At 37.7% G+C, this 69,055-nt stretch overlaps 1 protein-coding gene across 4 annotated transcripts; it reads right to left on the bottom strand.

The window, feature by feature from the left end:
• Positions 1-9,370: 9,370 nt before the first annotated feature.
• sema3d (sema domain, immunoglobulin domain (Ig), short basic domain, secreted, (semaphorin) 3D) lies at positions 9,371-40,128 on the bottom strand. 4 transcript variants are annotated; one of them, XM_060878208.1, is made up of 18 exons: positions 39,871-40,128; positions 32,267-32,470; positions 27,547-27,704; positions 24,628-24,690; positions 24,332-24,451; positions 24,072-24,171; positions 22,468-22,596; positions 20,966-21,108; positions 19,634-19,748; positions 19,387-19,456; positions 18,869-19,013; positions 18,129-18,351; positions 17,858-17,946; positions 17,733-17,774; positions 17,007-17,164; positions 16,041-16,102; positions 15,477-15,607; positions 9,371-10,901 (listed from the first exon to the last, which is right to left on the bottom strand). In XM_060878208.1, the coding sequence occupies exons 2-18, from the start codon at positions 32,379-32,381 to the stop codon at positions 10,506-10,508; spliced, it is 2,259 nt and encodes a 752-aa protein (XP_060734191.1). In that variant the 5' UTR covers positions 32,382-32,470; positions 39,871-40,128; the 3' UTR covers positions 9,371-10,505. The 4 variants fall into 4 exon arrangements, with proteins under 4 accessions (XP_060734191.1, XP_060734192.1, XP_060734189.1 ...); XM_060878209.1 differs by having other exon boundaries at positions 16,041-16,105; positions 24,072-24,165; positions 39,871-40,127; XM_060878206.1 differs by having other exon boundaries at positions 16,041-16,105; positions 39,871-40,126.
• Positions 40,129-69,055: the final 28,927 nt, after the last annotated feature.

Raw genomic sequence — 69,055 nt, 5'->3', positions numbered from 1 at the left:
GCAACAATCCAAAATGCAGTGTGTGTAAGCAAATGATAAAAAAAATGATAAAATATAGCACTGGATATAAAGTGACGTGACATACGGCTAAGTACGGTGACCCATACTCAGAGTTCGTTCTCTGCATTTAACCCATCCAAAGTGCACACACAGCAGTGAACACACACACACCATGAACACACACCCGGAGCAGCGGGCAGCCATTTATGCTGCGGTGCCTGGGGAGCAGTTGGGGGGGTTCGGTGCCTTGCTCAAGGGCACCTCAGTCGTGGCCGGCCCGAGACTCGAACTAACAACCATAGGGTTAGGAGTCAGACTCTCTAACCATTAGGCCACGACTTATCAGGTTATTGGAAAATAATAGTCTAGTCAGGGAAAAAAATCATATAAAATATATGTTTGTTGACTGGATATTTTATTGAAAGTACCAATAACTGCTCTAACAAGTAGTTAATTTGAGCTACCAATCATGTTACAACAGCACAATACAGCAAGTACAGATCAAGAGCTTTTATTAGACACCAGAATAAGGGGAAAAAATCTAATCAGCCTTAGTCACGTTGACCGTGGCATGGAGGTTGGTGCCAGGAAGTCTGTATTATGTAGTTTAGAAACTGCTGATCTTCTGTGATTTCCACACACAACAGTCTCTAGTAAGCATTTTACAACTTTGTGGTAACAACAAGGTCAAAGGAGAATGTCCAGACTGATTTGAGGTGACAGGAAGTCTACAGTTTTTCACATAACCATCTTTTACAACAGTGGTGAGCAGAAAAGCATCTTAGAATACACAATGGGTTGAACCTTAAGACAGATGGCTACAACAGAAGAAGACCACTCAGGTCCCACTTTTATCAGCCAGAAACAGGAATCTAAGTATACAATGGGCAAAGGATCACCTAAGGTTTAGCTCAGAGGACTAGGTCTCTCTTGTCTGATTAATCATGATTTCTGCTAATCATGCAGACAGTAGTGTCAGAACTTGGCATCAACTGCATAATTCCATGGACCCAACTTGCCTTTTTTTCAACTTCTTTCATGCTGCTGATGAAGGTGGGGAAAGTTTTCTTGGCACACTTTGAGGTGAATCATATGACTCTCACATCTGAGCATCAACATAGACCTGAATCTCTAAGAAAGATTTAAGGCACCTTTATTTTGAGTGTATACTGGTTATGATGTTCACCTAGAGAAAGGTCTTTATCTCTAATAGTGTGAGAAACTGTTATAACTGTTTCTTCAATTCTTTCTGTATACAAAATAATCTACGAAAGCATTTGAGAGGAAAAAAGCAATTAAGAAGATTTCATATTAAACAATAAGTTGGAAATATTCAACCCCAAGATATAATATGCATATTTTTATTAATACTTGGACTTTGCACTATGATAATAAATTCACTCAAAACTAATGTTAAAAATGTAAGTTGTGTGTAACACAGTCAGAGATGGACAGGATTTCTAATGTGTGAGCAGTGTGTTTGTGTGTTTGCCTCAGCCAAGCCTATGCCATTACACAATATACCTAGTCCTCTGAGCTAAACCTACGTGTAGATAGACTTGAAGATGGACTGCTTGAAGATAATCACTTTTTAATGGCTACAGATTGTAAATCAGCATGATATCAAGACCTTTCCTCTGAGAGCGATGCATGTAATTCATTTCCAGGGCAATGATGCGTAACTTTGCGAGTAATCACACTGTTTTGTTAGATGAGAGATTATTGTCTAACTGAACTGCCCATACTGTTCACTATAATGCATGGAGGGATTAAATGAGTTAGCTTGTCAGGGGTAGACAAATCATACATTTATTAGCTAACCCACTGAGTAGGAGATGCTCCGCAGTCCTATGTTTTGTTGTCTGGGAACCTAACTGACAAAAAAAAGTGGTGGTTAGTGTCATTTAATGATGTATGTTGAGCTAGTTTGCTAGTTAGTTACATTAATATAGACTATTTAAAAAATGAATTAAGATCAATATCCTCTTCTGACAAAATGTTTACTATAGTCAGTTATGTTTTCATGCTCGTCATATAAGATACATCACATGTAAAAGATATTCAAGTCTTTTATTTCAATTTATTTCCACTTGCTAGCGGACAGTTTTATTACGTATTAGAACAAGTGCATTAACAGTAACCTATAGTTCATGTCAAGTACAATAGGTACTTGAATTTCCTCTGGAGTCAATAAAGTATCTATCTATCTATCTATCTATCTATCTATCTATCTATCTATCTATCTATCTATCTATCTATCTATCTATCAATCATCTTATGCTGGAACTACTTTTCAGAGCTGAGATATCATAAGAACCAATGATTCAATTACACTGTTCTATAAAATAATATAATTTAAATTTAAATATAAATGAAAACCGATAAAACCAAATAATTTTATCTAAATTATATGATACTGTATCTGGCAAGCTGAACATACAATATACAACAGACTGTAATGATAATGATGTGATTAGATTGGGAGAATGTGGATTGGATTAGTCCATCCACGTGACGTGTGGACTGAGCCGTGCTCTGATTGAGCTGATGAGGCTGATAAATCCTGACAAACTTTCTCACCATCAAACCAAGACAGACTGGACTGAGGTCAAATTGACTGATGGAGAATGTTGTTGCCTGAAAAGTCATTCTTTTGTCTGGAAAAGCCGAATATTTAGCAGACATGTGTTTTTTGGTTTGTGCAATCATTGAATTGGACCTACTATAATGTAATAATTGCAGACAGTAGCTAATGGTAATCATTGTGAACAGCTCAGTATTATGTGCTCTTCCTGTTATTTATTCAGTGTAGATCAGACATAGCAACTTGAAACCAAAAGATCTTCTGCTGAAGCTTTGATCTTGTTTGCATCTCCTGCAATCCTTACAGTCCAGATCTGCTATCCCTTTCATGCCTGATCAAAACCTTGGCAAAACCCAACAGAGATACAGATAGGCTGTAAAGACTTCATCCTGTACTTAAGAATGCACTTCGACCTAAAACGCCTCACTAAATTTGAAGCACACACCTGGTTTATTCCTAATTATTACAAAGAACTAAAAGCTAAATGCCTTCTGTCTAGTGCATTTTTGTTGATCTTTCTTCTATCATCTTAATCATACCTACGTTTAAACCGAACAAAGTATTGAATGAAAAACTGGCTGGAAGGAAGCCTGATATTTCAGTCCTTGCGTTCATTTATTAAACTAACAGTGGTTTGTAATGACAGGGTGTGCACTAATAAATTAGAACATATGTTCATGTGTTTCCTGTGAATGAAGCCATCAGTCAGTCTGGGGGTGTGTGTTGTGGGTGTGTAAGTAGAGACAAGGTAAAGGGACAGTGGCTATAAATCAGATGTGAGCTTCACAGGTAGTCATTATCCTCTCGCAGAGAACAACTGTTTCTCCCTCTGTCACACATTCCTTTAGCTCACTGGCCTCAGGACACTATTAATATCACCCTGTGTCACTGATATCTCTATCAGTCACTCTTCCTATTGTTCACTCTCTCATCACATCTGTCTTCTTCACATCTGGAGAAGTACATATGCCCTGTAATACTTTACTAACTACATGCGCAGTCCATTGTTACTTCAACCCTGTGTTCAGGTGTCAGCTTACATCATTCTTGTTGCTCTTTTGACCTGCATAAAACCAATACAAGCTCACTACTGCATTTGTTTTATGGGAAAGCACTCAGTAGATGAGCGGCAAGTTCAGATTTATACAGCACCAAAGCCCATGCCCTCTGCAGCCAGGTGTCAAGGGAGAAAAATTACCCATGATCTCTGGGTGGGAAGATTGGCATCCCCTATCTCACTTGTCAATCATTATAACACTAGCCAATCGTGAGAGTCCAAGTCTCTAAATGGGAGAACATGCCCTGGTAGGGTGGATCTAGTTGGTGGCTGAGAATTGCCAGGGGAAAAAATGACACATAAAGATCAGGCTGGTTACAACCACAGACTTGTTAGCATTACTGAATCTTAGCTGTATAAAAGACACATGGACAAACAGCTTTAATAAGATTCAAACACATGAACATGCATGTCTAATATGGTGAGGCAGCACTATAGCACCTGGACCACAATTATAAAGAGTTTATTCATGTTACACAAAGGCATATACAGTGACTGAATAAAGAAAAAAACTCTTTGTAGATCTATTACACTATGTTGTCCTGTTTATATAGGGAAAAAAAAACACAAAATGAATGAATTGATTAATGTGTATTAGATTTAAGATTAAGTGTATAATTTTCTTATTAGATGTGATGTAAGGTCAATCATGTCAGATCTCTGTCTGCCTTTAATGTGATATAGAAGCCAATAAAATCCAAGTGAAAAACAGAAGGAAACGTTTTAGAAAAAATGTTTCCATTTTTAGTTAAGAGTCTTCCAACTTAGCACATCTTTTTTTTATTCCACTCTCCCTTGCAAAAATGTTCCACATCTGTCAAATAGAGAGAGGATCTCTAGTGCACAACCCTCTTCGAGTCACTCCACAGGTTTCCACAGGATTTAGACCTGGGCTCTGCCTGGGCCCTTCCAAAATGTTGATATTTTTCTTCTGAAGCCATTCATTGTTGACTTGGATTTGGATTGTTATACTGCAGGAAGGTGAAATATTTCTTAATCCTCAGTGGTGTAGAAGAGGCCTGCAGGTTTTGTGCCAAAATAGACTGGCATTTGGAGCTGTGCATGAGTCATGATTCCATCTATATTGACTAGAGCCACAGTCCCAGCTGAAGACAAGCAGCTCCATTGCATGATGCTGCCACCACCGTGCTTCAACATGGGTGTGGTGTTCTTTGAGTGTTTTTTTTTTAAACATATATATTACATTTTGGCCAGGGATCTTTTTTTAGTATTATAGTATTAATTTTTACCTAAAAACAAATTGCAAAAGAGTTGATAATAAGTATAAGTCTCTCTTCTGGCACCCAGGTGGTGGAATGAACTGGCTGCCCAAATGAATCTTCAAACAAAGACTAAAGACCTAGTTCTTGATAATATTCTTAAATCATAGACACTGTCATGTTTGTACGAGATGAAGATACGTTTTTTCTTTCATTCCATTTAGCTGGATATGTTCAGTTTAGTTCCTATTATACTCAGTAGTTTACAAAAGAAGTAATACTGTATGTTTATCAGATATGGTGTTGTGATGGTGTCTTGAAGGATGTGAGTCCAAATCCCAGGATTGCCAGAGCACCTCTTTAGCTCAAATCTATAAATTTTTCATGAACATAATTGCAAAAATGTACATGCTATATGTGAAATCAGCCATAGCTGCCCAGTCAGACATTAGTGAACCAGAACCACAGCCACCCAGAAACAATCAAGTCATTTTTCATTGCACTAGTTTCAGATTTCAGGCTTAATGCTACAGTATATTTGTATCCACAGTGTCCATTTGTCCCTTCCAATGCAGACATCTAGAACCAAAACCATGATCATTTCAGACACTGAGTTCTATAATAAGCACAGAAAAACCACAGCAGTTATAAAGCATTTATTTGAAATGAAAAATAGCTTTTGTAGTATTATATTTCTAATTCAACAAACCCACTTGGTCTCCCTCTATTCTATTATTATTTGTATTTTCATTAGAATGTGTTTGTTGCTTGTTTGTACTTTCCATGGGGTCTGCCACAGTCTATCTGGGTTCTGTTTCTTTCTTTCCCCTCCTTAGTTATTAATGGAGTCATAAGAGCCAAAGTGTTCAAAACATTCTATTATGTGTTTTCTTGAGTTTTCCTTATGAATAAAAAATTAGATGAAGGCAACACGAGAATTGGGCATGGGATCCATTCTGTTACATTATATTTCATTTTATAGTCTATTTGTCTGCAGATTCTCGCCTCTGCCTCCAATCCTTGACTACACTGCTTACAAAATATGGCACTGTAGCACTTAATTCTCTTTCTCTTTCCATCTCCCTCCTGTTTTTATAGTCCAATGTGATTTGTCCTGAACAATAAATAAGCAATGGGCCTTCAAAAACCCAACAGCCTGAAATATTAATTAGCTTTTCTAGCGGAAAGAAAATGGGTGTGGGAATGATTCATATGTAAATATGAATAAATATTTCATAGGTCATTTCCAACCTTGTAAAAATATTTAATTGAGTCGTGTAAAATGTTCTGCTCAGCAATTCAAAAAGACATTAATTCCAGAACAAAGACATGAAAATAATTCATCTTCACTGTGATGGAGGAACACGTCACACTAACCTGCAACAGGGAATAACACCATATATTTTTCACTGACCATTCAGTCTGCAATCACTCACTCAGTTATAACACAGTCGCAACAGGACTGACCTGATAATAGGTTGTTAGGTAGAGACAAAAGCAGTCAATCTGAAAGGACAGATGAAGGAAAAACTAGCAGTATTTATATATCAGGTGGTATGATGTGGCTAAGATCCAGAAAGGCTCATCCTGGAGTCTTTCATTCATCTTATTCCACAGCAATTAGCTTATATATTGGTTTATAAATTGTATTTATTAACTCATGACATAGCAGCTACAAACAGTCAATCCCTTCCTTAGTATCTATTACTTCTTTCTTTTCAAGTTAATAAAACAAACAAAAAAAAGCTATTATTTTACTAAGAAATCAAAACGAGTAAAGTTGTCTGCTTGGAAAACGCTTCTCCATCTGAACACTTTTGGGATGACTTCTCTGAAGTGATGACACTGGAGACTCATTCCATAAATTATAAATAAACATCTCCTAGCGAAAATATTTCACCATATCAATTAAGTTATGTTTTTCGTTGTTAAATAACATTCTAAATCCATTTACTGCTTTTAGATGATGTAGAATTAGTTGTTACAATAATTCGAATTCAGTTCAGTTTTATTTGTAGAGCACTGTTAATAGTGGACATAGTTGCAAATTGGCTTTAAAAAAAATATTAAAAAAAGCAGAAAATAATTAGAAAATTTTAAATCAAAAAAGTATATACATACTGCGATGGGTTGGCACTCCGTTCATGGTGTATCCTGCCCTGATGCCCGATGACGCCTGATATAGGCACCCGTGACCCGAGGTAGTTCGGATAAGCGGTAGAAAATGAGTGAGTGAGTGAGTGTATATACATTTCTATTGAGCAAGCCAAAAGCAAAGGTGGTAATAATCAAGCACCGGAGAAGATATCAGAAAGAAACCTTGCGAGGAACCAGACAACCCATCCATTCTCATCTGGACGTTAGTGGAGAGTGTGATGCTAAATAATTTTCCTTTTATAACTGTAAAGTCTGTAAACGCAATTAAATAAAACAGCATACATATAGAAAGCATGTTATTGAAAGAAAGAAAGAAAGAAAGAAAGAAAGAAAGAAAGAAAAATAAGACCTCACATATACACAAACGTGAAGCAGGTCATCAGACTATAAACAACTCATGCCTTCATATTTGTGTGCTATGTAGTCATTAAAATAAGTAAGATTGCTAAACCTAAAATAATAACATATTATTCTAACTGCCTAATTTACATTCCTAACCAACCAAGTAGAACAAACAGAGCATCTGGACCAGAACAAATGACACAGCCTGGGCAGTCAGACATACTGCTAATGACCCTGCTGACCAGGTCAGTTGAACCACTGCCTAAACAGGCCCCATTAGCAAAAAGCCTCATTTCTCTCCACTACACCCAGCTGGACCAAATTCATCCTGCCATAATCTCCCTCAACCAACAGCATTCTGCTTCACTCTTTGTTCTCTCAGTGCAGTACAGTGCTGATTTATGACCTAGGCAGTGTCATGTGATTGGAATGATGTGAATATATTATGCTCTGCTTGTCTTGTTGCTCATACACAAAGAAGAAACCAGTTCCACAGATTAATGAGTTTTCCAATCAGAGAAAATTCTATTTCCCTTATTTTCCCTATTTCCCATCATGGCAATCCCCCTTGCTAAAGCAGGAAAAATAGATGTCCTGCTGTCAAGAAGAGAGCTGTAGGATTCAGGTGAAGTCACGAGAGTTAAGTCAGACACTGTTGGGAATTACTGGAACGTGAGGGAAAGGTCAGTGACCGTGATTCACTTGTAGTGAGCTTTTATCACTACATCTTGGTAAGGATTTTACTCTCACTCACTCACTCACTCACTCATTTTCTACCGCTTATCCGAACTACCTCGGGTCACGGGGAGCCTGTGCCTATCTCAGGCGTCATTGGGCATCAAGGCAGGATACACCCTGGACGGAGTGCCAACCCATCGCAGGGCACACACACTCTCATTCACTCACACACTCACACACTACGGACAATTTTCCAGAGATGCCAATCAACCTACCATGCATGTCTTTGGACCGGGGGAGGAAACCGGAGTACCCGGAGGAAACCCCCGAGGCACGGGGAGAACATGCAAACTCCACACACACAAGGCGGAGGCGGGAATCGAACCCCGACCCTGGAGGTGTGAGGCGAACGTGCTAACCACTAAGCCACCGTGCCCCCTGGTAAGGATTTTAGTCTCATGATAAAGTTTCTTCAACTTCTGAGTTTGCAATAACATGAAACCATGATCATTTGTAATGCAATTATTCATATATTATTATTTTGTGCCCAAATAATTTTGCCGAAATGCAGATGCAAACATCAAGTGTGGAATAGAACAAGAAATTCAAGTGTGGAACATTGAAATGTTGCCAAAAAAAAAACAAAAAACAGAAAGCACTAAGACCCCTGTCCTGAAGACTTGCCTCTGGCTTCAGAAGGATGCCATTATACTGTAAGTAAGTGTTGATACTGAATTGGTTGATACTGAATCTTGAATTGGTTGGAGCAACCGTCCAAGCACTACGTTCTAAGATATACGGCCACAATCTAACCAATTAGGTTTAAGAATTTAACAGTGACAAGGTATAATTACAGACATAACCTGTACTGTGTAGGTCCGTGAATGACTTGTTAAACTTGACCCCTTTTATAGTTCAACAGAAGCAAAAGCAACTGGCGGTGAGAAGTGAGTCATGATGTGGACAGAGTCTCGACCTTGGACACATACTACACACACGGGGTGCAGGAGTCACTGCTGCAGGCTGGAGGGTAATGTGAGGTCAGTCTGTGAAGAATGATGGATGGCAGTGAGGTACATCCGCTCCCTCTAATCTTATCTCTGTGTGTTTGACAGCTCTTCCAACTGACCAGACTGGTGGCATTTCTCAATCACAAGAGCTGGAGTGCATGACCCTAGTGTAGAGCGGCATCAGCGAATTGTATTTGTGTGAATTTCTCCAATTTAAAAAATGGAAAATTATAAAATAAAGCAGATTTAAAAGGAAGAAAACAATAGATTGATATTTCTTCAGTCTTCAACTATTTGACAAAAAAAAAGTCTGAGGTCAGAGAACTTTAAAAGAAAGAGTTTATTCCAACTGTGTTGTAATTATAAATAGCTTCATATACCATAGACAAACTAGCTATAAAAGTCAACAATGAAAATAAACAGAAATATGATACTTTTTTCTATTGAACCTTTATTATATTGCTTATCATCTTAGGTTGTGTTCAGACAGTCAGGGAGTCAGGAGTCAAGTCAATTTTTTTTGGTTTGTTCATGAATATGTTCTGCAGTCTGAAAGGCAAAACACATGAAATATGAATATTCGTCCAATAAAACTCAGGTTATGTTTGTATGGTAGTTTCAAATGGAATTAAAACTTCAGTTTAACCAGTCCAAAGTCCAAGTTTCATTTAGTCATCCATCTTCTGTAAGCAATTTATCCTGGCCCCAATCATGGTAGATTTGGAGCTTGTCCCAGGAACCCAAGGTGGGAATACATCCTGGGCAGGATGCCGGTCCCATAACAGTAAATGGATATACTGATGGGAAATTTAGCAATGCCGATCAACCTACCAGCATTTTTCTTAGAAAAAACCTGAAGAAACCTGAGAAAGACCATCTGAATGTGGGAGAAACATGTGAAACTCTAAACAGATTGTAACCTGAGATCTGGAGTGAACCAGTTAGTAGTGAGGTAAAAATACTACCTATATATGGATTTATTTCAAATTTAGTTTGATTTGCCCTTCTGTGTGAACACCATCATAATCTGAAAGCAATTAAAACGTCAACGATTCTACTGCATGCACAAACTGCTGTACAAAACATATATTTACAGTCATTCAACATGAATGCATTTTCATTACTGGTTACACATCGCATTGTGAAAAGGAATCCTCTTGTTTCTCTGGAGATGGTATGAATTTACGAGAGAGGTACATGAGCAGAACTTTTCAGCTGTAGTTTTGCAAGTAGAACCTGTTCTTCACTTACACAGCTGTTGTAGATTTTGCAATTTCATACTTGAGAGTGTCTGTGTATCCTGATGATAGGTAGAGATACTGCTTCTGCACCATGAAAGCCAAAGCTGTGATTCTAAGAGGATTTGTTTCACCCCTTTAAATAGTTGAAATAGGTTACATGCAGGCTATGGATATCAATCCCTCCCTCCCCTACCTGCACCTTTGAGTACTGTTCACTTAGATAGCGGCCCCCTGGTGGTGCCGTCGGTTCCTGCTCTTTCGGAGCTCCTGGACGTGTTTCCACTTAGCTTTCTGCCTCTGCTTCTTCTCCTTATGCCACAACACTTCACAGTACTCCTCCAGAGAGGGTGCACTCATAGTACGTACATAATCTTTGTAACTGTGCCGCAACTCAGATGTCATGTCCTGAAATGAGTGATCAGGGGGTCCGCTGGAGCCTGACTGGTGCCCAGGAAGGTGGCTGTGGTCCAGGACTCTCAGCGAGAGGTGGAGGAGTGTACGAGTGAAGCTGTGCTCCTGAGCTGTGCACACATACAAACCAGCATCGCTACGCTGCACCCAGCGAATTAGCAATCCTCGCTCTGTTACCAATACCCGTTCATCCTCTTTGATCTGAAACACACAAATATATTTTAAACAGTCAATACATTACATTCTTTGCATGGACTTCACTCAAGATGCTAAACATTATTAGCATTTACTCCTTAATAACACACAAATTATAAAAAGATGTAGCATTATGCTTTTCAGTCTAGTTTCAAATGAAGTGCACTTTCTCATTCTGTGCAATAATTAGGTGTCGCCTCCAACTGCAGATGGAGAATTCACATGTCACCTGTAGATTTCCTAGCCATAAATCATTCTGATGGTTTGTGCACAGCCACACTAAGGGGAGCAGTGCACAGCATGATTCCAACCCTCCAAACACGGGGCAAAGGTCACTCTTTCACCTTAGGGTTCAGCTTCCTGCTGACCTCTAATTACAGCATTTGATTGGTCATTACATTATTATTAGATACATCAGGAGAAACTCTCTAGGCTCTATATTATTAGCAAAGTGTGTGTGTGAGTGAGAGAGAGAGAGAGAGAGAGAGAGAGAGAGAGAGAGAGAGAGAGAGAGATGTATCCTTTATGATATACGTTCAAAGTGCACGTTCACTACTTTGGTGGCCTCGGACACAGGAAGTGCACTCCGTGTGCATGTAAGGGTCAGCCCTGGGAAGGCTGTGAGAGGATGCAGTTTGTTCCAGTAATAAAGACACAATGACATGGTCAAAGAGAAGGCAGTCTAAAGCATGATAGCATCTCCTTACTTTTGTGTCATCTATCAATCACTATCTCATTTTAGACCTTTTTAAAAGAAATCCTAAAATCCTTCATCTAAAGAAAAACCTCCCCCTTGTGTTTATAAGCCTGCCAGTTCTTTATTCACATCATGCGGTTGTCAAGAGCTAAAACAATGCAGCTGTGCTCAAGAGAAATGTGGGAGCTTCAAAGCATACCACCTTTTTAAAAAAGTGCACACTCACTCATACTGTACATGCGCATAATGTGCACACAACATTTCACACTCAGGTAGGTTTTACTACACATAAGAAACAAATTAGAGTTGATCAATGTTCGTAGGAGGAAGAAAAAATATCCAATTAAGAGTTTAAGCTCTGACTTTGTGACCTGTGATACCTGTGACTAAAACACAAACAGCCTGAAACATGTAAGGATGAAATGTGTGTGTATTTGTCATGGTGATGTCACGGTTCCTGTGTGTGATAAGGTTGTGTGTCAGATGTATGTCATAAGGCTAAGAGTGAGGCATCGGGTCTGTGTAAAAACAGAACCAGATCATAGTTGAAGCTGTGGAAGAGGCCACTGTTCTTTTATGTGCTTACTGAGGAGAGCAAGGCCTTCTGTTCAGAATCAGTCACAAAGTCAGACAAAAAAAAGCCTGCTGGGAAATCAAACCAACAGAACACCCCTCACTCACTGACTATATGCTATACAGTGAATATGATTTGAAAATGGCCAGTCCATAAAGAACACACACTGTACTTAGGCCCTTTTACTGCGCTATAAAGGAATACCTTAGACTTTTCAAATTAGTCAGTATTTACTCTCTTGTTGTTGTGACGTGTATTTTGACACTTTTACTTGCCCTTAATAACAAAGCTTGTTTACTTAAATCTTATTTCTAAAAGCATTTGACGCACAGATGTTGGCCAGTCAATAAATGTTCATGCAACACTTCACAAACATAATTATTTACATTCTAAGTCTGTTTATCATCCTTTCACAGAAGCAATTACATTTTACAAGGAAATAATCTGTGGTTTTGCTTACAGCCATACTTCTACATGTGTAATTTACAAAATCTTATGGAAAGCTTAACATACAAAAGGCCAATTATAATGTTTGTGCATGAATCCTTGTTAAATACTCGTATATTTTAACTGTTTACTGACGAAATTCAACCCATAATGCATCCAAATTAAGTGAGTAGTTTTTCTGTTCATCTACAGAAATGTGTTAAAAATATTGTTTGCCCTAACTGCCCACAAGATGCGGTTTATAGAGATTACATGGCATGGTTGGAATATTCTTTAAGAATCCATGAGACACTGCACAACTCCTGTCTCTCAAAACAGTGCCCAGAAGGCTGCAAAGATTCATCTCTGTGGGAGGAAAACATGCTGTTTTAGGGATGGGATGCTGAACTCTGTATCTGTTTAGTTTGGATAAACATTCACACAAACATACACACATGCTATATTCACATAAACATTACGGACGAGTTCCTTTCCCATCACACAGCATGGTTCTTTACGAGGTGTTGGGTCATATTTTAGGATTGCACTGCAGGTGTAAAATGTGTGTGTGCGCGCGTGTGTGTGTGTGTGTGTGTGTGTGTGTGTGTGTGTGTGTGCGTGTGTGTGTGCGTGTGTGTGTGCGTGTACGTGTGCGTGTGTGTATCACAGGTGCTCTGAGCAGCTGCGTCATCCTTCATCTGTTTGTCCAGGAAGGACAGATAAAGAAAAAAGTCATAAGAAGAAGAGGGTGACGAAAGAGAAAGTGTAAAATATAACCAAAGCTAAAAGTGGGAGCTGCTGTCTACTCACAGAGAGAATTTAAAGAGTTTTCTGTGAGCAAAATATAGTACATTTCTTTAGACCCCCACAAAGGTTAGGCAAAGCCTGACACACACACGCACACCCTCACACACAAAGCATGCATGAGTGTTCTGGCTATTCAGGAGTGATTAAGTACAGTAGTGATGGATCAATACAACAATGCTGCTGATATAACACTCAGAGGACTTCGTCCAGGGCCTATCCATTCATCATAACTCACAAGCACACACAAAAACACCCACACAGTGCACAAGGTCAAATCCTCCTTCATATCTGCAGTGTGAACCACTCTCAGAGAGAGAGGAGGTGAGGATATGTGGGTGATGAGGGTGTTGGATTAGTAGCGGCAGTGCATATACAGTATGAGGGAGAATAAGGGCAATGGAATATTTTCAAATGTCTAGGGTAGAAATGGCTTTAGGGGATAGATGGAGAAACGTGAGAGTCTCGAGAAGCTGAAGAAATACTAGAGTCTCGTGATCAGGTTCAGTCTCCGGGTCAGGTTTAAAAAGTGAGAGAAAATGGTGAGTAGATGACAGAAATGGAATTTGCTATCTCCCTTTCTCCATCCTTATCAGTTCATCTGTTCATCTCCAAATCAACTTGTTTACTTTTTAATTGTTCCACTGCCTTTGTCTGAATAAAAAAAACACTTCTTTATGGAGAACACTTAAAAAAAAGCACTTCTTTATGGAGAAAAAGCCCAAAAATCATGTTATCTGAGGAATAAAGGTTCTTTGGTTTTGCTTAATTATCTAGGTGTACAAAGAGTATTTTTATAAGACTTGTTGACCACATAAATGTTTTCCATTTTATGCCAATATCAGTAATTTCACTCAGGAGCACATGACTGTGTACTCTTCTAAGTAATGATGTAGGTACTTCAGTTATTTTCATAGCTGTTTCTGTTATGTATCTGCTTGCACTGTAAACAAATCCTTTTTATACCATATTCTTTTTATAAAACTACATTTTAGAATCAAAAAATGTTGATCATTAACATGATTCAACTGTTGAAATATGCTAAACCCTGCAGCACCAAACATTTGTAGGGAGAAAGTGTTAGCCAAGTACACAGCAGCATGTGCTTTCAATAGACCCACTGTGTGGGGGGCTGAATGAGAGAAAGTCTAGGCATGTTTACAACCTGGATTAGGACTGTCTTAAAGCATTGATTGTACATGTTGGACTTCAATGTTCCTCAAAAAGAGTACAACGCTTTAAACGAGAGGACAAGCTTATCTGCCCACATCCCCAATTTGTGCCTGCGGCTCAGGTATAGACAAGTTACGATCTAGCTGTGTATATTATACATACTTGCACCTGTAGTGCCTTCACTACATAATAAATCTCTCTCCCAGCAGTTCTTATCTTAGTGGTGGGATGCAGAGAGTTAGAAACACTAAGGACTTGCCATAACCTTATTGAACAAGGACTCTTCACACATCTACCTAGAGAACCTGATTGACATGTAACTGGAACTTTCACATTTAACAGCCCTTGCACTGTAATTATATGTAATTACTGCTGATGTTTACTGTAAATTATTCTAGATTTACTTCATATTGTATATACTGTGTAAAAACATGTGAATGTGTGAATTATGTGATCTGTTATTCCCTGTGCTCCTGTTCCATGAGAAAAAGGAGAATTTATTTAATTGTACTAATTATAATCCTTTCGACACACAAGGTACAGAACCAACAGGTCCAAGTTTATTGCTATCTATTTTTGCAGCCGTGAACACTAAACAACTGTAAAAAAAAAAAAAAACAATACCATGCTGCCCCTTTTTGTGAAACAATTTATAGTCAGACCAGCCAAAGGAGTTTAATCATTGGCCAGACATAAATGTTTGTTTTAAATTCATCAGTGTGAACTCACACCGCAATTCAATCATGATAAGTTATGTTTAAATATAGCGTAGCTTTTTTGAATGAACATAAAAGATTTATAATATGGTCTTGCTTGCTTACAAACATATAACATGTAACCAAACCTGAAGAAACCTGAGAAAGACTTCTCAGGTTTGTGTTCTAGTTATGTTATGTGTTCTAGTTACCTCTTGGCGGTGGTCTGCTCCTGGTCTTTGGATAAACCAGCGGATCTTGGCCTGCTGGGATTTAGGCTGACACTCCAGGAAAGAGGAGTTATTCTCCACACCATACAGTACTTTCTCCTCTACATTCTTCCCTAAAATTGCACACAACAGTATAAGAAATGGAAGAGAGAATGCATTTAGATGATGGGGGTGTAAGAAGATGTGTGTATGCCTGAGTATACTGTATGAATGATATAGGGGGAGAGTAGTTTTAAGATTTGTTAGTGAATTCTTACACATGAGCCCCTCTGGACAATACTGCATTTTCTCTAAAGTACAATGAAGAGCTTTTAGTAAGCTTTTAGACATGGCACACGCACACACACACACACACACACACACAGGTTTGTCTTACTATCCTTGTGAGGATTTTTCAAACATAATAATCAGTGTAGTTAAATGAATGCTATTCTACACCCAAACCCTAAACTTATACTTAGTAACCAAATAGGAAAAAATAAAAATTTGGACAAGCCATGTCTTCATCAGATATTCCATTTCTATCATGCACACAAACGAACTTACCCTCGTCTGCATCCCAACACTGGCTGGATGGGTCTCCATGTTTGATGTCCTGTCTGCGAGCCCTCCTGTAACAAATTTGTTTTGTTAGTTCTGCTGTGTCTAGATATAATCTTAAACCTGTCTGTTTCTGTAAGTCTTGTAATCTTGTAAAATATATTCTTAAAATCTAATTCAAATTATATCCCCATTTTATCTGAACATATTTGCATGTTGACAAGGCATTCTATTGTAACACATAAAACTGAGATCATAATGAACTGTAAGAATTAATGAAGTATGAAGTGTGCTTGAGTTGCAGACCACATGACAATCAGCATGTGCAAAATCTCCTAAACTAATATCTCTCTCTTTCTCTGACTCAGCATCAGCTAGAAATGACCTGACCTGCTTGTGTCAGCAGCAAACCTAAAAGAGAGAAAAGGGCAACAAAACTTCTTTGGCAGCTAACATACATCATCTCAACAACAAAGCTCCTCTAATCAATTTGCCTGTCCAGTCCACTCCCACAACACCCCACAGCCCTGGAGCTGCGGTGCAAAATCAAATATTATTATTTTTCTTTTTTTCTTAAGCTGAAATCTGGAAGAAAAAAATAGTAGGTCACAGTGAGGGCATGATATAGCACACTTGCTCTCTACTTCTCTAACCAAGTATTTACGAATACTAGTTATGTCCCCTAACTCATACAAGCCACAAACTCACATTACTTTCTCATACTACAACATCCTGGCTGTACTATGGCTTTAGCTCCTTCTAATTCTCAGGCCATTTTTTTTTTTTTGCTTATCTAAGCTTTACTCCTTTCACAATATTAACCCTTGCTCATTTGCACTTTTGCATTATTATACTTTTCCTAATTATACTATTCTTTCTCACTGGTCACACTGACTAAACTACTCAGAACACTAAACACATTATTGCTAACCACCACAAGATGTAAACATGTATTCATATGTGTGCGTTCACCTCTTGGATGCAGGTATGTATCTGGAGCAGTGCGAGCCGTCCCAGGCGCAGTATGGGTCTCTGGCCAGGCAGCATTCAGCACAGCCCTGGCCGTAAATGTGGCACCTGTGCAGAGCCACCAGCACTAGACCATCTTCCCCTCCAACAAACAGCTGCTGCTAAAGACACACAGTACAACACTACCTCACACACAGAACAAATACAGACGCAAGGCCAGGAAAAGTTCTTGCAGACAATATTTATAATGACCTGAAAGAACCACAAGTAAATGCGATTTATTTGCTCTGTCCTTATGGCGCTGTAATTTGTTCATCTTTAAGTAAACACTGTGTTTATTTGTTCTTTCAACCATATACCTAGATCTGTTTTGATAAACGTCAGACTAGTCAGAGAAGAAAAGCAAATGTATATAGAGGTTTCGCAGTTTGAGAAAGAGAGGAGAAACAGAGGAAAGAAAAAATAGCCTGGAGAAAGTGACTGAATTTGGTTTGTCCTGTGTCTGACCCAGCCACGTACTTAAGCAGATAATGAGACAAACAGGAGAAGGAGGAATGTGTGTGTCATGTATGAAAGAGAGACACACTGGTGGAAATTTTAAGAAAACTTTTTTTTTTAGAGTAATAAATAATGGAATTACAGTGCATACATCTCAAGAACCCAAATATATCCAACAAAAAAAGCATAAAGAAAGTGAAGAAATAGGCATGTGTCATATATTTTCTATACCTGTTTAGAAGAGATTTCCATGCTAAGGATGGGAGACGGATTCTGAAATAAGACACAAAACAGTTAGAAGAGATAGATTTAAGAAATAGATCATTTTTGGGTTTTTTTGTTGTCTTTGAGTTTACCTTAAACACTTGTAATTCTTCTAGCACCACCTCTTCTGCAGCCCAATTTTCCTGTGTGATGCTAACCACCTTTAAAACTGAGCCAGCATCTATAAAACATACAAACAGCAACACTTCACATCTGTTTTTTTCCACAAAAGTGACTCATCTCACCCTCTACTGGTGTTTTTTTGTAATTTTTTTAAGCATATACATATTGTATGTATAATAAAAAAAATAAATAGTAAGTACTGATCTCATGTGCACGATCATGTTATGTGTGTGATTTTACCTGTGCCCAGGAACATGACAGCATAATGGCCATCATCAGCAGAGACGCGGTCTACGGCGATCTGCGTGAGCCGATACTCTGTGTTGATCCTCGTGAAGATAGGCCGACCGGTAATCGGGTACACAGACTGGTACATAAGTGGGTGCATACGGATAAAACTAATGACATCATCTGGGAAATCTTTGGTGGTCTTAATGCGTGGGTCATATGTGCGACTCGGACACTGTATGGGGAAACATTTACAGTTAGTCATTTGGTGGATGCTTTATTCTAAAGCATCTTGCACTACAGTAAATGCTATGCTCAAGAGCCAAGCGGTTGTGGATTTTGACCTCCCAATTTCAGATCATAAGCTCACAACTCAGCTTCTGCTGCCATTATATTTGAAATACATATATATTACCTCCTATACAAATATCTCAATACAAAAAAATACAAGAAAAAATATCGGTGTTGTAAATAATGTCATTTTCAGAATGAAATAGCATAATTCTTAGGATTTATCGCCCTCTTGTGGTGAACCCTAAAGCTACAATATATATGCACACAACTGTCTATACTGAAAGTCACTCTCTGAGTGGAATAAACTTGTTTCATTCATCATGTGTCATTGTGAAAAATATGATAGACATTTTATATGATATTTTAAGACAATGACAGAAGGTTATGCTATACAAAAATGCTGCTAATAATATGTGGAATTGTAAAAAGTGTTAAAAAAAAAAAAAAAATGTCCTGACCGTGCCAGGTCTTGGGTAGGGGATTTTCCCCTCATATTCCACCCAACGGTGATCTGGTCCCTCTTTATGAGCATAAGGCCCATTAAATACAGCACGGATGTCCTCCATATTGTACATACACACTGCTGATCCTTTAAAGATAGAACTGATGGTACACACAAGAACAAATACATCGGTAAAGGTTTATGGATATTATGAAATACAGTCATTAATTTACATTTGAAGCAAACTATGTTCTCTAGCCTTATGTTTAATGTAAAATTTTGGCAAAATAAAACAGAGAACAGCAAAATTAGAAGTCTGCAGTAATGAAAGCAAAACTTTGTATGCACTGTCTGTGTATGTTTGGACATTTAGATGAGCTGTTCATAATAAACTCAAATTCATAAAGTACACAACACTGTAAGGCTGTTTGAGTAGTAAACACTGTAATGAAGGTCAAAGCTCTGGGTGGTTTTCTGCATGGACTCAGAATCATGCCTGTATTCTTCTAGTGACAACAAGAACAGAAGGAGTACCTGGTAGTAGTGAAGACTCCATACACTTTGGGGTTTTTCTCATCTCTAGTTGAAACCATAAAGATGTCCTCTACAATGCACACATATACAAACAAACAAATATATTGAATATATTATATATATAAATAGATATAAAAAAACTAGAAATATAAATATGTGTGGTCATCAGGTGAAACAACGCTCTAATAAGCACACTGTGTGTGTGTGTGTGTGTGTGCGTGCGTGTCACCCAAAATCACCCACTTACGGAGTTCATCAAAGTGTGTATCCACACCATCTGTCCCTGGGATGGAACACACTAGCCGAGCTTTGAGGAACGTTGTCCACTTGTTGGTCAGACTTCTCAAACCACCTACATCATTCTGAAACACACAAATGCATACACAAGCATGCAGACATTAGTCAAGCATCCCAAATTACCGTTTTCAAATTAGGGTCATTCAAAGCCCACAGGTGTACCTTTTTAATAAACCATTAAACTTCTTTTCATAGACTCTATAAACAAACCCCTTCATATACACTAAAGACCTCCATCTGTCCTTAATCAGACTAGCTTATTTAACTAAGACAGAGCGGGGAGGAGAACTAACAAGCATCAATTACCCACGTACACAGAATGAGAGAAAATGAGAAAGACTTAGGGTCTAAATCTAATTTCTTCTGTTAGTAAGACTGAATATGTAGGGGCCTCTTTGTAAATTCTTAGAATCAGGGTAACTGTAGGAACCTCAGTAGGCAGCCTCTTCATGGAGGGATTTGATACAAGCATGAGCTAACGTCCTTGTTATTTCTCAAGAGTGTTTGATCAAATGCCTGCAAAGACATGCTATTATATTCTGTGCCATTATGTGTACTGAATAACACATTCACTTGAGAGAGAGAGAGAGAGAGAGAGAGAGAGAGAGAGAGAAGAGTCATAAAAGGACTTTAAACACTTTAATCTTCAAAGATAAGTGAGTCTGGCTATAGCTAGCTTTTTCCCTACTTCTGGAGCATTAAAAAAATCTCAGGATGCATATAGCATTTATACAAATGTTGTCAGAAGAGCATGCAAGTGTAAAGCAAAAGTAAAATTCTGCTAGCTCAAAAACCACTCATCGGTGCCAGTGACAATGACAAATGAGTACTCAATGGCCACAAGTAAACAATGTTATACCTCTTTTAGTTTAGATCAAAGACCAGTTTCAGTTTAAGAAAGTTTTAATGGTTGTGTGTATATGACTGGTTTGGCTCATGCAGTGAAACCTTCTAAGGTATTTCAGTACTCTCCTATCAAAGGTAAGAGCTCGTTAACACAATTACAGTCTGGAACACAGGAACTCTGGTGTCATAATGAACCATGGTTTAAACTCTGACTACAGAGCCAGCCGCCTACTGTGATTTACCTTGCTGACAACCCTGAGTTAGTCTGTTTTCAACAGATCTCGTCACATGGAATGTACCAGGAAGCTAGGGACTCTCAGGGGGAACATGAAATGTATTTGATTTGCTGATAAAATGACTGAATCGGAGAAGTGATGAGCGTTTTGATCAGGAGGAGCAAGGACGGCTGCATGTCTATTCCCACAGAGATTCTTACTTTACAGACACGGGCTACACGGGACAGCACGCCTTTGTCCGTGGTGCTCCCTTCCCGGGATGCCTCGCGGAAGAAAAAGTAAATCTTGTCATCATCAGGGTTGTAAGTGTCTGCGATAGGATGAGCAGCTATAAACCTGGCCTCTGTGAAGACAGGAGGTAAATGCCAGTGAGCTCTTATTCATCAGCCTTGTAGATAAGACATGCAGAAATAATAGAGAGAAAAGGAGAATGAAAAATAGGCACAGTAAAACCTCAATACTCTCAGGTAAAACTATATGAATATAATCTTTAATTATATTTCATGATAAATGAGAATTTCAGCACAGAACATAAAGTTTCATGCTGTAAAAAATAAGGTTGTATTCCTAAATCAGTTTTTACATTTGGAAAAAACAAATGTGTCACACTGATATAAACAAGCCAAGGGTTTATGAAGCAAAAGTAAATAGAAGTGTTTTTAAATTTTCCCTGGTTATAAGTGGATACATACAGTACATATGTTGTGACATACATTTTAGAACCTCTTCAAAAAATAAGTTACACATAAATACACAGAGGTACACAGAGGGCCTTTGTACCTAAACCAGAACCTTACAGTAGCTAGGCCAGGACAGGACAGGACAGGACAGGACAGAACAGGACAGGGCAAGACAGGACAGGACAGAAGGAAAGTGCATAATTTCTTCCACATAGACTGTGAAGAGGGAATGTAACATAATACATGATGCAATGATCCTAAAAATGATATGATTAGGAGAGAAGAGATACAATGAGCTGTTGTTTATAACACATTCAATAAGTGTAACACATATATCCATACATGAAGCAGCATGGGAAAAAGATCTAATCTCTGGAGGAACTGGTAGAGGCAGTGTGTGAAACTTTGTGGGGTTAAATCTGTTGTGTTTTTGGATTGCCTGGAAATATTAAATTGTTATTGGTTTTGGTTTCATTCCTCATGTTACTTGTGTGTTTGTGTGTAGGGTCATTTCTGGATTTTCCAAGGGTTTATTCCACTGGAATTCATCCTTTCTTCTGTATATAAAGAAGATCATTGTACTAACTGAACTGGTGGAACTCTGTCCTGTCTGTCTACTCATATACAGCATTTTTGTTGTGATTCTTGTGACTTTGAGAACTGGAGAATAATTTTAAAAAGGTTATTTCTGACAGAATATTTGAAACAATTATGTAAAATGTTATTTAAACAGTGTACTAGAGCATAGTGAGATAAAAAACAACATATCTGCAGTATTTTATATTCAGTAATTAATTTCAACTCCAATTTATTGTGGTAGAATAACAATAACAATAACTTTGTCAACCTACAAATTTTAATGGACCTGATTTTACCATGTTTTGGTATAATATTTTATTTTGATTTGATCTATGAAACACTGATTGAGGCAAATCTGACTGAGTGCATCTCTGTTGGTTAGTGTTGTGTATATTTGTGTATATCAGTGCAACATCCTGCATGTGTCTGTGTATAATTCTGACCATTGATCCAGTAGTCCTCTGAGATGTCTGTGCGGATGTAGTGCTGGTCTGGAGGAGGACCCAGAGAGCGACTAAACATGCTGTCCTTTCCAAGGAAATCAGACACTGTTCCAGCATATAGGTATTGATCTGAGAACAGACAGGAAATTACATGCACATTCAGTACAGGTACAGTACATGATGACAATTATCCTCTCTCTCTCTCTCTCTCTCTCTCTCTCTACCTCCCTCCCTCCCTCCCTCCCTCACTCTATCTTTCTTATACACACATAGACAATTTACTCTCAGTCCCAGCCGTCTCCAAGGCAACCAACCCAGAAGAAGTTTGAAAACATGAGTTGCTGCTTTAAAATAATCACTACTAGATGGTCATCATTCAGGCAAATATAATAAACATACACAACTGCTCAGAACTCTGGAATCAAATATGAAATTTTTTATATACTTTATATACTGTATGTTTGATGATGTTTTAGTTGGTAGGATGGAATTTTTTCTATTTTCTATTTTTTTTTTCAGACATTTCACATATAAATAAACAGGATTTATAGTAATATCTATTAGTGAAAATGAGCGATTTGGGTCATTTAGCTGTTTCACTCATTTAACAGCTGTTAGCTGTTTTAAAACCCATAATTCCAATAAAAATATATACTGTATGTCCTTCTGTGTTCCCTCCAAACACACACACAACTGCATACATGCTCTATTCTTGTGCTTTTTTCCTTTTTGTAGAGCTTCTAATCCCACAGAGCCAGAGATTTGTCTCTGTACAGATAGTTTTATTGAGAGCTGCTGGAATGTGAGAAGATCTTTGCCAAAAATTCCAATGTGTTTTAACTTAAAATTATAAAATTATTAATGACAAAAAAACAAATTTTGACACATGAAATGTCTTCACTAGCACATAGTATTTATCATTTTTTTTCTCATTATATCTGCCTTGAGATATTATTTCCACTTACCACATTCTCATTCATTAATTTATTAACTCTCAATAATTAATTTTATTATATTGTTTTATGCAGACTGACATCCAACATCCAACCCCATGTATTCCCACCTTACACCAATACGTCTCATTTCATTTTTAAAGATCCATGATTCCAAATCTTTTAAGCAATGTTGATATCTAGTATATGAAGCCCCGTCCACACACACACACACACACACACACACACACACACACACACATACACACACACACACACACACACACACACACACACACACACACACACACACACACAGACATACACAAAATCATACACATACATATTTCTATTTCACTATAATCCCTATTATGCCTTTGGAAACATCACCCTCAGTACGACCCCTCTCTGTTTGTGCCTGTTGTGTTATAAATCTTTATGTAGAGTGTGAGCGTTTGTATCTCCCTGCCAGCACTGACTTCCATGTCCTCTAACGTAGTTTTAGTGCCCTCCTTACTCAGTCGAGTTTTCCTTTAAAGGCTATAGTAAACCCATCTAGCTTTTACCATATCTGTCAAAGTCTTCGTGCTGGAGAAACTGCTTCTCAGTGTGATAAAAGGTCAAACTTGCTATGTGTGAGGCAGGAGGACATTTTAAACAGTCCACACTCACCGGTAAGTACTGAAGCAAAAGGTTGGCGTGGGTCGAAAGGGCATTTCATCCTGCCTGACTCCATACTGCTGCTGATCAAGTGAAGCCCACCACCCTTTACCTCACAGAACACATATCAAGCAAAGTTAATACATGGAACAGGGTATTAAGTAATTACTCACACAACTACAACCTGCAAGTCACACAAAGAAACAGTTATTATGCAGCGTTTAGCTGAGAAATATGGACTGCTGCCAGTAACCTATAGCTTGACCTCTCACCTCTTTGTGGCCCCTGACCTCCAGGAAAGCACATGTAGGATGAAAGGCTCCGGTGCCACATGTGTAGACATGAGTCCGGTTATAATTGTGCAAAACGCGTATAAAATTGGCACACTCAGTCTAAGAATACAAAGAAAGAGAAACAGATGAAGAAAAAAGAAATCATTAGGTGAAAGAATAAAGAAAGAGTGTCTATGTAAGATTTGTTTATGATAGCAGTTTAATGAGGTAAAAAACACAATGAGCAGTTTGCAGACATGTTTGCTTTACAGTCACATATTCTGGGTGATACTTACATGAGGGTCTTTACCAGCCAGGATACACATATCCACCCTGTCTCTGGGAGCTGGCCAGCTCAGCTAAGAAAGAAAACACACACATGCACAGAAACACACACACACATACAGAGAGAGAGAGAGAGAGAGAGAGAGAGAGAGAGAGAGAGAGAGAGAGAGAGAGAGAGAGAGAGAGAGAGAGAAAGAGAGAAAGAAAGAATCAGTGCTCTTATTGATTATTACTTGAAAATAATTTTAATGAACATTGTTGCTGTGACTGATGTGTATTGTTACATCTAAAATGCAAGGCTTAGTTAAACAATTATCACACCATAAACTGTCCATCATTAAATATTGTGTAAAGGCAGCTGTGCCAGTTGATCTTATCTGTGCACACATGTGTTATAAATGGCTTAAAAGCTTAACATGTACTGGGCCAACCTCTAACCTGGACCCTGAGAGTCGTCTCCACATGCAACACAAAATCCCAGAAACCTCACTAACTAAACGGAATCAGACGTGCTCGTGAGACAACTTTACACAACCACACTTTGAAGCTGCGCACACTAACACACTCTGACAGGAGCCTGAAACCCTTACAGTTCCTCACACGCTTGTGCACATGCACGCACCCACACATGTTATGTGATGGTATGAGCTCAGACATTTATGTTGATTCATTTGGAAAAGCTATCATGCTCTGTTTCCCATACATACTGAAAGGTAAGACCACAGACCTTTGCACTCTATTAAACATCTTGCATGTTGCTGCAAACTCACACATCCCGGCACAAGCATAAACACTAACATATTGCTTGAGAGTTCAAAAAGGGAGAAAGAGACAAGGCAGGCGGCCAACTAGCTGTTAGACCGTGCAGCTGTGTCTGGTCATTTTGATAGATCTGGGTGGAGTGCATTCTTCTGACACTTGCATGTGTGGAAGTGCACATGAAGGGCAGCATGACAAACTGTAGAGGAGTAGTACGGTGTGTAAAGTAGAAGCTGTATTAACTAATATAAACACTAGCTGTGTCTGTGGGGAGATGGCGACTAGACTAGCTCGACTAATAATTCAAACTAGACAAACTAAATCTCCTTTTAAAAACTTGGTAATGTAGAATGAACTCTGACATTGACACATCTCTGTACCACTGGTAAATGTGAATGAATATATGCATCTTAAAACATCTTATATTCTTGACATCCATTTTGTTATAAAAGCTATAGACAGTTGTTGTATGACAAGCCTATTTTTTTCTGTGTCTTTAGTCAAATGAAATAACTAAGAAAAGGTCCTGGTCGTGAAGACTTTCCCAACAGCAGAAAACATATAAGAAATCTTTACCTCAAAAGCACTGACTCTGAGCTAAAGTTTTGGAATTGTTAAATTAATGTATAGGGATGTTTTCAGATTTTTTTAAATGTATTTATTATTAATGTTATATTATATATGTGTCCATTATAAAAGTCTGTCTAAATGTATTAGAACTGGCAAAATATCATACATCTAATCTGCATTGGTGGCAATAACTGTCAGTTATGGAAAATAAATAAACACCTTCTGATAAATCAGATTTATAAATTAACATAATATATAATCAGTTTAGCATGTCAGTGTAATTCAGATTCCTAAATGTGTGTGTGTGTGTGTGTGTGTGTGTGTGTGTGTGTACGTTCATATTGAGGGGGGAGCCTGTGCATGCTCACTGCTGAGCTGTGACTGTCACAACACTATTGTAGCAGAGGCATCCCATGTCGTCATGGTGACAGTGATTGGCAGGTTTAAGAGGAATGATGTCTGTGGGATCCAGAGGAACTCAATGGTTCTATAGAGGGATGTCGTGGGAATATCTAGATCTGACACAAGTGTGTTGTCTTGCTTTTGGGTAACACAAGAGATAGATGCATATATTCTGTTGCAAACGTGAGTGAATTATGCGGAAGCATGCGCACACACACACACACACACACACACACACACACACAAACACACACACACACACAATAGGAAAGCATGACCTCATCCTTGAAGATATTTCTAAGCTAATAACTCACACTTGCATCATGTTAGGCATTTATGTAGGGTTAGCAAAAACATGTCAGAGGACCCCATCATTGTAATTTCTATAATTGTGAATTTTCATTCATCACTCGCCTTTAGCAGCAAGACCTTAATAGTAATATAAAGACTTAATAATAATCATATTTTTGTTATGTAAATTTTGCTATCACTACAAAAACATGAATTATTCAAACTGTACACAACATGTTAGCCCCTTTTTTAAGACACTGTCATTTGTCTACTGACCATGTGCACACAAAATCTGTTAATCTTGGAATACCAGATTCAATACAGTGAATGTTCAGAAAACTTGTATGAACATGAGAGAAAAGACAGAATTTCTAATTAAGCGTTCCATCCTATCTTGCACCAGACCACCAGAAAATCACTCAGCGAGAAAAGAAATGAGCATGTGACATGAACCGAGGCTGAAAGTAACGCTTTCAATGAGATCTATTTAGTCCTGTCCATAACCATTTTAAACCTTGACACAGGCATGTAATGATAAAGCAAAAGAATTAACAATCAGGTGCTGAGACGTTGCACATTTCTAATCAGATAAAACATACACACTGTCATATACCATCATTACTCACCACTGTGTGTATTGTAAAACAGCATACCATGATTTTTGGTTTAACTATAGTGCCTTACTGACTGGTGTTTCTCTAGTCTATGTGTCAGGCAGCTAAAAGACATTGTGTGTTGTTATGGATAAATCCATGGAAAAAATTCCTCATGTTTAGTCCCAGAACAGTCATAGCTAAAGTAACTAAATACCTGGCCTGCAGGTGTGCAGGTTGTTCTTGTGAGCATATGTGTGTACCTGTGTCTGTGTGCGTGTGCGTGTGTGTGTGTGTGTGTGTGTGTGTGTATACCTTTTTAGCGCTCTTGATGTTGTCGGGGTCCAGCAGGTAGATGTGATCTTTGGCCCCTAGAAGCAATCTGCTCTTCTCTTCATCTAACAGGAATGTCTGAAACTGCATTCCTTCACCGGAGCCTAGAAATGGCACCAGACTTCTTGAGTGAATCAGTTCTGCAAAAGAGAGACCGTGGTTAATAATGCAGACACGAAAATGTGATCATTTTAGGCTTATATACAACATCATTTTTAACTGATTCAGTCGTCTTCAATAACTTTTACCATCATCCTGTTCCAGGAAAACCAGGTCTGAGGTGGGAATGCACACTGAATGGGAAGTCTTTCTCACTTTGTTCCAGGCTAAAGGCTGTTTGCCCAGAGATTTTTTACAATTAGTGAAATATGAACAACGATTTCAAGCAGTAACCGAATCCAGAAAACATCAGGTGTGGAAGCTGCTCTCACACCTCCGTGCTAAGTAACATGATTGATTCAACTTGTCATGTTAGTTCCTGTTTCAGCCAGACAAATAGTTGTTATGGTTACTGACATGTAAACCTAGACATATATGTTTGGAGCACTGTACTTAACTAACCTTTATGATTAGCTCAATGAGATCGTTACAAAAATTGCATGCCATCTTATACAAAATCTCATGCCATCATTTCATATAAGAACAGCTCCTTATTTGCAGGTGTTGCTGCACAGCATGCCGTGGCAATGCAAATCAATGACATCAGAGCTTAGCTTTTCACTGAATTCCAATCTTTCTGTCTAATTCTCATAATGACTTCTCGCATAATACACATCAGTTACTAACAGATCCAAGGTTCCCGCTTCCTCTCTGTTGCTTTCTGAGGGAAACAAGCCATTGCCTCCATATACCTTTTATCTCGACATTTACAACACAAGCCAACTACGATGGGAAGCTGTGAGGAAGAGTGGCCAAAATTTCAGTAAGTGACTGCACATGGTTTCCTTTACACACAATAGGCTGCAGATTCAAATACATAAATTCAAAAAGAGAAAAACAACATGAATTAATTTATTGTGTTTAAAGACATGCACATAATTCTTACATCTTTCATACAGATGCAGCAATGTCAAAATAACTGATGTGCTTGGACCTGTTTGGTGCACTTACTTTCAGTCTGCCCTGTCTGTAGGTTTATGACACCATGAAATCACTCTGCGTCATGATCTTGGCATTCCTTCTCTGGAACACACTCATTACAACACCTGCTCAATGACATTCTTACTCTCTTGCTAATTTTAACAATCCCTCCATTTCTTTGATCTGATTTTCCTTTTTTCTCACATGCACACATCCTACATGCCAATACATTCCTTTGTTATATTTTTTTAATGTTGTTCTGCGGTAGGTATTCAGTAAGCCTCTATCCTGTTTAAACACTCAAGCCCATGTCTATGAGTGTTATGAGATGAAAAGACGTGTACGCTAGCTAATTCTGCAGTCAGATTGACGCAACCATTATCCTCCTGAGGCGTGAGGGTCCCGGGTAGGTTACCCACAATCAATATTTATACAAAGAGACCCTTGCTAAAAAACATAATATACCTCCATCCTGCTAACCTCAACACAGCCCTGGCTAATCTGCTCTGCAAACAGTGTCAAGTCAGATCCCTGCTGAAAGATTAGTGTAGTCCTGCAGCCCACAATATCCTATCTGTGGATAAATCTCAGGAGACTCAACCCTACGGTCGGACTCAACAGCCTACGATTAGTTCTTTTGCTCTAGTTAATCCCCCTCGGTTTGTTTATGGCCATCAACGAAGTCTTTTGTGCTACAGTTGCACGTTGAACGTTACATGGAATGATACTGAGAATGTTGTTTTTTAAGGCAAATTTTTATCAAGTGTTTTCTTAACTGATACCAAAGCTTACTCTTTACTCAACAGTCATTTTAGATAACTAATTTGTTTAGATCTTCAACAACAACACTGCTGTAATACAGTATGGCCTGAATATAAACAGTTTTACACGTTTGTTTATTTACTGGAAACAACTTAACAACTTACTTTACAACTTATGTCTAGACTGAATATACATAATAAGAGTATAACCTGCTCATGTTATTCATCTCTGGAGCTTTGTACTAAAAATTTATTTAAGATTTTTTGGAAATCCCACATCAGAATAAATTTTTTTAGTGCTTATTAATTTTAGTATTAAATAATGATGCCAGGTAGCATGCTGGCACAGTGGGTGACTCAACTAACCACCATTCTATGCAGAGCTCAGGTTTATTGTCTGTTTCACTGTGTTCTCCCTGTGTCTGTGTAGGTTTTCAAGGTTCTCCTCCCACCTCCACTACAACAGAATCCAGGTTGAATGCCCACATCACTCCCGGTGTTCCAGGCTGTTAGAACCACCACGACCCTGACCATGATTAATGAGTTATTGAATGACTAAATTTTAATACTATTGCAGGTAAATGTAGTGTGTGTGTGTGTGTGTGTGTGTGTGTGTGGGTGTGGGTGCCCATTCATTCAACCATGCATGTTCACCTTTCTTTGGCAAAGCCATAGCAAATATCATCATCAACACTGAGCCTCCACTCCACATAAACTGCATTATAGTGGCTATAAAAGCTCTCTGCTATTTATCTTCACTTGTGGAGAATTAAGGCTGGGCTCAGATGTGCGAATGCTTTTTACATCACATGCACACATAAAGGGCCTCATGGATGGATGGCCTTGAGGTGTGAAGTTTTGTGAAACTAATATTTCCAGAGTTTCATTCTCCATCAGAGAAGCAGTCTGTTTTAAGGTGTGTAGTGACACAGAAAAGGATCTGATGTTTTGCAAGAGTTCACTGATTCAGAGGTTCACCGATTCAGATGGCTTGGAGTTATTTTCACTTTCTTCAATGCCATCTTCAATATAAAGATCAGACACAGAGAAAAACAAACCTTTTCAAGTTCAGTTAACATAAGCCTGAAATAACCAATGATTTATATACAGACAGGTAGAAGAGTTGAAGAGGAAAGGGCCACTGAAAATGAATATGCAGTTCTTCATCCTAATGAGAGTCGTCTCTTCCAGGATGACTCCACCCCACATATACTATGGTGTTAGACAGTGCTCTCCAGCACAGTCATTAAAACACAAATTTAGGGAATAATGATTTTGAGACCTGTGCACAATAAATATACTCTTGCGGCTTATGATTGCCCAGCACTTTACCAAGACATATATGTTTATTTTTTTTTATTAATTTGTCACTCTTCTATATTTAAACATTTTACAAGAAGTCGCGATTTTCTATTGACTCTCTTCTATTAACATGGGTGCATTTTCTGAGCATACAAGCATACAACGAGCATTCTTATTTTTATAAGAAGCACTATATTTCCTTGTATTCTGTCTGCATAACAACCCTGTACTGTATACTCAGCCCATGCACTGTACACCTATATTTTCTCTAAGTTATACAATATCAAAATAAATGGCACATTCCCGCCACTCATATTTTCATTGGCCTGAGGCTGTTGATGTAAATGTGGCTCTATTTTGAGTAAATCTAGCTTACTGGAGCTCTCGGTCCACAAGGATTTTGGGAGAGCTTGAACTTTTTCCCCTTGGTGGCAAAAACAAACATGCTGCACGTTTGCGCAGCTCCAAAACCACACCAGAGTCTGAACATGAGACATAATGAAAGGAAGGGCAAAAAAAAAATAAAATAAACATGAAGAAGTCTTTAATCATTCCTTTTTGGATCACAGAGAAAATGTAATTAAGAGATTTACTGGTTTATACATCCATAATTACACATAACAATGTGATGCTTGGCATAAATGACCCAAAACGTATAAAATATTTAAAAATGGACCAGTGCACACAACTTACAGTAAAATCCTACAGTGCTCTCTTAAATTCAACTGTCCATGGGCAAAAATATTTTTGTTTCTTTTACACCTCATATAGACTTCAATAGTGGCACAGATTTTTCTATCCCCTAATAGCTCCCGTTATCCACACTGGTGTGTAAGTACATGCGTTGTCAAAGAAGTGTGTAGACCTCCCCTTAAGATAAAGGGTACAGGATTACCTGGGCTAATGCTAAAAGCTTATTCTAAATTCAAAGATGTTACAGCTATTGAGAGAACTTTAGTAAAATCAAACACAAAATAACATAATAATTGACCTCAAAAATTCAGACAAAACGTAGAGTTTGAAGTGACAGGATATGTGGTGGTTAGGATATATTCGTGGAAACAGCCAGGTGTAATGAGAGGCTTTCAATTCTTTAAAACCAAACCCTTCAACCACATCAAAATGTGCCTCAATTTTAATGCCACCACACCCAAAAGTCTAAACACTAAAAGAATAAAACGTCATGTAGAGAGTCCTGTTTGTCATTATATGCTTTGTGAACAAAATGTGAAACTGCATTTATTTGAACAAACACAAATCTATGTTTGTTATAAAAAATAATTAAATCCGTTTTCATTATGCATATTAAACATATTAGTGTGTGAGTGTTAATTAGTGACGTCTACAGTAAGTCTAACACTACAGTAAATCAAGTACAGGGCATAATGTTTATTTACAAGTAAATAACAAACCACCAAACAACCAACTTCTTTCTAAATGGGTAATATATTTTCAAACCCAGTAGAGACAAATCCTGTAAAGATCCCAAAATTACCTTATGATGATTAGTTCATTATCCGGCGTCTCTGAAATATCAAGCAGTAGGTGTAGGTGCCTACCTTTATAGCCAAGTTTGACCCTGGGGACACTTTCCTTTGTGCAATTTACATCATGCAGACAGGACAGTGACAGCATCCCCATCACTCCCATCCAGACTGATGAGAGACCAGCCATTCTGGCGACTTCTGTGTGTACTCTCAGTGGTGTCTGATGTCCTTTTGCTGGTCCAGGGTCACTGTCTTCACAGTGGGAGCCAAACAGCCCTGTGATGTAGAGAGCAGACAGTCTTGTTAACGTGTTAGGGGTTGAGCATCTCCGTGGGAGGTGCATGTGTTTGTTTGAGTGTGTGTGTGTGTGTGTGTGTGTGTGTGTGTGTGTGTGTGTGTGTGTGTGTGTGCACGTGTGTAACCTTGTTTAAGCCTGTATGAATGCTTGGCTTTTTTTCAACTATGATCTCCTTTAGGCGTCTCTGTCCATTTGACCACTTCTATATCTGATGCTGTCCTATTCAGGTCCTTCCTTTTGTCCTCGAGCACAAACTCTTTCGTTCCCTCCCGCTTTCTGCGTCTGTTTGTCCCTAAACAAAAGATCAGCTTGTGGAAGACCGCCACTTCCAGCCTCTTTTTAAATGCATGTCTTTCTTTCTCACATTCATGGTTCTCTGTTCCTTTTTAATGCTTCTCCACTCCTTTTACAACATAAATAGTATTCAGTGCTGCAAGACAGTGATGATGACTGAATTCTCGGTTCATTAGGCAGTAAAGTGGTGTGAAATTGTGGGAAAAAAGAAATACTACAGAGAATTTATTCCTTACTAGAACGTTTTCTTTAACAAGGAATCATTTCCCATAACTATTCTGAGATTTCCTCTTCTTCCAGAAACTGGAAACTGCATTCCTTTGAACAAATGAATGAACGTTTGCGCAAACACGCAAGACACTCCTGCTTTTTAGATGCATTCATTGTTTGCATTGTCATATATATAAAGAAAAAAAGGTCTGTATGGAACACAGGTCAAATTTGCAAAAAGAGATTAGTCTTGCTGTTCATTCCAAGATTGGGGCTGTAAGATTGACATAATAGTTGGGCTTGGAGTTACTTGGAGTTATGAAGCATGCTCACACACATTACATCACTTCACTTAGTTTAGAGTGCTTTGGATGGAAATGGCAGAGCACACTGCAACCTCTTAAGCATTGCAGTGCTTTACGTTACACTTAGCTCTTGGCTTCATAATATAACATTTGTTTTCATGCACTATGTACTATTTGTTAGTGGGAATGTGGAAAAACAGTAGAAGAGCAATAACCCTGGTTGAATCATGCTTATTAAACACTATGTATGGAGTATGACTTTATACGGCTGTATGTATGGCTGTATCGCACTTTTCTAGATATATTTAAATGTTCCTTCACTATCAGAAGATATTATTGCATGCTACTTTGGCCAAACAAGTGTAAGCCAGCTTAATTGCTTAAAATGATCTTAAAAGTATGAGGAACCAGAAAACAATGTACAGTCACCTTATATCAGTGTCACATTCAGCTGATGTAAGCACTTGGTTATCTTCTCATGTTGTTATACTGTAGAGTATACACTAATATATTATACTAATATATGTCAGTATTTTTGTTTCCAATTGGTGACCCATAATTTCATTTAAACCTAAACCTAGTTAAAAGTGCAGTCATCGGTACTGTAGGTGGGTTTGGCATTTTAATGTTTAAAATGTTTGTTTGTTTATTAATGCTTAAGATCATTCCCATCATGTTCACAAAACTACCGCAGAATCTTCAGTTGTCCATAGACTCATCCAAACACAAACAAGTATTCCAAACCAGAAGTCCAATTTCCAAACAAGTTTTCACAGCATCTTTTACACTTCAAAGGCCATGAGGAGTAAAATAAGTAAATAATGAGTTAAAAATGACTATTGCACCATTATGAATTCTGTGTTAACATTATCTGGCTGAAATGCTGGAAATACAAAATGCTGTATTTTTAGAAACATTCAACTAATTTATTAATCATAAAATCATTAGTTGCCTTATCATTAGCTACTGAACCCACACTTGCACACACATTCTATCCACATTCCTAGCTGCAAAGTCCCATCCAAGCACAGGTCTGTTTACTTAAGGAAATTTTTTGAGCATGGTAGAGGAGATAATGCCATAGGTGATGGATCGTACAGGAGCAGAAACACACAGCAGCACACAGAAGGTATGGGGTGTGAGCAGAGAGTGGCACTAAGGTTATCCAGTCAAGTCATGCTGGGCACATACAAAATCTCCAATACAAATGATGTGGCAGAATAATCTGTGGTTGTGATTACTGTTCATTATCACTAGGTTCTCCTGTCATAAATCATCTTACTTCTAAAGAACATGCTTATTTCTTTATTCTTTCCCTTTTTTCTAGCTCAATTTGCTTCTCGTCATCTTTCTTCATTACTCTACTTTACTTGTTCTTAATCTGATCTATACTTGTCTAGCATTAACATTATTTGCTGTCAATCATGTTTTACTGTTTTTTTATTCTTGACAGCACAATGCAGTCAGTGCATTATTGCTCCAATCAGCAAAGATGGCACACAAAGGTAAGATTTTTAAGGACAACAAATTCTGCCTTCATTAAGACAAGTGAAACATTTGAGTATTCACATAAAGACACGGACTTGCTGAGACCAACTTTGATTTCTAAGACTGTCTCTTCCAGAAAATGTACAGCTGCTTTATGGAGAAATAATCTGAACTACCCTTTACTTGAACACAAGAACATATGCTTCGCTAAAAATAAATGTCTATAAAAATAAATGTTTACTTTAATTTCTAGTGAAACTCTTTCTGTACTAATAAAGAAAGATCTCTTTTTGTTCCTACCCAGTAAGGTTCAATCTTGAAGATTTTAGTTTTTTCTTTCATTTTTTTGGTGAAAGTAGGGTTGGTGTAGAATGTATGTGTTTGAGGTACTGTTTTTCTTGTTTTGATAAAAAACTGATTATTAGTCAAGACATCATGTGAAATTCTCTCTACGGTCTGCTATATGGTGAGAGTTGTGCAATTATGTCCTTAAAAAAAGTGTTATTTAAAGTATTTATTGAGTAAAAGTAAGTAGATAAATCTAAATATCAAATTCACTAGAAACAACATCCCACTTTAATGACTAATGACATGTTTGTAAGCAAAGTGTGTGTGTGTGTGTGTGTGTGTGTACACAGATAACACATGTTATTAGGAAAGCTCTGGTTCCTTTACTCAACAACCACTAATCAACACAATATATCATACTGGCAGCACAGCTGCCATAAAAAAAACTTTTACTTCTTTTTCTTCTTTCATCTGTAATGCAAAATCTAATATGAGTTGACAGACTATTAATTTTCTATCAGTTTACATAGTTACATAAAAATGGTAAAACGTCAGTGATCAAATACACTTTACACTTTGTTACTCCACCGATATACTGTTTAGCCAAACGTATGTGGACACTGCTTGTTTCCAAAAGTGGTCATCTTGGAAATCTCTCAACAAAAACAAGAGAATATGAGCATTTAACTCTTATTTGAACCCACAGATGTGTTGTAATGATTCTCTGTCTCTTAACAAATTGAGAGGTCACAAAAGGCACAATAGCCAAATTGTAAAGACAAGTCTGTAACTGTGAGATATCTGTGGGGATAATGAATAATGATATCTGTTCATGGATCACTGCACTGCCACTAATATATAAAAGGCATTCGTGAGATGAAAAGCAGTAGAAAAGTATCAGATATCGCTAAAATTTGGTGGATGAAGTGAACGCTTTCTGCTTTCTAGCAAGGATACTCTTTACACTTCCGTATTTTCTTTAGTCAAATCCATGTTTTAATGGCATGTTTTGAATCCCCCTCTTATCTCTGCAGAAGTAAAACTTTCAGTTCCCATTCCTGTACTCAGCTGGGAGAGATAAATGTAGGTATCTCATGTCAGAGAGAGTGAGGAGCAAAGAAATTCCTTTAAGCCAAAAACTACTGAAGATCTCTGACTGACAGACCTTTGGAATTATGGGTAACTTTAGACATCCTGGGAGGAACTCTGCAAGTTATAATTAAGGATTGACAAAGTGAACCTACTTTAAAGTGCCCAGATAATGTGTCTACTCTATAGCGAAACTCTACTGTTTCCCATGTGCAGCTTTAGAAGGATCAGACGGTGAGGAGTTCACCACTTACGTACTTAGTGTCAGAGAAGAATAAAGCTGTTTTACTTTGTTTGCTGCTTGTTGGGGTGTTTGACAGTACTGTCAAGGGGACTTAGACACAAAGAGAGCCAGAGAGCATCAAGTTATTGATTCAGGTTCATTTCCACACAAAAACACACAGAAACAGGAATACACACTTGTATACAAGTAATCAAATAAGAAAAAGTCTTTCTTTGTCCTTCTGTTCCCACAAACTTTCCTCTGCCTAAGTAGCTTTCTGACAAAGACACACATTGTGGTAGTTATCCAGTCAGTGTTCTGGTGTATGATTTTGTCTCCCTGAATATCGTCTAATGTAGGGTTTTTCAAGCCCTTGGTCCAGACAAAAGCAGGTCGCAAGGATCACAAAAATTAAACAGGTAGAAATCTGTATCTTCAGATAATGCTGACCAAAATACTAAACAGACCTGCTTGTGAGCTTTACCTTAAACCATGCTGAAACTGTTAAAGTAAACTGTAAATAGCTCAGTTGAAAAATGAATAGACAGAGACCAGTTGTTCTACAAAGAAAGATGGCAGTGAACAGGAAGCTTCTGAGCCAGCAAAGAAATCAATTGGATTCGTAAATTTGAATGTTTGAACTAATAATCAAAGATGCTAGGCCAATATGCCTTATTTGTGGGGAAATGTTAGCGAAAGCCAGTCCCCGCACCCACATTACATGTACGAAATAGTATTCTTCATTCCTACTCAGTAGAAGAAAGTAGACAGGCAAAGCCTAGCAATTGTTCAGTTAGGAGCATGGTTCATGTTGTATGGATCATCATAAAAATGAAAAGCAACAGCTCTAACTCTTTGAAAAGTGACATTACACTGAATTTTCCAGGATGCGAAAACTGTAGAACCAAAACTACAGTGCAAGTGAATCTGTGATTTCACGAAAAATATTTCATAATGTCATGCAAGGCAGCTCTCATTATGGCATTGTCCATCTGTTTTCCACACATTCACATACTGGAATCTTCTTAAAAAGCAAAAACAGGTTAGTTCCACACTCCAGGCCCAACTTTATATATCCGAGAGCAGTTTTTGGCATAACTTACTTGACCTCAACCTGCCAAAAAAAACTTTTGTAGAATCAAAGACCAAAAAGGTGGAACCCTTCGTATTGTAAATCTTTTCGGTAAAAAGATATTTACAGTATGATTTATACAGTGTGAGAGTAAGTCTGTCATATATCTCCACTACTAATCCAAGGTGCCATCACTCACCTTTAAACATGTGTTGGGCAAAAAAAGGATGGTAGACATATGTGCAATGCTAACTCCTGGAGTACCTATTTTCTTTGTTTAGAATGGCAAAATGATGATCAGGGATGCAGTATTTGTCAAGTCAAGTCAAGACGTTGCAACTTTGCAATTTGCAATTTTGATACAATACCAACATTAAAGCTTGGGTATTTGCTGATACCTGATGCTCTTGTATTAAAACTCTAGCCAAGTTTGGCAAAACATAAAGGGTACGAAGTTGTCTTCCAACCCAAACCGAACACACCTAACCACCTACTGAAGAAGAAGCATCAGATCACACAGCACTAAGGCCATTAAAACCGCAGTGGGATCTGATTTAATAATCTGTGTGCAACTTTTATTAAAAATTCCAAATCACTATGGATGCAAAAAGGCCATAATGAAATGAAAACTGAAGAGATTTACAAAAATCCTTTGAACATTTGTATTTGTAGAATTTGTATAATATATAATAATATTTTTATAACAATTTCTTGTGAATCCAACAGCCACCAAGCTCAAAGGTCAGCAAACGCTGTTATGGAAACCACAGGAGGATGTTTGTGGAAAATTGTTATATCCATCCTGAAACTTCTGAACTGTCATTACATTGTGTTTTTTTTTCAGTTTTGCTTTGTGGGTCTCAGTTGATATAGTGAAAAATAATAGCAGTGAAGGGAGAAAGACAGGGTGAAGGAGTGGGAGAAAGACAGCATGCAGACAGAAAGATTAGTAGCACCTCAGTGTTATGAGCTTCTACCACCCAAACACTGTAGTGGTAGCACACACATACACACACAAACGTATGCACACCGCACATAGCGCATTCATCATGTTAGCGCTAAATGGACAGTTTTGGGAATCTTTCTTCTGCGTAGGCCAGCTATCATGTTATATCATTAAACTACATTTGTTTATTAAAGATACTTACAAGTGATTGCAGCTGAGGGTTGAAGGACATTTTTCTGGACATTACTGAGAACTGATAACGTGAGTGGAAATTGAGTTAATGTATTAGTGTTTCAATATCATTAATCATATCGACAGCTGGCACAAATCTCCTCTGCTTATTTACTCCTGACTCCTCTTCAAGCATGTGCCTTGGATATCTGCCAGAAGCAACCTCTCTTCTCAGTCAGTCAGTCAGTCTTTCTCTCTCTCTCTCTCTTTCTCTCTTTGTGTGGATGACTGACCACAGCTCATGACTGGAGATTTCTCTCCAACTGCCCCTGTAAAACACCAGGGTGCATGAGGGAAACTTTCCACAAAGTGCCTAAGCATCACAGAGAGTTATTATCTGGATGAACATGCCTTGGAAAAGAGAGACTGCTCTTAGTTTTAAATCCAGGTCCATGGAGTTTCCCCACTTCAGTACATAGTCTGAGAGTCCAGAGAGTCTGCAGTTAACTGGCGTGCTTCAGCTTGGCTCTTGGCACAGAGGTGCGAGTCGGAGCAGAGGCGGACGGCGGGACGGCTGTTCTCTCATTCCTCTGACACTCAGCCCTGATTTTTTTTTCCTCCCTGTAAACATTCCTATCCCCAAATATCTGGCTCTGCCTGCTGAAACCGGCCCTTATAACCTTTTATAAGCCTGTTAATCTTTCATTAATTGAAATTGCTCTTCCTTATCTGTTGAATGGAGAATTTGTCTTCCTCTAGGGATAGTGAATTATTGAGGTGTGTTAAGTTTGTATCTCAGATATAGGCACTTTAATAAAACTGGATATAACCTGGGTGTAGTGTAAATGGCAAAATACTGTAAATACAGTATTCAGTATCCAGGAGAAGGAGGGATGTTGTGGAAAATAAGAAATGAGGAATTATTCATTCTTTAGGAATTTTGTCCTTTTACTGAGTCTATCACAGTTGTTTCATGCACTTGTTAAAAACTAGAAATCTTTGTTCTACAACATTGATATCACACAGTGATCATGTTTATTAACAGGTTAATGGACCTCTCAGGGATTTTTTTTTTCCACATCAATGCCAAAAAAAAAAACCCAGCAGAAATAAACCTGCTCATGTGGTATTTATTCTCTACAGTTATTTATCACTACAGCCATAAGCAGTAATAAAATCTGTAATTTCTGTAAGCACAGGTCGTATAGAGTCTGCACTGACTTTATCACAACTTTTAGCATTTAGCTAAAACAAACATAAACAAACCATGAAGACGCCTCAGGAGCGCTTACCTTTCTGGCTGGAAACAAACTTTTATTTTTCCCTCAGGCAGAACTGTTCCAAGTTAGTTTACAGAACACCAAACGTCTGTTCGTTTACGGTTGAAGTTTTAGCATTTTAATCACTAATTAATTAACACCGGTGGATGAAATCCTTCTGTGAGACTGACTCACTTTCTTGTAACGGATTAAAGCGCGTGCCGCTTTAACTCCTGCGCTCGCGCCGCAGAATCGTGCCACAACTGGAGAGAGCGCGCGCGGCCAATTAGCCAAGGGTGGAGAGAGAGGGAGTGAGAGAGAGAAAGAGGGGGAGAGAGAGAGAGAGAGAGAGATAGTGTCTGTATGTGTGTGTGTGTGTGTACAGTATGTGTGTGGGGTTGTGTATGTGTGGTTGTGTGTTTGTGTGTGTGTGTGGGGGGGGGGGGTTGTGTGTTTTTATGTGTGTATTTGCGTGGGTGTGTGTGTGTGTGGAGTTGTGTGTGTGTGGGGGGTTGTGTGTTTGTGTGTATATGTGTGTGGGGTTTTGTGGGGGGGTTGTGTGTGGTTGTGTGTGTGTTAATGTGTGTGAGGGGGGTGTGTGTTTGTGTGTGTATGTGTGTGGGGTTGTGTGTGGGGGGGTTGTGTGAGTGTGTGTGTTCTATGGCTATAATATTAACTCAAACATTACTATACAACTGTGTGCTAAAACAGTACGCCATCGATAGAATGTACAAAGCCAGAGTTTATATGTCTAAACTATAGATTATGTAGTAGGAATAATGTGCAAAAACATACAGGTAGGTAGATTGTCTATGCTAAATTGCTGAATGAGTGTGTGACGGTATGTGTTCATGGTGACACACCCCGATCCAATGTGGACATGAGTCAAACTCAATGTGGTCTCCTGCTGTTGCAATCCTATTTACCTCATGGTTGTGTATTCTGAGATGTTTTTCTGCTCACCATGGTTGCAAATAGTGGTACATTTGAGTTCCCCCTGTGAGCTCAAATCCGCCTGGCCATTTTTCCTCTAACCTCTCTCATCAATAAGGCATTTCTGACAACAAAATAGCAACTCGCTGGATGTTTTTGAACCTTACTGTACAAAATCTATATGAGCAGTTATTAAAATCCTTAAACAAGGCTGTCCGGCCACAACAATTATGTAATAGTCAGACTCACTAAGATCACATTTTCCCCCTTTAATTTCCTGTCCAGTTCACAATGGCATGAATGAGCAAGTGTACAGGTGTTAAAGTGACCAGTATATGTACAGTTGAGGCCAAAATTATTAGCCCCCTTATGAAATTAGACAAAACTCTTGATTTCTCCATGGAAATGACCATTAACAACAAGTGTTTTATAGTGTGTTTGTTTCCAAAATAACAAAGACAAAATCTCCACTAAGTTTGATTAGGATATTTAATTGAAATAGTGAGTTGAAACAAGAAAGGGCAAAAATGAAACGTCCAAAATTATTAGCCCCCGGTCATTAATAGTCAATAGTGAACCCTTTCTGAGCCACAACTGACAACAACCTCTTAGAGTAGTTCTTTACTAGGTTGGCACAGGTTTCCTGAGGGATTTTAGCCCATTCTTCCATTGCAAATTGCTCCAGCTGGTCCAAATTACGTGGTTTCCGAGCATGGACATTCACTTTGAGCACTCGCCACAGATTCTCAATAGGATTGAGGTCTGGGCTCTGTGCGGGCCACTCCAGGACCTTTGTTTTGGTATCCTTCAGGAACTGTTGGACCAATTTCGATGTATGCTTTGGGTCATTGTCTTGTTGGAAGACCCAGCGACGACCTAAGGCTAGACTACGAGCAGATTTCTGCATATTATCCCTCAAAATGTCAACATAATTTTCTTTTTTCATGATGCCATGCACCCGAACAAGGCTCCCTGTGCCTGAAGCTGCAAAACAGCCCCACAGCATGATGCTCCCACCACCATGTTTAACTGTGGGAACTGTGTTCTTAGGGTTGAAGGCCTCACCCTTTCTTCGCCAAACATAAGCAACATCCATGTGCCCAAACAGTTCCAGTTTAGTCTCATCAGACCAAAGCACAGACTCCCAAAACTCATCTTTACCTTTCAAATGTTCACGGGCAAACCTCAGTCTAGCTGTGATGTGCCGCTGTTTGAGTAAAGGGGTTCTTCTGGGACGATGGCCCTGAAGCCCACCACGATGAAGAGCCCTCACAACTGTGTTCCTTGAAACATCAACTCCAGAAGAGGCCAGGTCAGCAACAATCATCTTGGCAGATGTCTGGGGCATCTTGCTGATATCTCTGACTATTTTCCTCTCCAGGGTTCTTGAAATCTTGCGCTTATGACCACGCCCAGGTTAGTTTCTTACAGAATTTGTCTCCTTGTACTTGGCAATGATGCAACGTACGGCGGTTCTAGACACTGTGAAAAGCTTGGAAATGGCAGTATAGCCTTCCCCCTTATCATGAGCCTCCACTATCTTCTTTCTGAGCTCAAGACTGATTTCCTTTGTCTTTGGCATGGTGAGTAAAAGTAGTCTCTCCCAATAATGTGTTCAAGTGCCCTGTTCCTTGGAGTCCTTTAATGCTGATTGAATGCCCAGGTGTTGTTAGGAAGCCAATTGACTGCACAGGTGTGGTTTGAAAGCTGATTGATTAATTAGGTGTGTTTTGAAAGCTGATTGATTAATTGGGTGTGTTTTGAAAGCAAATATTCACAAGGGGCTAATATTTTTGACCACCCCATTTTCACTATATTTGATTATAAAGCAAGCCTAAAAATGTATTTTATATTCCAAAATGTACCAAAAGCTACTAAATAGCACTGGCGAATGTTTGATTATATCAAGTTTTATCAATGCTGCAAACATTGGAAAGATCTTTAGGAAAATGTTCCAAAATTCCTGGGGGGCTAATAATTTTGGCCTCAACTGTATATGCTACAATGGTAAACAATATATGGACATATATTTTTTAGAGCTATGTAAGAAGCATGTATGTATGTGATTGTATACAAAAACACAAATGTTAAACAGACTAAAATAAACTCACATTTATGAAATTAACTGACTGAGACGGACGAAGATCAGCTTACAGTTGACCAATAACGATGCTTGTTTATAGGCCAATTTTTGCCATGCTTAATATGGTACGTATATCAGGTCCAAAACCATATGTGATTATAGCCAAGTAAGGACCACGCCACTGTAGAGCTTGGACGAAGCGACATTCATTTACAGACTTGAAACTACACAAGTCAATTATCTGCAAGTAGTTCAAATAAAACAGGAACAAAACCAGCATAGCAAAAACAAGACAGATGACACTGGTGGGCATTAATAAGTGTGAGGATAATAAGTAAACCTACCAAATAAAATCCCTAGTGTTGAATTAACTTTGCTGTCAATGTTGACTTCAGTAAAAACAATAAGAATTACTTCAGCACTGGGGATTGTACTGTGTGTAAATAAGGCTCCGTCATTGGGCACTGTGATGTCATTAGATCTGTACAATGAGTTATATTGAATTTTGAATTTATGAAGGATGGCACAGTCATAAAATTCCCTGGGGCTCTTATAAATGCAACAGTTTGGTCATTGTCTGAGAGCTTTGCCATGTGCATAATGCAGTCAAATCAAGTGTTGGTGTACAAGAGAGATATTCTATTTTATGAGCTGTAAATTGTAATGTGGGAGTTCATTAGATACGTAGGTCAAGAATGAAAATTCTATTAAACTAAGAAAAGTCTCAAAACAGAAAATTACTCAATGGAGAATTACCATGTAGGAGCACCTAAAAAATACTCCCAACTAAACCTTAAGACCAAAAAGGGACAGCCCGGAATCTATGATTAAGGCACATGATTATATGTTAGGGTGTGTGTGTGTGTGTGTGTGTGTGTGTGTGTGTGTGTGTGTGTGTGTGTGTGTGTGTGTGTGAACCACTGCACTTTAACCTACATTTCACATGAATTTTACCCTAAGATACCACTTCCTTCCCATACTGGCATGAAATGTTCTTGTAATAATATCACTGGTTATGTACAATACAACTCTGCTGAAAGTAGCTAAATGAAACAATATGCCCTTTAAAACATAAATGTACAGACAGAAATTTCTCAGCTGGTATGAAAATTTAATTTGATTTGATTATAATTTTTTCCTTGTTTAAACACACAGACTTGATACACGTTGGACACTTACTGAAACCCATGCAAGTCTGATCATGGCAGAGACATTACAGATGTTCCAGATGCTTTCAAAAACATGGCTCTCTGTGTCTAACAGAAAACCGGTACAAAGGGTGTAGCACAGTGAAGAGCACAGTCTACTGTATGAGCCAGCAGGGTGTGTTCAGAGTTGAATGAACTGTGTGTACTGTACGTGTGTGTCACTCGAAGAGATGACCAGGCTTGGGTGTTGGTAGTGTGAAGTGACTGGACATTTTCATCACACTGAGCAAAAGTGGGGACTTCTTACAGTATGTGGACAAATTATTCACTAGGCACTAATATTTCATAGTTTATTATGTAAAACTTTAAGTCAAAACCAGATGGAGTTTTTTTTTGTCTCGTATGTAGACTCATGAGACATACACATGCACATAGCACAGTATTGTTCTGAATTTTTGGCAGAAATATTAATGCTTTTAGAGCAGTCACCTGTCATTGTTGGTTTTGCAATAGTTTGAAGTGAGATAGATTTATTTCTCAGATGTAAAGCATCTCAAGGACTTGGCTTATAAATCTCTCATTCATGATTATCAGGTGGAGGATTCTCTGAAAATCATGACAGGAGCTATTACTCAAACAGCGTTTGGTGTGTGTCATTGGTGACAAGAAGGAAACCGCACCTGCTGGATCTGATTATTGCACATACTATACGCTTCAAAATGCAGGCTACATTGAAATCTTGTATTTTAATGTCCTTTACTCACATCTGTGACAGCGAGTAGCTGTCAAACTATACTAAAAAAAAAAAAAAAAAACAATTTACTTGCTAACTCATTTACTTATCGAGGTAATGAGTAATTTCTTTTCACACAGACTTTATCTAGGTGAGCATTAAACCCTGTAAATTCATAACGTCTAGTAGAAGCTTTGCAGGAGAAAATTAGAATGGTCTTTCCATGTGAAAACCCCAAATCTTAAATACTATAACCAGACTTTTTGCCTCACTTCTTATTTACATAGTTGCAAAAAGGTTGATTTCATGTTCTGTAGCAACTGCATGTTGGTTTAAATATATCTAAGTTCTGCTACAAACAATAAGTAGTGTCCAGGATAATGTATAACAGACATATCTGATAGCAAGCTTATTATGTACCTAAAAACATGCATGAATTAACATGAGTTAGCAAGCTAATCAAACAAAACCTTGGCAGAATTTGGCTAAGATAGCTAGATAGCTAATGATTCCTTATAATGTTTATATGTCGTTGATAATGGAATTAATTTTCACTTCACAACCATACGCTTGGTATGTTAAGATAGTTGTCCAGACCTACACTGTAGGATACAGAAAATGTTCAGATTACTGTAGTTTTGTCAGTTGTAGACATATATACAGCATAAAGAAGTATACTTATTCAGTAGTTTAGCACCAGATGACTTATTAACTCATACTTTAGTACTTTATTTGTAATTTATTAAAATTACTAAATAGATTATCAGTACTTTTATTCAAGCAAGCCATGAACATTTAGCCAAATATATTTTTATGGAAAAGTGAACATATCTGCAGCTTATTTCAGTGTCAATTACGATGTGGCTTTTGTCTGCCGGACTATACAGTAAAGCCATGTTTTCGTCTGCAGGCGTGTTGCCCTTTGGGAGAAATCTGTAAGTAATTTCTGAGTTATCTAAAGGATCTTTCATGCAGTGCCTTTAGCCAAAAACACAACACCAAGGGACTACTTACACCCCTGCTTCTTTTACAGAACAACATATTAGCACTAGAAAAAAAGGGGCTGATTGGACAATCATACTATTAGTGCACCATAAGAGCCAGGGCTTTTTCTAAGCACTGCCAAATTGCAGCATTCTGCATTATCATTACCAATAATTAGGATAAAATCAGTGATAAGGTTTTACCCACTGAGATCGCCTTTTGGAGCTTATGGTTATATAAGGGTTGATGGTCCTTGAGGAATTTGCGTATGTATGAAGCAATATGCCACCCAGAAACAGTCACACAAACACACTGGAAACATTTACTCACTGATAAAAACCATTCAGTGTTATGTTGCTACAATAGAATCCAGAGCCAGCAGGCTAAAGAACAGATTCTACCTGCAGGCCAACTGAAAAAAACTGTAATCCAGTCATTAGTCCTTCTAGCACTCTTACACTCATGCCTTCACTACCTCCCACACACTGGTCACCTCACTGACAGCTCACGGACACTCATGGACAATCTCTTCACATGTTTCTGTCACTTTTGGGCATGTTGCACTAATTCTACATACTACTACATCTAGATTAATTGTGCATTTTAAAACTTTTTAAATGCTTCTTTATACCTCTGCATCATCTACTTTTTATTCTCTCATAGAGACGTCTATAGAGGACAATACATTCACAAGCAGCTACTAATTATTGTGTTAGGGTTACAGTTTTATTCCCATACTTTGACTGCACATGTTCCAGTTAAGATCTGCACTTTACCACCTTACTTACTAGGCATATATACACTACATTTTGATTGGCTGGATGGTCGGGTGGTTCTGTTTAGTTTATTTTTTCTCCTCAATCTCACAAGAAGTATTTCAATGTGCAAATGTCACTGACATTTAATAAACACGACAAACAAACTCAAAACATGAAGGCTTATGATACAGCTTTACAAACAAGAATAATATTTCAACATATGAGTCATCTTCTGATTCTCCAGACGGATTGCAAAGATTCATTCTAAATTAAGATCAGCTTGAAGTCAGCATGAAGGATCTCAGGCGCCCTACTTTAGTGATCACTGTGTATGTGCAAAATAAATTATGACATTGCAGTGTTATGAATTCTTGATTTTTATATATTGAATAAACATATTAACTCCATCTTCTCCAAGCATCACCTGAAGCATCACCTGATCAGACAAAATCCACAATCTTCACTTTGACTTCTAGGGAGGAAGTGAAAAAAATTTATAGCTTAATTGCTTAAGCAAGATTGAAACAGAAAACAAAAACATTTCCACATAGTTTCAGTGAAATATTTTATTATTTATATTTGGATTCTTGGAACTGTTAAAGTATTGTACAGGCACAAAATATCCCATTTTTACATAAAAACCTGATCATGCTGTTTGTCAGAATTCAGCCTTAATGGGTTTTCCCAAACTCCACACAAATCATTTCCATGAAGGTGTTGTTTTAATTGTGTTGTGAATTAAAAAATAATCCAATCAGTTATTTACTGAGGTGCTATAAAATCTTATACAAACTAGAAAAAATGTATGAAATGAGACTGATCTTGACTTGAACTCAGTAGAACAGGTTTGCCCTTGTTTTGTGGTCTCAAAAGAGACAGTAATGTAAATGTCAATGTTTGAGCCAAGTGGGTTCAGTATACTACTGCCAGCAGATTTTGAATTATGTTGTCGAACAGGTCCATTTATTTCTTTTTTCCCCCAATTCTTCCCAGTTTGGTCAACTGCCAATTGGCACCAATCAGCTAGCTCTTAACAGTCATGCTGTATAGGGGCAAAACACCTGACCATCACATCCATACAGTATGTGGGCCTTTCCCAAACAGTATCCACTAAGTTGGAAGCACATGATTGTTATTGTATGTCCAGGTCGATTACTTACTTATACGAAAACAGAAAAACCTGTAATTATCCCAAAAAAATAACACTGTGCTGGTGTTATACTAGTGATTTGGGCTTGTTCCAGCAGAAAAATAGAAACTCAAAGATTTTATATGTTTTAATAAAGTAGAAAGTTTCTGATGTCTATAATTAATGCATTGTGAAAGAACTGTTAGAGACAATCATTAAATCACATCAATAGGTAGAAGACATAAGAACAAATAGTTTTATTTAATTTTTTTGTCTATAATATGTGGATAAGTTGCTTTAGATGAGTGTGTCTTCAGAGCATATGTGTTTTATAACTTGTCGTTCTTGGAATGTGTTTAGGGAAGATTACGGTGTGTGTGCCAATGTGGGTGTGTGTGACCGGAGTAGAGGGTCATCTCACAGTATGAATAGAAGACATAACAAATTGTCGTAATGTCAGTAATGATGTAGTAGTAGTGATATCCCTCCTCTGTCTTTGTCTCTCACCCTCTCTGTCTATCTTTCACATAGGCTTTGATGTCTTGTCTGAAAATTCAGGGGAAAAAAATCTAGCTTTTTTAATGATAAATATGATGCCCACACAAATATTTTCAAATATGTCAGAATAGCTTAGCATTTTGATCAAAGTATCAAATCAGAGTTCATGCTCTGCTCTGGTTTTCCCCTTGGCTGTATTCTTTTATCCAAAACAAGTCATGTTTGGATAGTGTGTATCCAGCACCAAGCCTTTAACAATCCACTGTTTGCATTCTGGGATACTTTCGAGTCATTGTTCAGTCTGTACAATCTAAAACCATGAGTAAATTACCAGCAAATAAACAGTCTACATAGTCTTATTCTAGCGTAAATAAACACACCAGGAAAGAACCATTAAGTTGCAATTGCACTGAACGCACAAAACCAGGGAAAATAAAGATTTGCACCATTTTATCCAGACTTTATTTACACCAACAGTTTGTTGACCGTTGGCAAGCATCTGGGCATAGGATTATTTGTTTGTTTCTGCCAAGACTTCACAGCTGGACACTGTAGTGTTGTTCAAGCACTTGTAGACCTGAGCAATTGGGATTAAAAACATACGAGCTCAAGCATGCAAGAACAGGCACACACACACACACACACACAAACACACACAGTGTTAAAGAGAGAAGAGAGCAGACCGTCACCGACAGACTGTGTGTGGGGGGTGGGGGGTATCCCTTTGTGCAGACCAAATGTCTCCTTAATGGTAGGAATGGAGGTCAATTTGTTCAAAATTATGCTTTTTGAAACACTAAACGTTACCGAGGTTAAGCTTATGATAATTGGAACATCAGCATTCTTGCGGTGTGTGTGTATGTGTGTGGTTGTAATCTAAGTACAAAAATGTGTTCTTAATTTACTTCTGTAATCCTGTTTTTATACACATCATTCATTTGTTCATCTTCAGTAATCACTTTATCCTGCTCAGGGTCATGGTGGGTTTAGAACCTATCCTGGGAACACTGGGTGTGAGATGGGAATACACTCTGGATGAGATGCCAGAACATCACAAGGCATCACACACAAGTAAAACCCAGACACACACGCATTGTTAAACATGGTGAACACACATTGTGTTGAACAAGCGAAACTCAGAAGAGACAGTAACCAGAACTGTGAGATGGCATCTTCTTTATTTAAATAGACAGTTCTGGGGTTTTTCATGCAATTTATCATGCTGTACAGGGACATTTTGTTTTTTACAGTTTTTATCCAGACAGACCTTTTACTAACATCTGCATTTTTCATTCGCATTCTCCAGCCAGATACAAACCATTACATTTTATTGATCTGATAAATGATCACTTATAAAGTTTTAAAGTACAAGAGAATGTTGTTATATTATATTGTTTTATGATAAACACATAAATAGAACTGGATGTGCTATACAGCTGCTGTGTAAATTCATACGGTGAAAAGGAAACAGGGTAATTTCTTCCACCGTATCTTTTCTGTCTAAACCATTAGGTGCAATTTTGGGATTTTTACAAATTCCTCTATAAGGAAAAAAAAATATTCATTTTTATGCGTTCACTCAATCTTTAGTGAACACTCTATCCTGCTCAGGGTCATGATGCATCTGTAGCCTATCCCAGGGTTGAGGTGGGAATACATTGTAGACAGGGCAACATGCCTACACAGTTAGGCACAGTTTCCCACAGTAAGAGTTTAGAATACCTAATCCACCCTTTAGGGGAAACCAGAGAACTTAGAGGAAACCCACAGAAACACAGGCTGATCTTTACTTACGTACTGTATTGTTTGTGAGGCCAAAATTGCACCATGGATGAAAATAAACAATAATCATAATATAATTCAATCTAAATAATCCTAAAAGATTCAAATAAGAAGCTTGTCTAGGATTCTAATCAGAATTTCTGTCATATTTTAAAGCAATTCCTGTGATTCCTGTGGGTATTGTGGGAAAATTACCAAAATATCCTGTCGAACCATTTCTCCAGGATTTATAATGGAATACATTTGAGTTCCTGTTGAGGTCTACATGGGAATTCAATGTGTTAATTGTAAGAATACTACAGGTACACATTTCCACTGTAGTTCTTTATTAACTGCATCTTGCAATTTAGTCTTAAAGAAATTAACTGTTCAAAATTTTGTATTAATTAATAACCAATAATGACCAACACAGAAAGTCGTTTTATGATTTTTTTAGGGTTTTTACATGATTGGGAAAAGTTAGCATCAGGCTGATAACTTGTTGAGTTGTATAATCTGGGACTAAAATGTAGAATAATGAAACTGAATAATGCTATTATTTCCGTTCTGTTAGAATTGCACATTTTCAGTTCAACCATGCACTTGGTGTGAATTCTGAAAATGAAGCAAAACTCTCCTATACAACTTGGGAGTAAAAAAAAACCAGTCCAACATCGTAGTGAAGAGAATTTTTTCTCTACCAGTAATGCACCCAGCAAAGAGTAAATGAGGCGAGCGCAAAACCTACCGCTCCACAATTACCCACAATTACTGCCGAAATGATCAGACATGCCTCCAGTGACTGAGCGTCTATACGGCCTTGCAGCTTTCAGAATCGCCTGCCAATATCAATAGGATTATTCAGACGATATAGCAGTGCATGAGGGGTAGGATAAAAAGAACAAAAGTGGGAGTAGAGAGAGAGAGAGGCCTGGGGAGCAGGAGATGTAGAAAGCTGGGTCGAATGAAATGCGATTATGTGGCTTTGAGCTACAGGCAATATGTAGGGAATCATTTAGGAGAAAATCTGCTCAGAGGGTAATGCCAGCCAGCTGCACTGCTGATTGTGTTCCTATAATAATAGATGGACAGAGTGTGCATGTGTTAAAGGGAAAAAAAGTGTGTATGGAGGAACATTGTGCATCAGGTGTTAGGTACCTAAGCCCAGCTAAGAGCATAGACCTAGGAGACTCGCATAGGGCAGTTTATTGGGATTATTAAAATAATAAGAATATGCATAATTATAAATGTGCTGTTTTCAATAAAGTTCCTTTAGATAGTAGGGGTTTTATCTTTTTAAGGGCTTGTACGATTTCTGACATGGAAACCTTCTGTTTTAAAAGAAATCAACATTTCACCACTGAACCCTCAAGGATGATAGATTTAAAGTTCATTTCTAGAATATCTTTAACATTACATTTAGTAATAGTAAATTATAATATAAAAACAACGTAAAGAAACAAGAAACATTTCTATGTCTCTGATTTGTCTTTGCGCATGTGTTTGTACAGTGGCCCATAAGTGCAAAACACTTTAAAAACTTTTAAAACACTCTCACTCACTCACTCATTCATTCATTCATTTTCTACCGCTTATCCGAACTACCTCGGGTCACAGGGAGCCTGTGCCTACCTCAGGCGTCATCGGGCATCAAGGCAGGATACACCCTGGACGGAGTGCCAACCCATCACAGGGCACACACACACTCTCATCCACTTACGCAATCACACACTACGGACAATTTTCCAGAGATGCCAATCAACCTACCATGCATGTCTTTGGACCGGGGGAGGAAACCCCTGAGGCACGGGGAGAACATGCAAACTCCACACACACAAGGCGGGGGCGGGAATCGAACCCCCAACCCTGGAGGTGTGAGTCGAACGTGCTAACCACTAAGCCACCGTGCCCCCCCACTTTTAAAACAAATTTAAAAAAATCTTAACATCCACTGTAAATAACGGATACCTTGAACTCCTACAAAGGGATCTTTAGATAAGAATCTCCCATAAGAATATAGCTTAATCAAATAGTAGCTAGCAGTCATAGACGCTTCACAATGGTCTTTAGTTTTTCCTCGGCTCCTGTTTGGCTCACTCCATCACTGACTCCTCTGGGCTACACCCCATGCTCAATGTTCTCACCTGTATCTCATTTGTCTCACTTACATCATTTTGCCTGCTATACTAGTATATATACATACAGTGTCTGTAGAGTTGATCTTTAAAGTCATGCATCTGTTTTTCATTACTAATCCCTGGTTCTCAGTTTCCTTGGTTTTGCCTTGATTTCCTAGAACGCTCATGTTTTCTGGTATAAACCTTAACAGGATTGACAGTGGACCATGACCACGGCTATGCCTCTGTTAAACATATTTGCCTATGTTTTTAGTCATGTTTGGAATTATGACTATGACTGGAATGTTATTGGAAATCCATGAGTAGAAGAAGACACACAGCAGCAAACTCTACTATACACCATCTAAGCTGTCCACTTTATTCTGCTCACCTGTACACCCGCACATTCATGCAATTATGCAATCAGTCAATCAGTGCAATGCATAAAACCATGTAGACAGAGGCCAAGAGCTTTATTTAATGTTCAGGTCAAACTTCAGAAGGAGAAAAATTGGGATGGTGAATCTCTGTGACTGTGGCATGGTTGTTGGTGGCAGAAAGGCTGGTTTGAGTATTTCAGGAACTGTTGATCTGCAGTTTCTAGAGTTTCTCACAGACTAGTTTTAAAAAGAGAGAGAGAATATTTAAGGCTAGTTTAAGTGACAAGAAGGCTGCAGTAACCCAAAAAGGCACTTCTTGTAACTGTGGTGAGCAGAAAAGCATCTCAGAATGCTCAACACTTATAAATGGTAAATGTGTTACAATAGCTGAAAACTCTATTGCATTCCACTTTTTAATCAACTCTTTCTGTCTCTTCTCTTTTTATCTGTGTGTAAATGTGTGTGCATGTGTTTTGTCTTACATTTCCATTAGACAAAGCTGCATAATGCATGTTTATACTAGGACTTCATGTCTTAACTCAACCTGCTTAACTGTTTGCTATGTATCGTTGAACGAAATGGGACCCTGTGTATATACTGTACACAACTGCAGCTTGCACTTATTTATTCTGCTAGTCTGGACTAGATGTATAGTGGCTACAGTACTTACTTTAAGTATGTTTTGAGAACTGGAGTGGAGTGACTGAAGTGTGCTACATAGCAGTAAAACAATTTCAGTCTCCATTTTTAGGCTTTTGTTCAGTTTAAAATCAACAAACACACAACTTTGCTAGCACTTTCCCCAGTGAATAAGGGTAGCTGAACGGTTAAGAACAGTGCATACTCTAAGGACGATATGAGTATCATCCAAGTCATTCAAGTTTTTTATATCCAGAAAGGTTGTATTTTTCATCACTGCTTAAGTGTGTATATATAGCATCTACTATATATTAAAATACTGCAATTGTATTTTTATAAAATATGAATATTAATCTACCAGCTCCAAAGATATATATATATCTTGTCACATTATTTCATTATATATATATATATATAGTATATATACACATATATATAAAATGAAATAATCTGACAAGCCTTCTAATTCCTTCTTTATTAATATCTTCTTTAATAAAAAGCACCTACAGCATATGTGCATTTAGATACTTAAGCACATAGATGCATTTTATTTAAGTAGCTGTTTCATGGGGTGGCTCAGTTTGTTAAAGCTACCCAGTGTAATGAGTGATTAGAGGAAATGACGGCACCGTGAATCTGTTTCCTTTCCTTCTTTTATGAGATCTGCCTGGCATCAGAGCAATGTGCCAATCTCTCCCTGTTGGAATCCAGATGAGAGGGGATTAAATCCTTCCGTTAGTTGGGTGTTTTCCCCTCCTCCCATCCTTCCCCCTGATCTATGTCTCTCTCTTTGTCTCTCTCTATCTAGTTATGTTACAATTCTTCTCATTTTCCTCACACTGTTTTTGACCTCTTTGTCTGTTTTGGCATAAGATGCAAAGGGAATTTTTTTTCTCCAGAGAATCATATGAAAGGCATCTGCGCTGTTACTTGATTATATAATCAAGTGAGAGCGTTATTGTTTTACTACAAAGACCTTGTAGATAAGCATATTGTTCTGCTGTAGATGATCGTGATGTCAGGAATGTTCTCTTTACAGATGTAGTTATTTTATGTTTTAGGGCAACTGCAAATTAAAATGACAATTTCTATAAGACATAAAACCTATAATATGGCTTTTCTTAAACATTAGTAATAAAACAAATTTCAAACACATTTCAGCTGAAAAAATATAATGTTGCTGTTTTTGTCTTATGATTTAATTTGTATGCATGTTAGACATTATATTGAAAAATAAATCAATTTAATTAATTCAATAAATTCCAACAATCTTTTCAGTAAAACTATTTACTGAAATATTACTACATACTAGTTTATTCACAGTAAAATCAGCCTCATATACATTCAATACATACATACATTTAAATATAAACTTTTGTTAGAAAAAATGTTTCAATCATATGGCAAATATTTAATATGTAGTAAATATAGTTTAAATACAAGTTTTTCCAAATGTATGTGTGTAAGTCAAACGTATGTGATTTTGCAGGTCTGTGAAAGTTTATTAGCATTCTTAACTCAGCTTTACCAGTTTGAACATGCACAGTGTCAACAAAACGACATCATGAGAGGTGTCAGGGCTCATAACCATGTCTCATTCCTTCTGTTCATTTGTCATGTTGGTAACGAATCCCTGCCTGGGAATGATGGAGCTATAAAAGAGGAAGTGGTGGTGAGAAACATGCTCTCAATGCTTCCTGTTCAGCCTGAGACTGATGGCCACTGTATCCGTCTCTTACATTCACCCCACTGGGCCCTTTGAGGCCTGATGTCTGTCTGAATGACTGATAACCACTTCCGTTTAGCACAGAGAGGAAGAGAAAGATAGAGCAGAAATTTTTTTTTTTTAAATGGACTGTAGGTGGTATCCGAGATGATTAAAAAACTATATCACTTCTCTAGACCAGGGATTCTTTTTGCAGGCATAGAGCTCTTTGTTTGTCCCCATTCAGTCTTCATCCATAGAAATTTATGTTATGGACATATTCAAAAGATTTTTTTTTTTTTTTTTTGTGCTTTTATTTATTTTTGCAAACTCTTTATTTCAAGTAATGAATCAAAGAGGTTAACTTCAATAACTCTATAATAAATATAATAATTGTGATACTGGTTCATGCCACTTTAACAAAATAAAATGACCACAGACCCCCAGCTATGCGTAATAAACCACCACAGGTAACATTAATAGAGGTAGAGCAAATTTGTATCTTTATCTTTTTTTTTATACCTTCATTTGTATGACTTTCTTTTTACTGAGATCGGGTTGGCTTGTGTGTGGTGGCATAAAAAAGAAGAAACTGTAAAATTAATTTTGACATCACTGTCATATTGATGAAGCATCCATATTAATAACTACATTAACATTAGCACTACCAAGTGATCAATGCTGGCAATTTTTTTTTTTTAATTAAAAAGGATTGACAAGAGATTATCTTCACACAATGAATTTTTATTAATTGTATTACTTGTATTAGTGCTTTGTATTGTATTACATTAGCCACATCATTTCCTTCAACCAAGTCTCCAGCTTTATTGTAAAATGGCCTTAACAGGAAGCTATACCATGATCTCAGCATCCAGACCTCATTAAGGGTCAAGTCTACAAATAACTCTAAGATAAAATCTGAAAATGTGTCTGCATTTCATGGCACTGTAGAGAGGCTACAGAGGCTTTGCTCCTCTTATCAGCCATCTTTTGGTCTGAAGGCAAATTATAGTCCAGAAGACCCCATGGCCAGTCCATAAAGCTGCCAACCATTGATAGAGGCACCTTTGGAAACACAAGCACACTCAGATTTCTCCGTGGCTGTGGGATGAGTGAATACGTAACCAGATCTTTAGGCATGCATCGACAACCACATTTGTGTGTTTTGGATTATAATGCTGATCGTCAAAATGTCAGTGACCAACGGAGTAAAACCCAGGCATTTATTTGTACAAGCATTTGAAACCTCAATTCTGCATTCAGACTGACAACCTTTTATATTTTAGTATTAACTTATTGTACTGAAGAAAAATAATCAAAGCTCTCATCTTAACACGTGTCTATGGGACTCTACATCCGGGTGTACGTGCCTATGCTGGACGTGGTTCGAGTGTGTGTGTTCTACATTCCTCATATGAATCAGTTCGAGCTGCGGCTGTATCCTGTGAGAGGCTATAATGACTGCTGTTTGTAATTGCGCTCACTGGAGTGGAAAGTGTAGGCCAGCGATAAGCTCTCTGTCCCTGGTTAAGTAAACTCAGCCGGTCAGAAGAGAACAAGCAAGGAGATGGTCCGTTTTATTCAGTCTAACCATTAAAGGTTTTTCTGCCAGTTTCTCTCTTAAATTTTCTCTGTATAGTTTTAAATTCTCATTAATGAAAACCCAAGGATGTTTACTTTAACCTGCAGTCTGATCTCACACATCGCTCATACAGTAAATGTTATATGAGGCTTACTGTAATTACAAGAGTACAGCAATATGTTGCTCATAGATTGCTGCCACTTATCACTACTCTCTTAACCTGATGAAATGTTTTTAAGCTCTGGCCAAATTAAATAGTAATTACCATATTTGTATTGCATTCTCAATGAGAAATTGGCAGAAAGAAAGAAAAAAGAAAGAACAGCATAATATAAAGCTATTGTGTCAAAAGTGCAGTCACTAAGGCCCTCAGCGTATAGCAGTGTAACATATATACAATATATATATATATGTATATAAAACCAGAGAATTTAAAACACATGGTTAAGCTTAGCCTACCTGATCTAATTAGGGGTAATACAATAACATGAAAATGACTCTACTGTACTATGGTCATAATATGCTATGGTACATACATGGAACAAAAATGTGGTTACTTAATCAAAGCAGAGATGTCAACAAGAAGAGTGGACAAACAACTCTCTTTGCCTTTTTGTGGATTTTTATTTAAATATATAACCGTAGCAAGCTCCCTACAGACATAACAAACTCCTTCAAAGCTTCTAAAGGCTTTTTGTTTTTTGTTTTGTTGTGTGTGTCTGGAACTTGCGAAATTTTCCAAATGTGCTCTTTGCAAATTACCTTTAAAGAATACATGTGACTACTAAGCTAAGAGCAAGAGTTATGATCTGGTGCTAAAATTCTAGGTTATTTATGGTCTTAAAATTCTTTCAGGGCTGCAGTATGTTAGCATCAGAATAAAAGATATTCACATCATGTCCCAAATTCAGAAAGAAGAAATTTACATCATGTCCCAAATTCAGAAAGAAGTTCTGGTAGCATTTCATTCACAGTGACAGACAAACGCTGGTGTGTGATACAATGAGAGAGTCTTATAACAGGCAAGATGCTTATTTGTCCTCTGATTTTGCAGGAACCTAGTGAATAATAGTCTTCTGTTATAGCCTCATTTGTATTATTATCTAGTTGATGTAAGGGTATGAGTAGTGGATAACATTTCTGTGTACTCCTGTACATCCAACATTGGTTGTGTATTTTATCGACTTCTTCTTGATGCAATATCTAGAGTTATTCTGGCTAGCTTAATATCAGTTACCTATGAGATGTACCTGGACATTCTAAGGACACTTTAACTTTGGACTTGCACAGCACAGTGCCACTTTATACACTATTTACACACCATACTGCACCTGGACACTTTAAGGACAATCTTTAAAAACCATACACATTTATGTTATATGTATATTTTTGCATATGTATATACATTATTTCTCCATCTATATTTTCATATTTTTATATAGTTTTTATATAGGTTTCTTATATTGTTTATACTTTTTTATTATTCTATTATTATTTTGTTTATTTTTTTTTTGCTTTTTTTATACTTTTTATTCTTATGCCGGACAGTTGCATAAAGCATTTCACCGCATGTCGTACCCTGTATGTATGTGTGTGTGACAAATAAAATTTAATTTGATTTGATTTGAGATGTGTTGAGCTTTAGGGAAGGCCATTATTTACCTACAGTTTAGTAGCAGCATGCTGTCAGATTAAACTGAAGCAACCTTTTAAATACAACTTATATTTCAGCTAGCTAGCTAATGTCAGGCGACTAATGTATTCTGTAGGATATATGATATTTATAACAATAAAAAATGATCACATGCCAAATGTTATACCATGCCAGTTTAATTGGGCATGGGTATGGCTGCTGGATCAGGCAGTCATACTGTAGTTAGATGTTACGCTAGCTTAAAGATAAGCTTTTGTTGAAAGTTAGATGTTCTGCTCTGATATGCACAATAAAGTTTATATTCTCACAAAAACAATAACAGTAGTGAATTATGTGAATAGTGAAACTATGCAACAAAACACATAATATGTCAGTACAGATTTGGTGTCTTCGGTATTTAGTCATACGATTTAATGTGAAGAACATTGTTATGGTGAAAGACAGCCTTGAATTCTTGAATGTGTATTACTTGGCAATTGCAGTCATAAGACTATCCCATGTGGTGCAGAAAAACCCATGTAACATTCTTCAGCAAGTAGCATGTAATAGCACGTTTCTAGCAGAGAGGATGAAGTGATAGCCTTTAATTAAAACTAAAAGTGTACTAACAATAGCTGGTGAACACTATTGATATTCTTTGTAGAAAATTATTGGTATTTGTTTTAATTTTCCAACCTATTTAAACAGATCCATTTTTAAATAAAGAGTATTTAGCCTTATCAACATGTATCAACTAAATTTATAATATTAAAAAAATATGTAGAATTGAACTTTTATGCATGCGTGTGTATGTGTTTGCTTTCTCCAAGGTAATTAGGACCAGCTTAGAGGTTTGTGCATGTGTGTGTGTGTATGTGGGTGGGTGGGTGTGGGTGGTTGTGTTATAAAGAGGTGACAAAGCTGATGCAGTAGCAGACTCTTTAGAGCAGTGTAGCAGTGGCTGACTCTGACTTTGACCAATGGTGCAGTAAAAAAGGTTTTTCCCCGCAATTAAGAAATAATACCACCACTGTGGTATGAGCCAAGCAACGGTGTGAAATAAAACATGTGCTGCCACAATGGCATTCTGTGTGAAGGTGAAATGGTCTGGAATTGCTTGGTTCAGTGTGGTCCAGGTTGCTGGTTCTCATTAACAAAAGGGTGGAAGGTGGAAATTCAGCATTCAGAAACAGCTACAGCTACAACTGAGGCTTTGTGATCAGGCTCATTAGATTAGGACTGTTACAGCTTCCGCGCACCATATGCTAGAGTCTCATAATCGTACCTTTCACTTTCCATTTCTGTCATTTCTGCTTTCTTCCTCCAGGTGTGCTGCCAGAGTCTGTTGGTTATGAATGAACTGGCACCTCTGTAGCTGTGTTTTTAATGTAAATTCACTTCTGGTAGGTAAAAATCTAGTTAATCAAGTGTTATGAAAGGTCAGCCCTGAATGGCATGTATAGGCTTTTATAAGCAGGTTTCGTACAACACATGCTTGTTCAGTTTTCTTATTACAAAGTAGTACTCCCAAAAAAAACCTCTCCAAGTTATAAAAAGTGTTTAAATAAAACTTATAGTGTGGGCAATTAAGGCACCCAAATGGCATGGTACTGTGCCAGCACCCAAGCACTCAAATGTTAATGTCATCCATTAGAAGAAACCAATCCTGTTATTTTGTTCCTCTATAATATTTTCATATCCAGACTTGACCTCACCCTTACCCTCCCTGACCTGTCATTAACAGCATCTGAACACCCCCGCAAAATGTGTGCATATGTGTTTGTGTGTTTGTTTAAAACTTGTGGAAAAAAAAGCTGGTGTATCCAGCCTCATTAAGGAGAACTAATCTTGGGTACCCTGGGAAGGGAAGGGCTATTTGGCCATTTGACTCATTGACACCAATAAATTTACTGCCAAACCAGCTATAAATGCCAGATGGACCATAATGCTTAACAATGCCGGATTCAGTTTCTGAATGGAATTTACCATTGATGAAATGTGCTGATTAGGATTAATAAACTGAATTGAATCAAAACCACCTGCTGGTGAACCCAAAAAAAATTGAACTGATCCTGGGCTCTTTTTTAAAACAGTGCCAAGGTTGTCTATATGATTTGGATATTTGCTTCCAAAAGAATGACACAGTATTAGTATGCTTTAAATTTTATTTTTTTAGTGCAAACATACATATATTTCATTCTGCCTCTCCCTGATTTTCAGAAACTAGCCACAGCTTCAGAGAAATATTTAAATGCGTGATTTAATGTTAACTGAAGCATTATTTATTCTGCTAGTTACAGCTACTACTGTGCTGTAGTATACTATTCTCAAAAATGTACTACATCATTACTCATATTACAGTATGTTGCATGATTGCTTAGTTGTCTGTCATTCTAAGAATTCTCTAATGTTTTTTTTGGAGTCCTAAGAGACAATGTATATTTATCTTCAGTCAGTGTTGCAGTGGATGTGGAGCCTGGACACCATTAACACTAAGGGAGCAAAATTCATCATAACCAGTCCTACTGCTAACTTTCTGCCATGTTTTTAAGAGGTGTATGAAAACCAAAGATACCTCGGAGTGAAACTCCACACAGACTGTAACTTGAGCTCAGGATTGAACCAGGGACCTTGGTGCAACCATTCCACTTGCTATGACTGCTAACATTAAGAACGATAAATGATTTTGATCACTGATTTTGAAATGATTTTCTGTTCTGGAAACAAGGTGGTGGAAAGAACTTCCCCTAGATGTCCGAACAGCTGAGTCACTGGCTATCTTTAAATGACGGGTGAAGACCTGTCTTCCTGAACACTTAATTTCCCTGATTGTTTTATGTATATATTTAAATAAAAAAAGTCTTAGGTTGATAGTATCATAAGTCTGTAATCTAGTGAACTATTGTTAATGTATTCATTGATAGAGACTTCAAAACATAGTTAGTACCCAAAACAATTATTTCTGAATATGAATTAAATATACACTCAGTAAAAGGGTCTTAGCTTTTGTTAGGCAATAGCTAGCTTTAGCCAATTTTGGACATTTATGAAACCAAAAAATCTTTCTGAAATCTTGTTGGGTTAGCTCATGTTACCTAGCAGGCTAAAGTTAGCAGTGTAGATTATTACCAAGATTTTGAAAATCCTCTAAACAACATGCTAGACCAATTTATTGCATGAATTTGTTCATCAGGATCATTTATTTACTTTCATTGTCTTATGTTCAAAGAAACACATAATTTTGCGAAAGCATTCCCTTGCATAGCCTGGTATTTACAGTCAGAAAAGTAAAATGATCATGACTCAAAAACAGATCGAAACAGATATTCATTCAGTAGCAATTTGTAGTAATCTGTCTAAAATGTCTTTTTATTAAAACCTTAAAGACTAAAGATCCTTATTCTGGTCTTGACATTTTTCCACATTCACAGTCAGTACATATGTTTCCACTTAGCTTCTCTGTCATTACTGAATAATTCATATTAAGTATACACGATATCCTTTAAGATGAATACCTGACTAATATGCTAGAACATTATCCAATATCCAACTTGTGTAATTGTGATGTTTACTGCAAACTACCCTTAATAGGAACACTTATAACTACTTAGATAGCTAACAGTGTCTGCTAGTTTTGCTAATCACATCTTGTGCATGTCATGAGTGCTAAAAGAAAGACATGCAAGAAGACATACATCGTATAATATTGTTACCATATTGTTCCACACAGTTCACAAGGAAATTAGCTAAAAATACTCACTATGAAACACTCATGGCACAAGTCAGGATTTCAATATTATCTTAATATTTTTATCTTAACATTTCCATGTCTGTCAAGTTGATTACATTTTTATTTAAATGTATAATTTATACTCACCCTGGGAATATCAGGCTCTTAAGCATGATGAAGCACTTCCTGTTGTGTTGAGCTAAAGTCATTGTATCCTGAAGGCTCTTCATGCATGTGTGTGTGTGTGTGTGTGTGTGTGTGAGTGTGCATACATGGATATGAGGTTAAAATGAAGGGTGAAAGGTCACAGGAAGCCCTAAAGCAGTTAAGAGGCTCTGTCTGTATTAGATTGTGCACCTGCGTAGTAGCACGCTGCAACGGCCTTTGGGCTTTGCTTCAAATACGCCATTCACACTACACACATTACCATATATCCTGTTGTTCTTCAACATACACACTAAAAAACCTTGCTGACAACATGTTTGACCTTTCAAGTCTAAGGTGTAACACAAGAGCTCAAACGTACAGTACAGTCTTTTCTATATGTTTCCTATATGTGTGGTTGTGTGTGAACCTACTAGATAAATGCCATTTTAGTAAGAAATAAAACATGATGGGAAATGCAACTGGCGTGGTGTGTTGTAGCCTGATGTGCAACAGATTTACTGTCACCACCCTGAAGCTGATTATTTGTTTATTATCTGTGGGCATGTGGTAGCCTACTGGTTAAGGTGTTGGGCTACCAATCGGAATCTTGTGAGTTCCATCCCAGGTCCACCAAGCTGCCACTGTTAGGCCCCCGAGCAAGGCCCTTAACCCTCAATTGCTCAGCTGTATTAAAAAAAAAAAATGAGATAATGTAAGTCATTCTGGATAAGGGTGTCTGCCAAATGATGTAAATGTAAATTATTTTTCAATAACTACACACCCTGAAGTGTAGTTCCTTTTATAGTAATTTACTATTTTATACAATAATTTTTTTCATTTAATCTATTTTTTTCCAATTGTAGTTAAATTTATTGATGTAGAACCTTAAGATACTTCTTGAAAGTGGTAAAGATTTTCCTGTGGTAGAAAACAGCTCTTGCTCTGACTGTTGCGAAGACTAGTGGTTCCTTCCATGAATGCTAAATATATGACTCCAAAGAAAACTTCTCCATATCAATAATTACACACATTTTTATATCTGGTTATGTGTATTTCCCACCAAACAAGTGTTTAATGTGTTCACTGTTTCTATGGAAGTGATAAGGTATTAGACATAGTAGACTGAAATAAAAACCTGTTGAATTTTTCTAAACTCAAGTACATACAGTACATTAGTTTTACATGACTGAATTGAGTAACTCACACAATTAGTTGCGTACATCACAAATGTGATTTGATCAAGTATTTTCAAAGATAAAATCAAACAAAGAGCAGCAAATCAATCCTACAACACTGATATTTTATAACAGGCAGTATTCTACCATATGTGTTTTAGTTTAAATTTAGTTTCGTACACAAGAAACATATTTTATGGAAATTAGCCATATTTATTCTTGAATTTCTTATTTTTAATCTTAAATCTGACTGCCTTTATATTCCTTTTATTCATTGATAAACCTGTGATTTGAATCATACCTTCCATTGTAGTCAGAGTTTGAAAACCTGAACCACACCATGACCAAATAGAATTGATAATTCAACAGCACCGTGATAATTGCTTGATCTTCTCTCTTAGGGGGCATTTGAAAGGACTTTGAACACATGCAAGTACAGTTCAGAGCATCTGCTTGAACTTTAACAGCAATGCCGTGTTCTGTAAGAAAGCCTTTCTTGTGAGTTGACCTCATATTACCTTTGTGCTACCAAGACATCTACTAATTACCTCCTAGGCAATATCTGTCAGCTTGGTATTCTAATTGATCAATAACTCTTCCACGCTCCGTTAAAACCAATGCTTAAACAGAAGAGGACCAGAGAGCTTGTACCGTCCCTTAGGCGGTCTCAGATAAAGAGCTGGTGTAAATGGCATTCTGGGAGGACTACGGTCAGAATGTAAGGGCATGAGACTGATACCTCTTTAAAGGTTTGTGGTTTTGTGAGATATCAGAAAAAGAGTAACAAACAACACCATAAAATTCTTCTGGCCAGCTAGTGACTGTCAATACATTGGTCACATGCAGATAAAGGCAATAAGAAAAGGGTTTATGTAGGTTTATAACTTGGCTCTTATTAATTTGGATAAAGCATAATTTTTATAATAAAATAATTCAGTGCACTTAAACCACAGGGGGGGGCACGGTGGCTTAGTGGTTAGCACGTTCGCCTTACACCTCCAGGGTTGGGGGTTCTATTCCCGCCTCCGCCTTTTGTGTGTGGAGTTTGCATGTTCTCCCCGTGCCTCGGGGGTTTCCTCCGGGTACTCCAGTTTCCTCCCCCGGTCCAAACACATGCATGGTAGGTTGATTGGCATCTCTGGAAAATTGTCCGTAGTGTGTGATTGCATGAGTGAATGAGAGTGTGTGAGTATGTGTGCCCTGCGATGGGTTGGCACTCCGTCCAGGGTGTATCTTGTTTTGATGCCCGATGATGCCTGAGAGGCACAGGCTCCCCGTGACCCGAGGTAGTTCGGATAAGCGGTAGAAAATGAGTGAGTGAGAGAGAGTGAGAGTGAAAACCACAGCATGTCTTTTCCTGACCAATCGTGTTTTTTTTTTGTTCTATTCATGGAATCACAAATGCTTAGTTTTTACCCAAAAACCTGATTTTGAAATGAATCAGTGATAAGCTAACTAAGCCACATCCGAGTTAAAAAACATTCCAGGCTTGACTAAATGTATTGACAGACTTCTTAACCTGGTATTACTAAATAGGTTTTCATTATTAGCAAATTTGTTGTTGCTTATTTATCATACTAATGATCACAAAGTGTATTTCTGAACATTTTATGAATCAGATTTTATAGCAGAACTCCACCACTCCTTAAAATCCCCAATGAAAGAGTCCACTTTCTTATGTTAGAAAACAACGAATAACTCAATTATCTCAATGCAAAGGGAATATGTGCTTAGCTTTATTGTGTTAATACACAAATATACCCTGTACACCCGATCTGTCCTAATACTCAGTTTCCAAACGCTGTCAGCTGTGTTCTAAGTATGTGTTAGCATATCTCACTCAGTGTGAGCCCTGGCTACTTCTTCTCCTATATCGCTCTATCACTGTGGGGTTCAGGAGCACTGCATGACCTAACGTCTGTGCCTCTGTTTGCGGTCGCAGCATCACATATTTCACTCCAGGGCAGGGATATCCAACACCTCCATCCATCTTCCTCCGGGGACAGGGCTTGGCCTATAACTCCCAACAGACATCAGAAGGAAATAAAGTGTCACTGTCCAGCAGGAGAAATGTTTCCAGATTCATCCCTCTGACAAGTCGCCCACTAAACCAGATGAACTTTCTTCTCCCGCACCAGAGGTCCTAAACTTTAAAGAAAGTCCCTTTAATCAGTCATAATCCTGAGATCTTGGCATTTTTCATCTGATTAGTTTGGTGAAAGTGGAGAGGTCTGTGACTGATTTCTGTAATTGGGAATATGCATAAGTATATAGTGTGATGTGACTCACCTGTCCTAAAAGGCTTTGATGTATTTTCTACAGAATCCTAAAGATTAAATAGAAGCGACTGATATGTTTGGGTTCCTCATTAGGAAAACTTTTTGGTAATACCAGCAGACAATTTTGGAATCAAAGAATGTGGCCAAAAGCAGCTGTTAAGTGAACCATCACAGGAGGAAACCTGATTCTCATCTATATACCAATTCAAATGACTTATAAAGTGCTGTGTATTCTTATTGAAAATCATTTATATATGTGTGTACTAGCACACACTCTATGCCACTCATGCCAGCTACATATGCAATATCTATAAACTCTTTTTTTGTTGTTTTATGTTTTATTTTAATGAGAGTATTGCTGGTCAATGTGAACCCACTGTTTTTACAAAAACAGCCTGACCTCATGAGGTTCCACTGAGAACATCAAAAAATATACAGCATGGACCTGTAACATGGATAAAATACTCAGAAGGCAAGGGTGTAACAGTTCACACTGGTGTGTATCTGTGTGTACTCTGCTAAATGGACCTCCATAATGATGTTTGTTCGGATTGTGTTTAAGACTTTATCCATGGAGGAGACAAGAGTCTGCTGGCAAAGGGAAAGCGGCCTTGGCTTTTGATGTGCTGATGTAGTGGGTCTGGCTGCGATGGTCTTATAGAGATTGACTGGATCATTTGATGGATAAACACACCTGCAAATATTTTGCTCACAGTTGGATAAATTTTGGGAAGGTTGGGAGTATTATTTTCAGAAACTTCACACCAGTCTACTGCTGGTCTTCAGTAGAAAGTGGAAGAACATTTATGTTATTTAAACTATCTTGCATGCACACTTAAGGTAGAAAGAATATAAGCTTTTATTAACACCTTTAGCACCTTTTGTTTTGTCCGTCTGGATTAAACCTTAAAGGATGAATGTAAAACCCAATAAAATATAACCAAGTATAAAACATTGAATTCATTTCTTTGTTAGTTTTAATTTTGAACAGTTTGCTAGTTATTAGCATACACTCTAAAAATGAACAATAAATTTGCACCCTAAAAGTAACCTTACCGTTAGTATAAGTAAACCATTTGTGTTCTTTATAAAGCCTGTTACACAGAATTGTTCTCCATGTCTACTCCCTGTGCAAAAAATGGTTCAAAGTAGATCTCCTTTTTTAAATTAGAACCATGAGAATTCTTTAGGAACCCTGCTTTAACCCTTTTTGAAAGCTAGAACCATCAACTATCCTTTAAAGAACCAGTAGCAATTTTGAATATTTCCAATTCAAAAGACTAGAAGCAGTTATGAAAGCTAGATTGTCCACACAAAGAATATTTCAGGAACTTTTTCCTGAAATGCATCAGGCCAGCTAGGTGTGTGCAGCTTCAAAAAGTGTGTGTCACTGTTGTCCTCTCAGTGACATAGGGATGGGTGTGTTGCAGAAAGGTCAAAGTTCATTAGGCCATGGGTTCATTTTCAGTCTGTTTCCTGTCTGCTGGATGCTGTTCTCTTCTTCATTCAGTCACCGATCTACACACACACACACAGTGGGGGCATTCTCATATTTCTGCCCTGTTAGAGTGTCGTGGTGCACTGGTGAATGGCATGGTTCATTAACATGACATATTGTGGCCATTTTGATCAGGATGGATCTGTCGCCAGCTCAAACATGCACTGATTTATTATTGATCTTGTGCTCTCCTACTTTCTCTTTTTCTTACACACACATACTGTACACACAAACACACATACACACACTGTCAGATCTGTCAAGAGAAAACCACGTCACTTATGATGTAATACATGGAAGGGTAAAAAGGTCTCGCACAGGTTCTTCATAACATTCATGTTTTCATTAGTGAGCGCTGACACAATGATAAAATATTGCAGAGAGGAAATCAAGCGCTGACACATCATTTATAAACAATAAAGCTTGAACCAAAGATAATATGAGCCACAGGGCACAAGGCACATTTGTTTTTCACTATAACTGTGCTATGACGGAATCCAGTAAACTGTTGGATCTAAACTAAGGCAATGCAAGCACATAAGGTTGGACTTAGAGACCTTCATAGAAGGGTTGAAATAAATAAATTATCAGGGCTAACCCTGTCCTCTTTTTGAAAGAACTAATACATAAAAAACTAAGGACAAATTTTTTTGTTTGATGTTAACAAAAGGTTCAATGTGGATTTTTCTTTAATTTTATAGAACAACAGCAGTAAACAGTGGCTGATTTCTTTCTAGCCCAGACTGTAGATTCACAGATTATTTTATAATTTTATATTTTATATTTTTATTATTATATTATTAACAGTGAGTGAGAAACTCATTGGTAAATATAGGTTTCATATAATATTGGTATATGGAATTTACTTTCTCAATCACTGTTATCTCAAAATGTCTTTTAGAGATAAACTAGATTTAAATACACTAACCAAAATACACAAACAGCAGAACTTTAAATTTAATGTCTATGATGAGATCAAGTGCTTTACGATTCAACCGTAACGGTTTCATCACAGTAATACCAAGTTGTTGATTGGTAGTAGAATTCAATTTCTCAGCCACGTGTAGCTGCATGCTTGTATATTTCCACCAAACCATCTTACTTCACGATTCAATACACTAACCAGCGTCACCCCTACCTCACAAAACAGTCAAATTTCTGATACAATTATTCAACCAGAATTAAAACACCAACACATTAGATTCTCATTGTTAGCACATCAAATCTGAAAGCATGCAGTGAGAGAGAATGGTATTGATTAAGTCGTTATTATAGCCTCTACCTTTTAAAAGCTGTCCCACATGGCATTTATTAACTTAAGAATTAAATATGATATAACTAAGCATTGAGTGTGTGTGTGTGTGTGCCCTGCGATGGGTTGGCACTCCGTCCAGGGTGAATCCTGCCTTGATGCCCGATGACGCCTGAGATAGGCACAGGCTCTCCGTGACCCGAGGTAGTTCGGATAAGCGGTAGAAGATGAATGAATGAATGAATGAATGAATGAATAACTAAGCATATAACTTAGGTTAATATGGATTGAGACTGGTTTTTGACTTTGATTAACTTTAAATGTCTTGATCATATTTAATATAATCTAGATAAATGTTCACTAATATTAGTTGCACTGTTACTGGATAGTTTGACCTGGTCGTTATTTTCCTTCTACCAGTTTAAGTTAAATCTTAGTAATATAATATCTTATACCTAATTGGTACACAATTGTTATTATAAAAGCAAATAATGGTTATTATCAATTAGTAACACTAATGATAACTCCTATAATAGAACACATATTTTCTAGCAATATATATGAGCATGAGATGTTTGATGTTAATTAATCCTGATTCAAAAGGTCAGGGTCAACGACTAAGCCCAGGCTTTGTCTGGAAAAACATACGATCTTCTCCACACCATTAACTGGAGTTATCTTGAATTCCTCTAAGCGTTGATGAAGGATAAGGATCTTGAAGGAGGTGAGAACTAAAAGGTTTCTTAGGAAAAATAAACACTTAATATAAAAATCAAGCAATAAGCATATAGTATTGCCATAGTGGTTGAAGCCACATCTTAAAGGTTGAAAGATTTTGCTCTCCAATCTTTTACAGAAATGGTCTGTTTGGCTGCAGTTTATTCCAATTAATCTTGGTATTCCAATTAATCTTAAACATGTATATAATGTTAGGTTTACACTGTAAGACTTTTGACCTGATTTTGCTGTCACAGACAAAAATTGATCATCATAACAAACTGTACATGAAGGTCTTAAACTTAAACTGTACATGAACCATTTAAAAAGCATCATC

This window comes from Tachysurus vachellii, chromosome 9, assembly GCF_030014155.1.
Source record: "Tachysurus vachellii isolate PV-2020 chromosome 9, HZAU_Pvac_v1, whole genome shotgun sequence".
In the NCBI taxonomy this organism is placed as follows: domain Eukaryota; kingdom Metazoa; phylum Chordata; class Actinopteri; order Siluriformes; family Bagridae; genus Tachysurus; species Tachysurus vachellii.
The sequence above is the reverse complement of the archived record's forward strand: the minus strand, read 5'-3'. Positions and strand labels throughout refer to the sequence as shown.

Bases quoted from the DNA above. Each gene is read 5' to 3' on its own strand.
- sema3d (XM_060878206.1), bottom strand. From the start codon at position 32,381: ATGGCTGGTCTCTCATCAGTCTGGATGGGAGTGATGGGGATGCTGTCA. The intron at 21,109-22,467 runs GTCAGAATTATA...CTGTCTTCACAG, and splicing joins AGAGGACTACTGGATCAATG to AGGCCAGGTTTATAGCTGCT. The intron at 17,165-17,732 runs GTATAGAAAATA...GTGTGTCTTTAG, and splicing joins TGGAAATCTCTTCTAAACAG to CAGCAGCTGTTTGTTGGAGG.